Genomic DNA, 50983 nt, shown 5'->3' on the forward strand with positions numbered 1-50983 from the left:
CCTGACAAACTCTCCTAATATATATGGTAAGGCAATTAAACTGCGTGAAGACCTGACAAACTCTCCTAATCTGTATGGTAAGCCAATTAATCTGGGTGATCCCCTGACAAACTCTCCTAATCTATATGGTAAGGGAATTAATCTGAGTGAAGACCTGACAATCTCTCCTAATCTATATGGCAAGGCAATTAATCTGCGTGAAGACCTGCCAACCTCTCATCATCTATATGGTAAGCCAATTAATCTGGGTGATCCCCTGACAAACTCTCCTAATCTCTATGGTAAGCCAATTAATCTGGGTGATCCCCTGACAAACTCTCCTAATCTCTATGGTAAGGCAATTAATCTGGGTGATCCCCTGACAAACTCTCCTAATCTCTATTGTAAGGCAATTAATCTTCATGAAAACCTGACAAACTCTCCTAATCTCTATGGTATGGCAATTAATCTTCATGAAAACCTGACAAACTCTCCTAATCTCTATGGTAAGGCAATTAATCTGAGTGAAGACCTGACAAACTCTCCTAATCTCTATGGTAAGGCAATTAATCTGAGTGAAGACCTGACAAACTCTCCTAATCTATATGGTAAGGCAATTAAACTGCGTGAAGACCTGACAAACTCTCCTAATATATATGGTAAGGCAATTAAACTGCGTGAAGACCTGACAAACTCTCCTAATCTGTATGGTAAGCCAATTAATCTGGGTGATCCCCTGACAAACTCTCCTAATCTATATGGTAAGGGAATTAATCTGAGTGAAGACCTGACAATCTCTCCTAATCTATATGGTAAGCCAATTAATCTGCGTGAAGACCTGACAAACTCTCCTAATCTCTATGGTAAGGCAATTAATCTGGGTGATCCCCTGACAAACTCTCCTAATCTCTATTGTAAGGCAATTAATCTTCATGAAAACCTGACAAACTCTCCTAATCTCTATTGTAAGGCAATTAATCTTCATGAAAACCTGACAAACTCTCCTAATCTCTATGGTAAGGCAATTAATCTTCATGAAAACCTGACAAACTCTCCTAATCTATATAGTAAGGCAATTAATCTGCGTGAAGACCTGACAAACTCTCCTAATCTCTATGGTAAGGCAATTAATCTGGGTGATCCCCTGACAAACTCTCCTAATCTCTATTGTAAGGCAATTAATCTTCATGAAAACCTGACAAACTCTCCTAATCTCTATTGTAAGGCAATTAATCTTCATGAAAACCTGACAAACTCTCCTAATCTATATGGTAAGGCAATTAATCTTCATGAAAACCTGACAAACTCTCCTAATCTATATGGTAAGGCAATTAATCTGCCTGAAGACCTGACAAACTCTCCTAATCTATATGGTAAGGCAATTAATCTGCATGAAGACCTGACAAACTCTCCTAATCTCTATGGTAAGGCAATTAATCTGCCTGAAGACCTGACAAACTCTCCTAATCTATATAGTAAGGCAATTAATCTGGGTGAAGACCTGACAAACTCTCCTAATCTATATAGTAAGGCAATTAATCTGCCTGAAGACCTGACAAACTCTCCTAATCTATATGGTAAGCCAATTAATCTGCGTGAAGACCTGACAAACTCTCTTAATCTGTATGGTAAGGCAATTAATCTGCGTGAAAACCTGACAAACTCTCCTAATCTATATGGTAAGGCAATTTATCAAAATAATTTCAGAAAGCTGACATGTCATTGGCTCGATAACTCAGGCATCCAATGTGAAGGCAGCCTATGCGTGCTTTGGTCTACCAGTTGCAGACTTCCCATGCGAAGACAAATGTGTGATTAGATGTAGTGGAGTACCAATGGGACGACAAGCAAGTGTGCCGGTGTCGGAGTCTCAAATGACTCCCCAGGCTTAGGGGACTCGAGATTTTTATAGGCATCTACTTGACTGCCTTGATCATACGTTCTCAGTTATGTGACCCAGCAAGCAACGCAGTAAATATCAATACAATGAAAGTTTAATATCCAAAGAAAATACGCATTGGCAGTTATTCACATCTCTGGCAAGGCGAGCAATGAGCAGCTCCACCAGCAGTCATGAAACAAGTTATTCCGGTTGTCTGATCTTCATCGCCATGTGCAGTCAACCAGTAGTATGTCTCAAACAGTATGACGATTCCCTCGCCTGTCTCCATCTCCTCATAGTACACTTCAATCTGAAAGTCGACATTAAAAACTAACAACATGGGTGAAACAACAGAGCAAACATACAGACAATGTCAACATGTAAAAATCAAACTTGGAACCCATAACTATAGTGATCACAGCAATGTTTCAAAACCAAAATCAATTATCAGAGTTTATTTTCTGGCGTTGAGGCTATATATTTACAAATATCCAAACAAATATTAATTTGATAGTCGCCAATATGACTGATGACCTTGAGGCATCCTTTTCCCGCGCTAGGGTCTGATGATGGTGGATTCTATTCCGAGATCACCCACACTATCATGCTTGGTCTTTTCAACATAAAAGTCAGGCACTGTGCAAAAACTAAAATACTTAGCTCAACTTAATTAAACCATACAATAATGATATACCTCACTCAAAACCAATATATCCAGAAAGAGTTGTTCTGTATAATGTGTGAAACATTATATCTGAATACTTGAGATACTAGTTGTCTTCAAAACAAAATCGTGGACACAGTACATACATGCATGTTGCGTTGTGAAAAGTATATATATTTATTGAATCTTCACTCTTTGCGATTACGTTTTTGCCTTTTCAGAAAATAGAATACTAGTATGCTATCGTCTCTTTAGACTTAGACGGCGTTGACGCACATTCACCCATTCACACACACCGAGGCTCTACTGAATCATATACTGACTGGCAAAGTAACTCACGTATTCAATGAACCAATCATCTGTGTGACAGAAATCAACAAAGGCAACACTAACTGTATCCACAGTGCAGACGGAATCGGTAATAATCTGAAACAAATAGTTTCTACAGGTATATACTTCTTTGACAAGTTAAACAAATGCAGTGTACTATTACACATAAAAGCAACAAGACCCTTCAATAGTCAGGAAAATTCGTAATTCCATTATAGGATTCAGACTATATCGAAGTATTTGTTAATGATTCACCAAAAACATGTACCATGGCATTGTTAAAAGAAATGAGGCCATGAAGTATATGAAATAGCAATACTGTTAAAATCTTCAAACAAACCTTGCGGTTTCGATGTATCTTCTTCTAAATAGTCAAACCATGATCATTACATACAGTACCCTCCCGCAATCCAGAACAGCCCCGGGCAAGGATACAGTCCCGGCGACCTGGGACTAGTCGTAATAATCGACTATATAGATCGGTTGAATGCATGTCATCGTGTCCAATCTTTAACCACAGGACCTCCTCATGATACACTTGAAATTGCTTGCAATAAACTATTGCGACTTGAATTAATGTTAAACAGCCAAAATATGAAACAAAACAATGTATAAAAAAACAAACAGTTATTTTGTTTTTAATCTTGCTGATTCTACACCTCTATGGATAATACTGACTAGTAAAGACAATTTAGTTCAGTGTCACATTTTGATTTTTCACTAATTAACATTCACGTTTAACATCAAAGATATGTTACATTACAGCAAAGGGTCTTGGTTCCAGTCCAACTAGGTTCAAGGCGTGAATTAGTTATGTTACCTTGTGTATACCTCACCTATATTCCAGACAGGAACAGTTCGGTTACCTCCTGTGTGTATTGGCGTCCTTTGGCTACATTCCAGACAGGAACAGTTCGGTTACCTTGTGTGTGCCACGGCGTCCTTCAGCTGAATTCCAGACTGGAACAGTTCGGTTACCTTGTGTGTGCCACGGCGTCCTTCAGTTACATTCCAGACAGGAACAGTCCGTTCACCTTGTGTATGCCTCGGCGTCCTTCAGCTACATTCCAGACAGGAACAGTTCGGTTAACTTGTGTGTGCCTCACCTACATTCCAGACAGGAACAGTTCGGTTACCTCCTGTGTGTATTGGCGTCCTTTGGCTACATTCCAGACAGGAACAGTTCGGTTACCTCCTGTGTGTATTGGCGTCCTTCAGCTGAATTCCAGACTGGAACAGTTCGGTTACCTTGTGTGTGCCACGGCGTCCTTCAGCTACATTCCAGACAGGAACAGTTCGGTTACCTTGTGTGTGCCTCACCTACATTCCAGACAGGAACAGTTCGTTCACCTTGTGTATGCCTCGGCGTCCTTCAGCTACATTGCAGACAGGAACAGTTCGGTTACCTTGTGTGTGCCACGGCGTCCTTTGGCTGCATTCCAGTGGGGATCAATTAGGTGACCTTGAGTGTTTTGGCATCTTCAGTTTCATTACAGTTAGGAATAGTTAACTTGCCTCGAGTATGTTTCGGCAATATGCCGGTAGGGTACAGTTACATTACTTTCAGTTCCAATCGGATGCATATACCTTACCGTGGTAGTGTTTCGACCATCTTCAGCGAAATAACAGACACGAACACTTATTTTAAGTGGATTATGTTAAAAGGTCCTTCAGCTACATTCCAGTCGGCAACAGTTAAGCTACCTTCAATGTACTTTGGCTTCCTCTCCTTGGTGTGATATTTTTCCCTTTTTTTATTTCCGCACCAAATTCTCCACAAGCCCCTGTGATGGTTAGCAACAAGTCAGCTTTGGTACCAGTATTTCTCTCGTCTCCAGTCTTAAAGCTGATCTTGTATTCTGCTTTTTTCTCTGTGTATTTGAAATTCAGATGGAACATGCAAGTTACTTTGGTTCGACCTTGTAGTCTATTTTATCAGCGTAGGAACAGTATATTGTTCCCGTGAATTAAAGCAAAACATGTTTGTTTCTCCGGCACTTTCAATCGGGGGCTTCTTTATTGCCAATATTATTTTATGTCAAATGTAGGATTATACTCTGTTACATATTTACTATATTTCCTGAACTGCTATGCAAAGCCCTTGGCCAGGTGAGTTGGAAGACAATATGTTTATCCCCACCAAAATTGGCAAAATGCATGTACTCACAATCTTTCATGAAACTTTCAAAACATCAGTCAAGTGCTGGACTTGCGTCTGGTGAGGATGTCCAAATTGCGTCTTTTGCACTTCAATATGAGTATGATCAGGCAACATGCCCAAACACAAGCTATCCCTATTATTGTAGATGTGATACTATCAACGTCTACAAACGTATGCAAAGGACCTGTTCAGCACATTCAAAACATTTTGAGCTCTAGGATCAACTGAACGACACAACTGCTTGCATGTTTCATTTATATATTACAAACATGTGCCTAATGTTTGCGGGATGACATGTATTTTATACGATAATATACAGAGCGCAAATATGCATATGTAGTATAAAGTTGGCCAACTGCCAAAGTGTCATGACAGCAACATCAAAGAGGATACATACTTTGGCATCTCTTCTTGTACATCTTTTTGTACACCACGTGAACACCAACTGTTCCATCTTCCTCCACCTCATTGTCACACACTTAAAGATAATACAGGGTAAACGGGCAATGGTTGCACTTTGAATTTGCCCAGTAACAGGCATTTGTTGTAAGAGGCGAATAAACATATTAGTTGTCAGGTTTGGTATATTACGTGATTGCGTCTCATTGTACCTGGAGTAGGACTTTCCTGGAGACAACAACAACTGCTTTATTTGGTCGAAACTCAAATTGTACTTGTCATCATGCCATAGCGGGAATATTGCTGACTGAGGTGTAAATTGTTCTAGATCAGAGGATCAAAGAAAAAAAGTGGGATGGAAAGTTTAGAGCAACACCCAATTAGACCAGGGAAATACATCAGGCAAATATCTAGAGGATATTTTATGTGTCGAGTGAAATACCATGTTTCTCTCATAGGGGTAAATGAGATATGTTTACGAGTTCCGTAGCTTAAATTATCCCTACCGAACACACTGGGACGGTTCATCACCCATCTATTTGAGACTAAAACAGTAGTTTCGTGTTTGCAAAATCTTACAAAACATAAACAAAAGTACCAAAAGTTATTTACAGTCACGGATATTCTGTATCATACATACATATATGATTATATGCAAATTCAACTTTAACAAACAATACTCTTTAAAACTACGAGAACGCTGTTGGAAGCGAAACAATACATGCTTGTCAAGTAACAGAAATGGCACTTTGCGAAACGAACGGACTCAACACTTTATTATGAAACGCTTTCGCGAGAATAAGCATAAGCGATATCTGGCAAGTTTGTGTCCGGGCCAGACACTAACGATAAAGTGAGCCAATTTGAGGGGAGGTAATTCTTGTTTGACTATAGTTGCGTCCAAGTGTTATGTTATGCAATGAAAACTCAGTCTTTCACCCTGAAGTTCATGATAAATCTATCTCCCTGACAACATAGTGCCGCTATGGCCGGAATAGTGCTGACTGTGTTGTAAATGTATATCTTTTTGTCAGATTAGAGGATCTGAGGTGGCAACAGTTTTCTTCACTACTGTTTTTGAGTATTCCACTGCGCTATCACACTTTACTAAATGATTATACAAAAGTGAGATTGCATTTTAGACTTAAGATGTGACGTGTATAGTTGTTGATAATGTCCCTGAACTACGCACACCTGTAAACTTGGTCTTGTCAGAGATGAGATATATAGAAAAAAAGATAGGAAGCAAGGAACTGTGTACATCCACTTACTTTATTCACATTCACCATTGCTTTCGCTTAGTTTGCTACGTCTGTACGACATACCACCGTATTTGAACCTATGTTGAAAGAGTTTGAATGGGAGATATGCATTGTTGAATGAACAGTTCTTTACACAAATCTTTAGTTGTACATTTGTAACAACGTAATCTGCATTGCCGTATAAAAGTAGGTGTACATCAACAGGTATGTTATGAACAATATTTTTTCCAGGCTGTTAAACATAATTGCACGCTGATGACTAAACAATGTACATTCCATGAAATAATGATATGCATTGTCACCTGTATTTTCACATGTAAAGTTCGGGTGATCTTTTATACCAATTCCATATATATATATCACAATTCAATTGACTGCACATGTATCTCAATTATATGTGTAAGATATTATATTTTCTTTTTCCATTTGCAAAGTAGGCAGGTGGCGTGGGGTGGTGCTTTTGTAATGAATTTAAAAAAAAAAAGAAATCGTAGAATTTCGATGTGATAATGGAATAGGGTTCCACAATCGGAGAGACAATGGGTAAAGGATTCACACGAATGTCTTAGTCTTGTGAGATGGGGGCGGTAGCCTAGTGGTTAAAGTGTTCTCTCGACACGTCGAAGACCCGGGTTCCATTCCCGACATGGGTTCAATATGTGAAGCCCATTTCTGGTGTCCCCCGCCGTGATATTGCTGGAATATTGTATAAGCGGCCTAAAACCAGACTGACTTACTCACTTACTGACTTATTGTGAGAGGAACACTGATGTTTTCAGAGTTTCTGAGACTATATGAGTTTTTTGCAGCAATGTTTTTTGGTAGAATATATGTTTGATCGGCAAAGTATGATTAATTTTGAAGAAAAGACATTTGTTTTTTTCTACTCTCAATTAAGGGTCCCCACACGGTTTCGTAATATAATGAATGCCTGGGGGCATATTTAGGTAGACAAGTTACAATGCATGCAGGTCTTCAAAGTTTGGTCTTATGAACATTATATATATATTATTAACATTATTAAAATTATATACATATATTGTTAATAGTATTTCTGTTAACTAGATGTTTGAGTTTTCTCATTGAGTAAATCATCTTGGAAGTTGTTTTTATTATGGTATCCATATGACAAGACCATTTGCCACTGGCTTCAAGTATAACACCCAAGTGCTTATGGCTATTGACAGAGCTGATTTCTTTTCCATTGAAATATAGTTTTAGACCTCCAATATTGTCTTTGCAAGGGAATAGAACAGATTTAGTATTTTTGGTATTGTAAGTTATCAGCCAAAGTTTCGCCCATTCACTTAAGATTGCTAAAGTTGTGCTTAAGAACGTTCCAGTACACTGTTATCGTTGGATGACATGCCAATCGATGTAACAGTCTAGGCATACAGTCTAATTTATCAGCAATGAACACAGTGAAGAGTAAAGGACCAAGCATGGACCCCTGTCGCACGCCAGCCTTCATGTATCTTGGCTTGGATATTTGCCCATTCACAAATACGCTTTGGCTACGATTGGTAACCCATTTTATCAATTGGCCTTTTATACCATACTTCTCTAATTTATACACAAGCCCACTGTGCCATACACGACCAAAGACTTTTGATACATCACAAAATACAATGAAATAGTTTTCTTTGTTATCTAACGTTGTGCACAGTTGAAGATAAAGTTGTATTAATTGATGGGCTGTTGAGTGACCAGCCTGAAACCCAGATTGGTACGTATACAACAATTTGTCCTCATGAAAGTAATTATATAAATGTTTGAACACAACTCTCTCAAACAACTTTCCTAAACAGTTAATGAGTGATATTAGTCTATAATTAGAGACGATAGTGTGATCACCTTTCTTAAATAATGACATAACGTTTGCTTCTTTCCACACTGATGGGAATATACTTGATTGTCGTGACATATTGAACAGTAAACACAATGCTCCCGCTAAAAGAATATACAGTTTTCTTTAATAATTTATGACAAATTTCGTCCGGTGCTGAGCCTTTGTTCAGAGGCAAACATTGTATTATATAACTCTTTAATTTCATTTTTTTAGATATGACTATGTTGGTCATCTCTGTCTCTGTGCGAAATGTGAAGTCGGGCATAGTTGTGCCTGTATTATAGACATCAGATACATATTAAAAATATTTTTTTTTTTTTCCATTTTCAATATCAGTAAAAGTTGTCAGGTGTTGGTCCGTATCATACTGTTTAAGAGCGGCTTTGCTGTAAGCTGTGCCAGAGTTCTTCACAACATGTACATAACGTAAATCTTTCTAGTAAGAGGGTTTGTTTTCTGCATGTAATAATGATTCAATGATAGTAATTAATCGAGGTTTGAATAAAAAATGTTATTTAGCATGACATTTCATGTTATTTACTTTGTTCCTCTGATATTTATAAGCCCAAATGTCGTTTTCCTTTATTCATTTTCTAGTCTACTTTTTCAATCGATCGCTTTTCCTGGATTCTCGTCTTAAACTGAAATCATACCAAGGTTTGACCTTTGGACGAATGGTTACTATTTTGGATGGAATGCATATATTAATATATTTGTTCAAGTATTTGTAGAACAGACCACATGATTCATCAACATTTGAATTTTGACTAAATAATTCATTCCACCAAGTGTTTTCAAAGAGCGAATTTAGTTTATAATAGTCACCGTTTAAAAAACATTAAATTTCTCTTTTATATGCTAATTTTGTTCGCAAATTAGTGTCTAATTCAATGTAAATTCCCCTGTGGTCGCTAATTTTACTTTCAAAATTAATTATACCAGATTTGTCCTATTAAGTAATTCATTTATGTTTTAGCTCCTAGAAGATAACATATTTTCATTTATGTCACCAACAAAAGTAATCTTGAACGAAATATCCAGGACAATGCTATCATCTAAGCGAGTCCAAAAAAATCACTGAAATATGTTTCGGTCTGTAGGCAGTGCACAATAAAATTGAGCTTTCAGGTAAGCATATTTGTCTCCATATTTATTCGTCTAATTCCTGTCTTCTTATAAAAAAACAAACACTTATTATAATTAATGTATTCCAACAAAACAAGGTTGGCCTGAACAAACTTGATAGTGGAACAAGCACGGAGCTGTGCTCCAGGGACCAGGGTGCCATTAAACAAGTGAGTGAGTGAGTGAGTGAGTGAGTGAGTGAGTGAGTATGGTTTTACGCTGTTTTTAGCAATTTTCCAGCAATACCACGGCTGGGGACACCAGAAGTAGAGAAAGTCAGTAGTGGATAAAAACTGCCACACAAACAATTTCAAACGAGACCTGATCGTCGAGTGGCCACCCAGTAGCAAAACGACACCAGAGGGAAAAGATGGTTTTGACAAATGTTTTTACCCATGTGCGCGCGCCGTATAGGACAATCTGACTGCTTTTACGACTAGGTGACAGTTGCTATTGTTATAGTTGCATATTTGACTCACACGCTTAGAAATATATGGTATTCATATGATTATTCTTTGACATCCTTTCCCTAATTATTTTATTGTATGTATGTAAACTTTTCGTGTCATGTGCTACTTGAGAAAACATGTTAATTTCAGTACGTGTGATAAGTGTATATTTCCCTTTATCTTTGACAGCATAGTCAACTTGCTGAATCATCATTCTGAAGATACAGACTCGATTCTAAACAAGTGCACAATATGGGATTATCATTAAGTGTCTGCACCTCGTAACTCTCGCAAAAGTAACTAGCAATAATCAGAAATACAAAACGGACTTGTAGTATTAATAAAATGTGGATTGTCAAGTTCGTCAAGGATCTGTTTGATTCTAATTTGCAATCGAAGAGAAAAAAACATCATTTTCGACAAACATTTGATGCGTCAGCTTTGTACACCACCATATGAATCATAATTTCTGTTTAGGTTGGTAAAAATATAAAAAGGGAATACACGCAGTCGTGTGTTGAATTAGCAGCCATAGTTGAAACGTTCCCATATTCGTGGCTTCGTGAAACATTCGTTCCCTATTTTGTTTTAATATCACAGTCTCGATGCTCTCAAGTTAATAAAGGAACAAACATTGTCACACAAGGGTACTTACTGCCAGCCTCACATCTCATCATGCACTTGTGTTTCTGCACCCGGCCATCAGCACTTCTACCCATTGCCCCATCGTCCGATCCATCATCACAATCTTCTGAAAGTATTTCATATACACTTACATTGACATCATATCTGCCCAATACCAATTGCTTGTGGTCAGAGGTGACTCAAATCATCCGATAGGCAGGCTCAGTATGATACGTGATCATGTCATCGTATTCTGACAGTGTTTGATTCCTTGATCCTCTGGGCTATATTGGCTTATTCATTAGAAACTTTAAGTTAGATGAACTACTGCTGACGGGCTTAAAACAGCATCCAGTAAGTGTAGGTGAACGCACTGTGAGTGTAGGACCTAGGAGGTAGATTTAAAGGTTAATGTAGGATATGGGACGAATTTACAAGCCCAGGGCATGCATAATGTGAAAATGTTAAAATACCTAAACAAATCTTACTTTGCAATGATCGATGGACGTTGGTGTTGTATTGATTTCGAGTATGCCAATCTGACTATGCTATACACTCACCAAGATGTTTAAACTTAAGGAGAGATTGTCACAGTTATTGAATGATAACAGCTGGCTGTTACACACCTGAACAGCACATATCCTGAAGAATAGCTATTTTAAAATAGTAGGCACACAGGTCTGGTAAACGCCCCTCTCCACACACCCTAAAAATAAGGATAAAAAAGGAAGAAAAATAGACGCATCTACTTACTATCTTCATCATCACCGTAACCGTCACATCGTTCGCTATGTCTGTTGTACACGAAATACGAACATGTGTCGTTTGAGAAGCAGGCCAAAGCACACGAAATCAGGTTATTGTCAAGAACAGAGTATATTGGTTCCGTTTCCTCTTCGTTATTGGCATCTTGTTTCCTACATCTGAAGGACTTGTGAAGAAAACTACTTTGAACATAAACTGCTCCAAAGGCGCACACGCACCAGATACTGCCTGCACTGAGGAGCTTCATTCTAACACAGGCTAGAAAATACAAAGTGTGAGAGAAATACCATGATTCGTTTAGATTGTTATTAAGAACTAATTTTGTCTCACCCAATTAATTCTAGAAATGTCACAGGTTAGGTTAAATTTGATACGCCTATCTATTTCCCCCCAAAACACTTGATGTTGTTTGAGAAAAGAAAACCTTTATTGTGAAGGGTGAACGTAAATATTTATGCCGTGAGCAAGAACTATTGACATTTATTTCTGAATGAAAGTATCCTTCAAATAAGATGTGCTTCATTGCACAGCACGCATCCCATTGTCTGTCCGTCCATCTACCAAAACAGCATGCCTCTAAAAGAGTTGACATTCCGATTAAAAAATAATGTTGAAAAGAAAGTATACTAAAATGTTTTCAACTATTTTGATAACACAAAATCTCGATATGAATTAAAATGTATATATATCATACAATACATGCACAATGGAATTACATGGGCCAAGTTTGGAGCTTCGAGACCAGGGACGCAGTGTGTTCCCCGATGAGAGTATATGTTGCTTTGTAGAAATGATTTTTAGCAGCGAGTAGGTTGACGTTTAGTACGAAATTGTATATGCTTAAGTTATCCGTCTATATGCTGGTCCGTTGAAGTCCTGCCCAATTCCACATACTTATGATGTTTACAAGTTGGTAAACTTGTATGCAATTAATATGAGTCGATGGACTCGATGTTCGATGGAACAACGTGTTGAAGAAAACGCAACACAGCGGTAACCATGCTTGATTCTTTACTTGCTATCCCATAATATTGTACAAGGGACATAACCTCGGTAATACTGCTAGTAAACATACCGCTAAACAAAAGGCTAAACACTACAACCTCTCCCCTCATTGGATACTTATTGAGGGATCAATAATTAGACTGGCTAAATGACTTAGTTTAACCTATGAGTTAACTTCAAGAACTTGTGACAACATAAAATTGCCAAGACAAAATATACTTGTGAAAATCTTCACATTATTGCAAATATAGTCTCTTTGCTGAAAGTAATAATACTGATAACTATTGACTAGATCTTAAAACATAATCCAGCTTTCAATTAATGAATTAACTGAACACATACTTTCAAACACAGTTCAGGCTTCAGTTCACATGTGCACACATTTGCACATTGCACTTTACATGAAAAAGTCCTTGTATTTACTCGGAGGTCTTCGATCTCTTGTTGGATATCTGCGCATAGGTTCATTTGGTTCAACATGTTCAATGGGATCAATCACTGCTTGATCTTCATTGTCACTGACTGGAACTTGTTGACCATCACATTCAGGTGTGTCAACTGTGTCCTGAATATTGGAGTGAGTAGGATGTTGGGGTGCTGTTTCTTGTTACCTTCCTCCCCCCACACTCTGCACTGATCATCACCTTTTGTGGATGTTACTGTTAAAGGCACAGGCTCATATGGGGTGTTGGACTTCCTCATTGACGTGTCTTTCAGGAGAACTGCATCCCCTTCCTTGAAACTGTGTGGCTTGACATAAGCCTTTCTGTCAGCATACTGCTTCATTGCATGTTTAGCTGCCATGTATCTCTGTCTCATTTTCCTGTTGCTGGATTTTGATGACTTGGACAAACTAGGCAGACGATTTCGCAGATTTCTGTTAAACATGGCGGTTGCTGGAGGAACACCTGTTGACGTGTGTGGTGTTGTCCGGTAAGACAACAGGAATCGACACATTTCTTGTTTCCAGTTTTGTCCTTGTGCAATAGCACCTTTAATGCACTTTTTGATGGTACGCATGAAGCGTTAAGTTTCTGCATTGGCTTGCGGCCATAATGGAGTTATTTTCCGATGTTTGAATCCAGTGTGTTCTGCATATGTACTGAGTGAGTGAGTGAGTGAGTGAGTTAATATTTAACGTCACATCGGCAATATTTCAGCCGTATCGTGACGAGAAGTACATTTATAATACATATATTTATACAATATAAAAAGCTGTCAACGAAGGACAGTACAATAACTAGAATATCACAGAATCTATTTAAAACTAGTTGAGAATATATAAAAGTCATAAATATCAGAGAACACAATATAAAAATGGGCTAGAGATTGCCAGCAACTGAAGATAGATCACCATGTTAGGGTCCATGGGGACTTACAGTACCTTTGCTTCCTGCATGGACCCCGGCAGGATTTATATCACCCCTTCAGTCACTGGCGACAGTGTACCAATTAAGCCAAACTAACATGACGAATATTCTACGATTAAAAACCTGGCATGCAGAAAAATACTTTGAATGATATGGGACTTACATACCCTCTTAGGGGGACAATAATTTTACGCTACTTCAACCCCCCTCGAGGGTACAGCCACTAACAATCTCAGTTATGAATTTTGCACTACCAATCTTTAAAACAATACAACAATTACATCAAAATTTATGTATAAGTTCTATTTCTTTTAAAAAACATAGTATTAAATGAGAGTTAACTTTACTAAAAAGGTCCTTCACTGTTTTTACACTGAAATATTTATCCCTTGTGATGGAAAAATCAATACAGTCAAGCAGGACAAGGGATGCAAAACGGAGGATCTTCACCTTTCAACAAATACTCGTGTGTATATCTGCTATGGCAAATACGACATCGTCGCATAATGACCTCTTTAAATCTGGACTGACAGCCCAAGTAGGTATAACCGGTAGTTGGTTTAATTGCATGTAATTTATTGATTCCTACTTGGTTGTCCCACTTCTTCTGCATCTAATAACAGGTTTATAATCACTGTATGGGATAAGAAGTGGTGTCACAGATTTCTTGAGAGCTACTTTTGCAGCAGCATCAGCCATTGTGTTACCAATGATTCCAACATGGCTTGGTAACCAACAAAAAACGATGTCGTATTGGCCAGTAGCAAGATCATTAAACAATTCAATAATTTTGATTAAAATCGGATGCGTACAGGATAGATTTTTAATAGCTTGAAGGCAAGAGAGTGAGTCTGAAAATATAATGAATTGTTTATGTTTTGATTGGTTATTGATATATTGTAATGCTGTGAATATGGCCTTTGCTTCGGCCGTGAAAATGGAACAGTTATCAGGTATTCGGTTTGATATAGTCCTGGATCCAATGACAGTGGCGCTGGCAACAGCATCACCATCCTTGGATCCATCTGTAAATATACATTTGTAGGTATTGTATGAGGATCGTAGTTGGTTATATTCTTGCAGATGCATTAGTTGATTTGTCCCAGATTTTTTTTAAAATGAGTGAGAGACAGGTCTACTTCAGGCCTTACTAGTTGCCAAGGGGGAGTAGACAAAAGACGGCATGGAGATATTAAATCTAAGTCAATATTTGTATCTGCAATGTGAGACTTGATCCAAATGCCAAGTGGCGGTACAAGTTTTGGCTTGTTGTGAAACAGTTCCTCATTAAGAGGATGGAAGACGCAGTTATAAGCTGGATTTGATTGGTTTGTACGTAATTTAATTATATACTGGAGAGATAATTTTAGTCTGCGTTGTGCAAGCGAAGGCTCATCGGCCTCCACATACAAACTATCTACAGGAGAGGTTCTAAATGCACCAAGACAGAGCCGCAGTCCTTGATGATGTACGCTATCTAATTTCTCTAAATTACTTTGAGCAGCTCCACCATATACAATTGAACCATAATCTAGTTTAGATCTAATAAGAGATCTGTACAGGTGAAGTAAGGTTGTCTGATCCCCACCCCACTTAGTATTTGCAACAACTTTTAGTAGATCCAGAGCCTTCAAGCATTTAGTTTTGAGATATTTTATATGAGGTAAAAAAGTCAAGTGGCGATCAAAAATAAGACCCAAGAACTTGGTCTCCTTCACAACCTTGATTGGGGCACCGTTTAACAACAGTTCCGGGTCTTTATGCGGTCTATAATTTCTACAAAAATGGATACAATTTGTCTTTGCTTTAGAAAATCTAAAACCATTTTCAAGCGACCACTTTTGGATTTTATTTAGGCAAAGCTGTAGTTGCCTTTCTATTGTGTGCATGTTTTTGCCACGACAAGATATGTTGAAGTCATCTACAAAGAGTGACCCATCAATTGAGTCATTCAATACCTTGGAGAGACTGTTAATTTTGATGCTGAATAATGTGACAGACAAGATACTGCCTTGTGGAACACCCTGATCCTGATTATAATGGTCAGACAGGGTTGAACCCAGGCGGACTTGAAAATGTCTGTCAGTTAAAAAACTGGATATAAACTGAGGCAAACGACCTCGCAATCCAAATTCATGAAGATATTTTAAAATGCCATGCTTCCAAGTTGTATCATAAGCTTTTTCTAAATCGAAAAAGATGGATACAGCATGTTGTTTATTTACAATGGATTTTTTTAGAACGATTCTAAACGCACAAGATGATCAATGGTACTTCTATTTTTCTGGAAACCACATTGTATATCTGTAATGAGATGATTGGTTTCCAAATACCAAACTAATCGATTATTCACCATACGTTCAATAGTTTTGCAAACGCAGCTAGTGAGAGATATCGGACGGTAATTTGATGGATCTGTATGATCCCATCCTGGTTTTGGTATAGGGACTACAATTGCATCGCGCCACGAAGGAGGAAAAAACCCTGATGTCCAAATATCATCAAATATAGTTAAAAGTGTTTGGAGACATGATTCAGGCAAGTGTTTCAAAAGCTGATAATGAATATTGTCTGTTCCAGTTGCAGTATCATGAGCTTGCCCAAGGGCGGTATTGAGCTCATGTAGTGAAAATACTTCATTATAGTCTTCACCATTATCAGAATTAAAATTAACCTTTTTCTTTTCCTGTTGTTGCTGAAATGACTGAAATTTGGCATCATAGTTGGATGATGAAGAATGCTTGGCTAAAGTTTCACCTATTTTTTTTGCGATGTCAGATTTATCTGTGAATATATCATTACCATCTTTGAGATGTTTAATGCTGGATTTAGAACCCTTGCCTTTAATTCTTTGAATCATATTCCACACCTTTGATATAGGTGTGCGTGAATTGATTCTGGATACATAATGTCTCCAAGACTGACGCTTATGTTGTTTAAATGTACGTCTAGCCTTTGCACTATTTATTTTTAAAATATTCAAATTATGGACCGTAGGGTGTCGGCGGAAAAAACTTTTCTGCCTTTTTTCTACGCTTTCTAGCCTGTTTGCAATCGTCGCTAAACCATGGTTTGCGAATGTGCGGGTTCACAGAGGACTTAGTAATGGTTTCATCAGCTATGTGTTTCAACTGTTCTGAGAACCTCTGAATAGGGTCTGGAATGTTTCGGAAAAGTTTCTGGTTTTAGTGTTTCAAAACAACGAGTTTGAAATAAGGGCCAATTTGCTCTATTAAAATTCCACCTTGTTGAAGGTGGCACATCATTTGGGAGAACAGATTTTAATACTGTTGGAAAATGGTCACTTCCACACAGGTCATCATGAACTGACCAGTCAAATTCGTTTAGTAAATTAGCATCTGTGAGTGACAGATCCAATGCTGAATAAGTTCCTGTTGCAGGATGTAAGTACGTGTTTGATCCATCATTAAATATACATAAATTATTGTTCGTTATAAAATCTTCAAGGACCGTGCCCTTAGCGTTGGTAGCAACACTTCCCCACAGAGGATTATGTCCATTTAGGTCACCCATGAGGACACAGGGTTGAGGGAGTTGGTCAAATAAAGACTGAAGTTCGGCCTGCTGAATAGGAGAAGATGGTCGAATATACAAAGAGCAAAGAGTGAAGGCGATGTGAAATGTCAGCCGGACTGCAACGGCTTGAAGATTGGTGGTAAGAGGAATAGCTCTATGAATAATGTCTTGTCGGACTAAGATAGAAGAACCTCCAGTTGCTTTTGCTCCTGGAGGTGAGAATAAATTATACATATTATATTTCCTGATATCACATTTATCTGTGTTTTTAAGATAGGTTTCTTTCAAACACATAGCTGATGGGTTAAAATCTTGGATTAAAAGTTGTAAATCATTAACATTATTTCTAAATCCTCTACAATTCCATTGAATTATGTTTGACGATTGAGTCATGGTGGCTCAATCGGTGAACGCTCACGTACACGTGAGGAGGAAGGACTCCTACTACTGCTGTGTGACGATGGGGTGACATCCATGTCCAGAGCATCAAAGGAGTTATGGACGACTATATCTGAAGGTGAGGAGTTCCTAGAGGTCTGTTTTCTGTTAAGTTTTTTTCTTTCTTTTCTGGTCAATGGTTGAATATCTGGTTCAAGAGCCTCAGATTGTTCAGTGACAAGCACTTCAGCATCAGACACCTTATTATCTGGTTCAGAGGGAGTCACAGTTTGGGTGGAAGATGTAATTAAGTACTGATTGAAATTATACTGACAGGTTGATCTGACTTTACCCAGGACAACTCTGTCTGAATAGAGATTGATGAGGTCTGTGGAGTGGAATGAGCAACAGCTGCAGAATAGGATCATTAGTGTTGGAGATTTATTTTCAACAAGTTTCTTTGCCTCATGAAATGAAATGTTATTTTCATGCTTGACCTTTAGAATTTGGGATTGGGTTTGCCACATAGGACATAGCTTCGAAGATGCCAGATGTTTTCCTTTGCAATTTGCACATTTTATTTCTGCATCACAATCGGTGTTCTCATGTCCACCGCCGCAACGCTGACAAATCACAGAATGGTCACCATATATTTGGAGCCATGACCAAATTTTTGGCACTTGAAACATCGGAGTGGATTGGGGACATACACCTCCACTCAGATGTTGATATACCCAGCTTTTATTGACTTTGGCAGTGCTGAAAGTGCAAAGGTAAAGAGATATGTGCTTGACGGGATGATGTCACCGTCTCTTGATTTCCTCGTAAAACGTTTGACTGCTGTCACTCCTTAGATTTTGAGTTCTTCCATAATCTCTTGTTCGGACATGTCGGACAGGCAATTGTCTCTGTCACGAACAATGCCTCTGCAAGAATTCAAAGTTTTGTGCACAGACACAGCAACCTCAATATTGGCAAATGTAGTTAATGATAACAAATTGAGAGATTGCTGTCTCCGTGAACACTCAACAAGGAGCGAGCCACTACGAAGACACGTCACATTCTTTACTTCTCCACAAATTCCAGATACAGCTTTGGAAATGGCAAAGGGATTGAGTTTAATTGGCTGTTTATTAGCTGCTTCAATGACCACACATCGGGCCCATGAATCCAAAACAGGAGATGAATTTCCGGTTTGATCAGTTATATCTAGATCGACATGTCTACGTTTGGAACGGTTTGAACCAGGGTATTGGTTAGCCATGATGAAAGAAAATAATTCAGCACCTCTGCTCCCCACCCACCATGGAGTGCCACAAAGAGTGATGTTTTATTGCACCGGATCTCCAACATGCAAACATCAGGGATACAGAGGTGGTATACTCCAATAAAAACAACATGAATAGCTATATTTGTCTATCAAATAAAATGCCAGGCTGGTCCGGCCCATGACAAGAAATTGAAGACATACGGAACTCAGAGGTCGAAAGTACCAGATTGGCCCATGAGCCACCGCCTTCTGGCGTAAGACTAGGCAATTTATTCAATGCAAAATTGAGAATACACACAAGGTATGCACGGCCAAGACCAAAATATACAATAAAATACATCACAGGTGTGCATATACGATATTACGCACAGGGCCTGGCATGACCAGCCGATTGATAAGACCGGGCCCATCTTACCACCCGTCTAGGCGAAGTAAGGGTCGAAGTAGTGTGTTGGGCAAAGGAACACAGTTCCAGGAACCAGTGCCCTCAACTACCAGACTCCCGTCCTCCGCCGACACAGGGACGCAAACCACGGCAAACAGGCTGCCCACTTTGGTCGCCTCTTACGACCAGCAATGGGGTGCTGTGGAAATATTCTACCCCGGTTCCACACGGGGGGAAGAGCGATTAGCGTTACCCAGCACTCACCACGAGGAGGTTGCTCTTCACGAGTGCCGCATATGTACTGAACTCGTAGCCATTAAATGGTGGGCCGTTGTCCGTCTTGAGCTGATGTAGTATCCCAAACTCTGAAAAGATTTTCTCAAGTCTTGGAATTACATTGCGACCAGAGATGCCCTTAAGTATGTCTACAATGACATAACGTGAATATTCATCTTGCACCACCAGCAGATATTCACCAGTTGATATCTGACCGAAATCAGCACTAAGCTCTTGCCATGGTCCATCTGGCAATTCTGACATTTTGAGGGGTTCACGTGCTGGCAAATCAGTTGTGATTTGACATGTCATGCAGTTTTTAACCACATGTTCCACCATATTGTGCAATCCACGAAACCATATCTTCTCACGAAGCAGGGAAACTGTTTTCACGATGCCCTGGTGACCAGCATGAGCTAGATCAACAGCTTGTCTGTGTAAGCTTGGTGGCAACACAATTTGAGCACCTTTCAACAGTATTTGATTGTTCATGGCGACAGACAGTTCATTACGACACTTGTACAAAGAGTCATACACCTTGTCTACATTATTGCTTGACTTCCAGTTGCCTGTGTTCAAGGCCTGAACAACAGCTTGTAATACTGGGTCATTCCTTGTTGCCTTAGCAACATGGTCTGTCGTCATGGTTTTAGGGATTGCTGTGGTAACAACATAGTTAATGTATTCTTCAGCAATCTTCTCTTCTCTATGACTTGCAGATTGCTGGACTAGATGTCTACTAAGATAATCTGCCAGATTATCTGCTCCTGGTCTGTAGACAATCTTGAATTGATATTGCTGAATCCTCATCACCCATCTTTCAATTCTGGGAGGTAACGGTGCCTTTGGGTTCCCGAACAGTGTAGTTAATGGCTTATGATCGGTGAATATGGTAAACACTGATCCAAACACATATATGTAAAAATGTTCACAAGACCAAGTGACAGCCAAAGCTTCCCGTTCAGTTTGAGAGTACCTCTGTTCTGTGGGTGTGAGCGATCTGCTTGCAAACTGAATCACTTTGGGTTTTCCATCTGAATCTGGTTGAGTAAGCACCGCACACAAACCAACAGGGCTTGCGTCAACATACAGCTCTGTATGTTTTTGTGGATCAAAGAAACTCAGTGTTGTCGCTTTACACAGTTCAGATTTCAGGTTGTCAAGGGCTGTTTGGTGTTTCTCTGTCCAGTCCCACTGAGCATCCTTGCGAGTCAGCTTGCGGAGTTCATAGGTGAGTGTCGCATAATTTGGAACATGACGAGCACCACAGAAGTTCATCATTCCAAGCAAGCTCCTCACTTCCAAAACATTCTTGGGTGGTGGCTTATCTAGGATTACAGACAGTTTTGCCTGGCTTGGTGTTATGCCGTCATCACTGAACACATGTCCAAGAAACTCAATGGAATGCTTGTTGAAAACACACTTGTCACTGTTTAAAGTTAGTCCCATTTCACGGAGACGTTCAAACAAGGCATGTAGATTTGTGTCATGTGACTGTTGATCACCCCCATGGACCAGAATGTCGTCACTGATGTTGATGACACCATTCAAACCACTGACAGCTTGTCTAATGGTTTCTTGGAATACTTCAGCAGCACTGTTGATCCCAAATTCAAGCGTTTGTACCTGAATAATCCAAGGTATGTGGCAAAAGTGGTGATATACCAGGATTCTTCGACCAATTCAAGCTGGTTATAACCCTGATTAAGGTCAAGTTTGCTAAAAACTTTAGCCCCTGTGAGAATAGTTGTGAGTTCTTCCAGTGTTGGTGAGTTGTGTCTTTCTCGCTTTATGGCTGTATTTGGACATCTCATGTCAACACAAACTCTCACCTTGCCAGGACTACTTGGTTTAGGGACTACCACTAAAGGAGACACCCAGGGTGTTGGACCTGAAGCTCGTTCAATGACGTCACGTTCCAAATCAGATTTGATCTGGGTTTCTATGTCCTTCCTGACATGAAATGGTACACGTCTGTACTGTTGAGCCACTGGTTGAACATCTTTGTCGATATGCAACTGTACTTTCAGATCTTTCAGCTTGCCGAGTCCCGTGAACAAATCACTGTATTCTGTTATCAGATCTTCAGATTTGCAAGAATACACGGATTCATGTGTTTTTAGCAGATGAAGTTCCTGTGCCATTTGCCAACTCAACAAACACTCATCAACGTCAGACACGACACATAATTTCGCTTCAGCAGATGCGGTCTTCGATGCAATCGTGGCTGTGAAACGTCCTAGCACATGCACTGGTTCCTTCTTTCCATAAGGAAACACCTTTGTTCTGCATTCTTGTAGTTTGGGTTTAGGTCGGAGGGACTGGTACACAGTTTTTGAAATTGTGTTGATAGATGCACCTGAATCTGCTAACATGATAACAGGTTGTCCATTAATCTTCATGGTGAACTTTGGAGATTTGGTTTTCTCACCTTGTGACAGAAAGACAAACTCATCTTCATCAGAAGTCTCTTCCCCGCAGTCATCAACCATGCGAACATTCTTCAAATGCCCTCGACCACGTGGTGCATGTGTATGTCCATCTTTACACGCATTGGCAAAATGATTTGATTTTCCACATTTCAAACACTTTTTTCCAAAAGCAGGACAGTTTCTCTGACCCCCACTATGAGGCCAAGCACGTCCACAATTAAAACAAGTTTGCTGTTTCTGTGACTTCTCATGGTTATCATGGTTATCAGAAGTTTTCTGTGGCTTTCTTTTATGGTGCTTATGGGTCATGGCGTTTGCCTGGTGAGTGTTCACATTTTGGGATTGAGTGGAGGACTGAATTTGTTTGGAGTGTTCATGTGTAAGTTCTAGAGTTCTGGCATGAGTTAACAAATCAGCCAATGTAATGCCTGGGATACTCAGGCCTTTCTCACGAACTTTGTTCGACTTGCAAACAGCTATGAGTTGAGATTTTACCACCGCTTCAATTCTATCACCAAAATCACATGTGCTTGCATGCTGTCTCAGTTCATGATAAAACTCATCAATTGAATCCGACTTCTGTTTTAATTGACGAAAGCTATATGTCTGGAATTCCAGATTAACTTGTGGATTGAAGTGATTCGTTATCGCCGTGACAAGCTTTCCAAAATGTGTCTCAATGTCAATAGGGGTTAATTCACCTGCCGGTATCGCATCAACGATGTCATTCAAATCGTCCCCAGCAAACGATAATAGCAACGCTTTCTTTTGCCTGTCATCTGTAATGTTATATCCGACTAACACATTGTTTTCCAATCGGGAGCGCCACTTATTCCACCTCACTAACTTCCCATCCGACTTGCAGTCAAACGGAGGATAACTTGGTAACGATACAGTCACCGGTCCCGCGGGCGCAGGCGGTTGACGAACCTCACCGTCTTGATTATCTGCCATCCTCGTCGCCAATATGATGTTTACAAGTTGGTAAACTTGTATGCAATTAATATGAGTCGATGGACTCGATGTTCGATGGAACAACGTGTTGAAGAAAACGCAACACAGCGGTTACCATGCTTGATTCTTTACTTGCTATCCCATAATATTGTACAAGGGACATAACCTCGGTAATACTGCTAGTAAACATACCGCTAAACAAAAGGCTAAACACTACAATACTGTTAAATATAATTGTCGTTTTCTTGGATTCTCCGGGAGATTCATACATTTTGTGACAGGGACTGGTTTGTCTGCTGGTCATGGCGGGAGGTGCAAGTGTAACATGAAGTCCAATGAACCATTTGCAAAGGAATGGGTGGGTTCAACAGTCAGCTTTCTTGCCGATGGGCTTTCTTGTTGATATACTTTCTTAATGATAGACTTTTTGTTTTATAGGCTTTCTTGTTAATAGACTTTCTTATTGACAGGCTTTCTGGTTGACAGGCTTTCTTGTTGATAGACTTTCTTGTTGATAGACTTTCTTGTTGATAGGCTTTCTTGTTGATAGGCTTTCTTGTTGGTAGGTTTTCTTGTTGATAGACTTTCTTGTTGATAGGCTTTCTTGTTGATAGACTTTCTAGTTGATAGACTTTCTTGTTGATAGGCTTTCTTGTTCATAGACTTTCTTGTTGATAGACTTTCTTGTTGATAGGCTTTCTTGTTGATAGGCTTTCTTGTTGGTAGGTTTTCTTGTTGATAGACTTTCTTGTTGATAGGCTTTCTTGATGATAGACTTTCTTGTTGATAGGCTTTCTTGTTCATAGACTTTCTTGTTCATAGACTTTCTTGTTGATCGACTTTCTTGATGATAGACTTTCTTGTTGATAGGCTGTCTTGATGATAGGCTTTCAAGTGTTTTGAAACCGAAGTGTATAAATATATACATTTAAAGATTCATGCCATCGTATCCCACGTGCGGAGGTCGATGCCCATGATGTGAATCACTGTATTGTGTGGTCCAGACTCGATTATTTACTGAACGTCATCACACAGCTGGAACATCGTTGAGTGTGGCTTTAAACAACAAACAAATATTGTCTTGTTTGAATGACCGTCTCATTGTTTCAATTCCAAATAAATGAACCGCTATTAATATCTAAGTTTCTATGAGTAGCTTGATGTATCATTTCTTAGAGTTAGAGTTAACTCTACGTTGAAAAGCAGTCAATGCACCTTTCTTTATTCCCAACAGAATCCGATCTGGTTTTGGTGTCTGCATTAGGCGATTCATAGAACATGGTAGCATGTATGTTATGTTAGGTATTTTCCCCAGAACAACATACACTTCATATAGTCAGGTATTGCCTGTCAGGTTAAGCCCAGCAGAGCGTACAATAAAAAAAGAGGCCATAGCGCCTTTTTGGCTCACCCGGATATTTATGCAATCATGACAAAATATGCATTTGCATTGTACATGTATATTATATTTGGACCCGCCCTCAGCCCCTCTGGGGAATTTTGAATCCTCACAGAAGAAGTCGTTTATAGCAATATAGCCCAATTACCACTATTTCGGCTGTGTTTGTATTCATACTAAATGACGGCTGTCCGTAAATAATCAATTTTTGACCAGGCAATCCAGAGGTATCATGTGCATCGATCCGAGCAATTGGGATACGATGACATGCATCAGTCTGAGCATGCCTGACATATCGATTCCGTTAGTAACCTCTTTCAACAGGTACTAGTGTTTAATAGAAAAATACCACATTATCATGTGTTAAAGTGTTATAACCCTATATATCTAACTATTGTCTCCAACGTTTTTTATGGCTGCTCTCAGCAAGATTCCAACTATATGGACAAAATAGTGAGTTATCGAGTCTGGATCAGACAATCCAGTGATTGGAAACGGTGACACGCATTAACCAAGTCAGCAGACCTGAGCAACCAATCCCGTTTCACGTCTGGGGTTATGTTTCATAATCTCTCAATGTCGGCATTCGAAAGAGTCACATTTATCTGCAGTAGGCATATTAAAGAAACCGGATACGTGCGACGACTCTGCGACGATAGGGCAGGACATGCTTACCCTGTTTGCGTGTATGGTGTTATCACTGACTTACAGCAGTCAATTCCTATCATTTCCACAGCGACTTTGCCCTTTACGCAAATGCACTTTGTTTCGGTATAGTTTTTTTGGAATGGACAACTCATTTATATATCTGGACTTATGGTTGTAATCTGTTTTAGGTTTTGTTTACTAAATAATTCATTCAATATTGGTTACATTCAATTCGGTGAAATAGCGTGTGTACTAAAAAAACAACAACTGTCCGTTATGTACAGCAACCACCATCAGACAATCACCACAGGCGACTTGAAACGAACCTCAGGTGACAGAAGAATGGATTCATATATCATGAATGCTTTACACTGACCCGTTAACGGAAGTTTTACTATCATATGACAGTGTAATGTTTTCGCGTTCGAAATGACTAGAACACGGGACGTCACCACTGTGAGTTTTCCATATTAAGATATATCCGTCTGTAGCAATCAGCTGTGCCAAAGTGACTTTGATTGGCACTTCAGAAGTTGGTGAGTAGTAAGGAAACGTACAACCTTATTGATAACAACTTCTGGTTTATTGCATATAGCAAAGTTTTCATGTAGATTCTTACACCGTTATCAAGCTGAAGTGGCAACAACCAAGTGATGAGAGGTATATATTCTTGACATGTTGTGATAAGCAGCAGATCAACATTGATAACAGCAGGTAATAGATAACAAGATGAAGACACATGTACAGAAAGAATAACAGTAAGCACACAGGTGATGAACCCACATATACAGCAATGTTAAAATAGCCTATTGCCTGATTAGATTGGTCGATCAAAGGTTTGAGACGGCGGCTTTCTATTGCTTCTGGTGGGTATCTTTGGTGATGTTCTGAATGTTTGGTTCCGAGATTTTGGACTTTGTCAAACTGTATTTGATTGCTAGGGATTTGTTTTGCTGGTGGTCTGAGAGGGATGGCTTTCTGTCTGCCAACTAACTCGGTGATGTTGGGTGTAGCGGTGCTGGAGTAGTGAGGTGGGGTGCTGGTCTTTTCTAAGGATGACATAGATGTCGTCTACCTTGCTGTACCAGACGACAGGATAGGGGCTGTGGAGAGGGCTTGCTCTTCAAAATTGGTCATGTAGATTTCTGTAAGAATGGTGGAGAGAGTGGATCCCATGGGGAGCTGGTGGATCTGCTCGTGGGTGTCGTCTCCCTGAGTGACACACATCCAACACTCCATACCAACCTACTCAAACTACTTCAACACCTACGAGCAGACCTACGGCCTCCAGAAGGGATATGGCTGATCATATACTCTCCCTAACGCTGTGTGCCTGTTAAACAATAACCCCAAGGTCAAAGCTTGATATAATTTTATATTGAGTCAAATTAAAAACTTCACATTTTTAAAAGTAATCCCATATATGATATACAACGGACAAATGTATTAGAGAAGGTAATTTTTAATCATTATTGTCCAAAGAAGGATGTTAATTAATGGTGGTAATCATAATTTGTTCCAAGCACCTACGGTATTCGGTAATAACATCAACAGTTTAAATCATAAGTCCCAAGCACGAGAATCTGATGGCACACAAGTTCAGACGTGGTAGATGGAATTGAGGTCGGGAGACCTTGACGGCCAATCTATAACATTGATTCCCGCATTCTGAAGGAAATTCCTTGTCAAAATTGCTGTGTGGGGTCTGGCATTGTCGTGTTGAAAGATCAAACCGGGTCAATGTGCTGCCATAAAAGGCAGAAGTTTTGGTGCCAGTACCTGGGCGCGGTAAGGAGCAGCGTTGAGGTTGCCACATATGACAAGAAGCCTGGAACGTGCATTGCCACAGAATGCACCTCACACCATGACACTTCCGCCTCGAAATCTGTCAACTTCCTGTACACAACACTGGGCGTAACGTTCATGACGGCGCCTCCACATCATCGCCCTACAATCAGCAAATCGAAGATTAAATCGGGATTCATCACTGAAGACGACTTGATTCCAATTCCTCTGAGTCCATCGTAAGTGTCTATATGCCCACAATTGACGTTGACGTCTGTGTAATTGAGTCAGAATCGGCCCGCAGTATGGCCGTGGTGCTTGAAGGTGAACAGTTCTCAGACGGTTTCGAACAGTTTGCGCACTCAGTCTACCCCTAAACAGTTCATTTCTGGTTGATGTAGCCGTCAAAAATCGTTTACGGAGGTGACGTAAGACAACCTGACGAACCTCTGCATGTGACGTCACACGTGGTCGACCTGGCAGAGGGCCATCAGCGGTGGTACCCGTTTGCTGTAGACGCGTCTGTAAATCATAAACAGTCCGTCGAATACAACCCATCGTCCTTGCGACTTCAGCTACGGACGTCCCCGTATACAACATGCCAATGGCACGTTCGTGTTGCACATTTGAAAGGCGTGGCATGACAAATGGCCGTAAGACTTTTGATTTCTTGTGTTTTTCTTTTTTTGTTAATAACTGCTAAAAGGTGTGGCTGAAAACACGTGCGGTATTATGGCCACGTAACCAGTTGCACGTGAAAAAAAACACTTTTGCCACTATAGTGCTGTGCACATGATTTTGATCACCTGCACAAAAACGGGTGTTACCTGAAGACAATACGTGGCCATTACTGTTTAAATACACAATAAGGGCCAACAATGATAACTGGTCCAAATGTTCAAATTTTAGGATTGTGAAGTTTTTAATTTGGTACAGTATACATTTGTACAACGAACCCCTCGAAGAATTGCTGCCAGTTGCAAACAGGACTACTGCTGATAACAAAACCACTGCCACATAACACTATCGCCTGGGTACTCTGGAGTACTCATTTTGGTCTTCATCCACATCAGTTTTATTTTTCATTCCTAGGACAGTTCATTTGAGGACATTCTTTCTGGAATTTCTGCAGAATTCATGTGTGAAGTATTTCATGTTCCTACCACATAGATTCGACCTTATGTTGAGGCAAACATGGTGGAGAGTTTTGTTGTCAACTGCTATAAATAAACATGGCAATGTCATTTCCCAGAGAGTCCCTTTTACGATTCAAGCCATAATATATTTTGTTTTTAAAACATTAGCAATCAGTGGTAATACCATGAGTTTGTGGAAAAAATCCTTTGAGTTCTACTAATTCAGCTTGTCTAAAATTGGGGCACGGGTGTCCCAGTCGTCTGAGGCGCCGCGATTCTCTGTGCAGAGTTGGGTCCCTTGGGCACGCCAGAAACCTATGATTGTGGTTTCGAATCCCAGTTCGCCCCAATTATGTTTCTTGGTTTGTCAGCACCAAGCTCGTGGAGTTCACTGAAGCGCTAAACGTCTGAGACCTGCATCACTTCGGGCTTTCCTCCCATATTAAGCTGACAAGCCGTGATATAACTGGAATACTGCTAAAAGCGGCGTTAAACCCAACACACTCACTCACTTGTCTCAAATGCTTTCTGTGTCATTCAAAACGTCCTTTCTTTGAGACAGGGATTTGCGGTAGTTAAATGAACTATAAAGGTTCATGAGTTTTGTTATCCACGTTTACACCATATTGATACATTAGCATTTCGTACGCATAAGAGTGAAGTCTTTCTTAATATGTAAAACGTATGTCACAGTGTTATAGTCATAGTAACGACGTTCAGAGTTGTATTTTCGCTTTTCCCTTTGTTTCTTGCATTTGTGACATCACTTCGCGTCAAGGTGGCTACAATGAAGCCGAGAGCAATGCTGCATAATGTTGAAGACTTGCAATAAGCTACGTACCTGTGTAACTTATATGACTAGACTTTTCAGACATGTTACACCATATAATGTAAAAGCATTTCGAATGCATAAGACGTGAGTCGCTTTCACATAAACGGTTTCTGCAACACACAAAGTACAATTTTTCCAACCGCTTTCTGATACTTTATTTGTGTTAATCTTTTCTCCATGAAGGAATACTATAAGCTGCTACTCCTACAAAGAATGTCATGTGCAAAGGTTATGGCAATTTTATATCGTGTTCACTATACCTAAGATTAAGCCATTTATCATAAGGATATCAATTTTGTTTTTTGTACCACTTTTATGTATTCTTTAACAGGGTGAATGCTGTGAATCATAACAGTGACTACTGGCAACAAGTTCATTAATTGTTGTGATTGTTTGAACACTGCAATTATTTCTTAGAGAATGAATAAAATCAGAAGTATTGCATTGCCTCTTCTTAACCACTTCAAAGAGTCTATTTGTGGTGAAACTTTAATCAGTGCACTTATGATATGGTGTATTACCATTTAATTTGCTTTATGCTATTTCTGAAAATACGTCAGAAATATTATTATTAGCATCTTAAGTAACACTGTTATCCAATGTCCCTATACCTCCTGCAACAGCAGCGGTATATCAATGAGAAAACCAAGAAGACACTATTTAACAGCCAGGTGGTTACAATGAACCCGCGAGCAATGCTGTATAACGTGGACGACTTGCACTCAGCCACGTCAAGCCAGTAACTTCCTGGAATCAGAACACAACACGTATCAGTGGCATATGATTATAGCAATAATAGTCATGGAAACTATTTTGACAAGTTGTTATTTAAAAAAAAATATACTCCTTTAAGAGAGCATGCCAAGCCAACTTGTGATATAAAAGGTGTTGTAAAAAATGTTCGTTACCGTTTAATTGGATAATCATCAATGAGTTGAATGATGTGTACTCTCATATGGAAATGTATGAAACCTAAAGTCTTAATAAGCTCATGGCTTTTGGGAAATATCTCCGCTGAATGTGCTTCGATGATGTGAAAACAGATCTTAACACGTGCCACTTAAAGCAGCTTTGTGTCAGAATGTGACCACAGTACCTCCTGCGTCTGGTCAGAGCCAAAATGGGACCAGTGTGGCACTAATATCAACAAGCCAATGTGATACAGCTGACCCTAGATCTTACATCTTATTAAAAGAAACATGTTAGCTGACGAACCTGCGATCAAACAAGCAGTGCACAGAAGTCCTACTATGACACATGCGGAGTAGTAGTTCACCCACGTCATACGGACGCCACATCTGAACACACTGCACAGCAGGATGGGGATGATGACGATGACTGCAGCTTGCACAATCAGATATATACCTAGCTTGATATTGTCAGGACAGTCCTGGAAGTACACTGCGGCTGAAATATACAACATATGGAGAGTGAAACTGCACTGTTTTTAAAACATGCGCAAGACTCGAATCCAAGGCAGGGCTCTGATCCATTGCGGAATTATCAGTTCAGTCAAATGAGAGAGATTAACTCAAGCCAAGCTCGTTAAAACTGGAACAGATGTGTTGATTACTTTTCGCTCATGATCATATTTGTTGTTTCTTTTATCGACGGACTCAGTAGTGGTCCAATTATATGATGTTGATCTTTAAAGAAAATAGTCTGCATCAGACAAGCGGTGTTTGATTCTATCACCACGTCATTGCTACAATGACATACAATTACTCAAGTCAACAATCCCGACCAAGCACAGGCTAGAGGGGCCTATTTCAGCCTGTAATCACAACAGGACCCTGCATACTCACATAGGTACACATCCATGTTTTTCAACTAGGTAGTTTCTACTAATTTGAGTAACAATTATGACATTTTAAACAGTTGATTTGAGAAGAAGTAGTGTCAACCACAATGTAGAAGCAGTGTAGAAGCAGAAGGAGCAATGCGAAGGTTTAACATACCAACATATACTGATGTCATAATATCATTGATAATTTCTATGCAGTGCTTACAACATGTAAAACACATTTGGCAAGATTGGTCTGGAAGCGGGCGATGCATATTCTGAGATTGGTTTAAGTGAGGCGTGTGATACATATGTCATCTGACAGGTGTTGTTGTGGACCAAGACAAGTTCATACACCAAACGATGGAATGCACATTTCACAGTTCATACTTGTGTTATTGCTTACCTGTGATGAACATGGCTGTAGACTGCAACATGCACAGGACAGAATACACGTTGTAGAAAACTGAAATTACAGACGAGTTGATGTGAGATGATGTGCCCATCTTCGGCACACCATGTAGGAGGCCAAGAGAGGTACTTATTGTTGCCTTACCATGACCATATCACCAACGTGCACTATTTATATGAGCTGATGTGCCCATCTTAAGCACACAATGAAGGAAGCAAAGAGAGGTCCTTACTGATGCCTTACCATGACCATATCCCCAACGTGCACTACTGATCTGAGATGATGTGCCCGTCTTCAGCACACAACGTAGGAGGTCAAGAGAGGTACTTATTGTTGCCTTACCATGACCATATCCCCAACGTGCACAACTGATCTGAGCCTGCTCTGTTAAGGTGTCTATTTCACGTGTGGTATGTACTACGGCGCTGGCAAGGGGGCGGGTACTCAAATGCAGAAGCGACCACATCCCCAACATTTGCGGATTGCCCCAAACATTCCATTGAAACCATTTTTTATGGACTATAACAACTTTTACCACATCAGATGACGGAATTTGAAACAGAATGTCACAGCTATGAGCTGTTTCATAACATCACTTACAATTGTGAACAATGCATGTCCAAAGCTGTGAAATAGGAAGCTTTATGCTTCCACAACTCTTACAGCGTCAGAAGTATATACAGTAAACTACGTTTATAACGAACACACTTATAACGAACTGACGGATATAACGAACTTATTCCTAGTCCCGACCATTTGTTGTATATCTGCTGTATGTATCCTTATAACGAACTACGGTTATTACGAACTAAAATCAGTGGTCCCCTTCGAGATCGATATAACCGTAGGCTACTGTACATAACATCAGGACTTCTGGTTCGGAAAAACACGAGACCTCTGCAGTACAACTTTGAAACAGAAGTTCCCGTCTCCACTTGAACTTATGGGAGGTGACCACACAGTGGATTAGATGGAGGCCCCACCTAAGATATAATGCATTATTCGTGTTTTTAAATTCCCATTACTTTGTTTAAAGTTTGTTAAGCGTATTAGACCTTGACCTGCATGACATCGAGTCATATGTCAAACAAGCCAGAGGTTCATAGAAGCCATGTAAGATGTCGCCAACATCATTAATAAACGCGTGATGGCTGAGAAACCAATTGCTGTGACAGAGCTCAATTTCCAGCAATCAGGTATACGTTGAAACTCTGCATTTATAGATCCCCACGGTTCATCCAATTGTGTTTGAGAAAACAGATTGCTTCCTTCCATAAAGCAATATAAAAGCTCCATCACAGGATCATTTAAAGAATGAAACATGCAGCTTGAGTGAACGATAACTGATTCTATTTTGCATATAGTGCTTTCCTGTTTAAAGTGGACATGTATGATGCATACGATGGTTGGGGGTCTAGTTTGCCCTGCTATTTCCTCGTGACCTTTCTGATAGTCGACCTTGTACAACTGGCACAGGATGGTTTGGGGTCTGTTCTGTGCTGATGTTCTCTTACAGCCTTTATGTTGTTATCAAAGTCATTACCATAATCATAATCTCTGCTGTTTCACTCCAGAAATCCAGGGTAGCGTGAGTCAGTTTGATTCAATATCAAATTTGAAATGTGGCATTAATGACTGCAAAGGAGTTCCGGATATGTTGAGTCCATGATTCTCACCTTTTTCTACTGCGTCATAAACCGTGTGGCCTGAAATGAAGAATATTTCACTTATCATTATGAAACATAACATACAATGTCACTATCTTAGCGTGTATTCAATTTTGTGCAGTATTTCACATCATATCCTAGCTAGTTTAGCTGTCACCACTAACAATGTGTTTCTAAAGCCGCTCATAAACCTGGGCTCGTTTTACCATCACCACTAAGATACCAGCTGAGGGTCAGTTACACATGGTGGCGTTAGACCTGAGTAAGCCTAACCGTCAACATCAAGGTCCCAGCTGATCCTGGGTTGTCTAATTTAGTCATATATGTCTCAGTTAAACTTACCGTCATCATCAAGCTGTTCATAGACTCTCACTTGTGCCATCCCCAGGCTGTCTGAAACTTTAAGTTTTAAATTTGAATGTTAATTAGACTGAACATTGGAGGTAAAAGTTTATGCGTCCGTTTGCACAAAGCAGCAACAAGTCAGCCTTTTCTCATTTTGTAAGTCTTTATTGTGCGTATCAATATTGTCCACATATATTGTGCCCTTTGTTATGCAAGAGCAAGACGACACTCTGTCACACATTCAGGGGACAACCTGTCACACATTCAGGGGACAGTCTGTCACACAATCAGGGGACAATCTGTCACACATTCAGGGGACAAACTGTCGCACAATAAGGGGACAATATGTCACACATTCAGGGGACAACCTGTCACACCATCAGGGGAAAATCTATCACACATTCAGGGGACAGTCTGTCACACAATCAGGGGACAATCTGTCACACATTCAGGGGACAGTCTGTCAAACAATCAGGGGACAATTTGTCACACATTCATGGGACAATCTGTCGCATAATCAGGGGACAATCGGTAACACAATCAGGGGACAATCCACAACACAATCGGGGGAAGTCTGTAACACAATCAGGGCACAATCTGTCACACAATCAGGGGACAATCTGTCACACAATCAGGGGACAATCTGATGCCATTTTCAGGAGAGACTAGTGTTGTGTTTCACTTTAAGAACATTTGACACTTTAAGTTCAACCTTGATGATCAGTTTTGCCAAGTATATGTATATATATGTATATATCAATGCTATCAATGATGATACTCTGTAGTAGCAATTGTAGACTATGAGAGAATGAGTGAGTGTGTGTTTTTGTCACATTTAGTGAAGTGAAGTGAAATTAGGTTTAACGTCGCAACCAAAATTATTTCACTTATATAGCGACGTGCATGCATGTGTGTGTGTGGCTGCTTGTACTAGTCCGGACTGATGCCGATGTATAGTGCTAGCTCACGGAGATACAATGCCCCAGTTTAACGTGACTCCGAGACGACCAGTCCTTGTCCTAGCCCCTAAATGCTCAGCGCCAGACAGCGTTCTAGCAAGTACTACTTTTAACTTATTTTGGTATGACGCGGCCGGGGATCGAACCCCGGAACTTCCGCTCTCGGGGCGGACGCTCTACCACTAGACCAGTAAAATAAACGACATTCATATATCGTGTCTCGTTCTACACACCACTTTGACCTTGTGTCAAGTGGCACAAACACACCCATGTCTTAAATAATCCTGGTGTGGGATATGGACTCACAGAGTATCAGTTGCAAGGGATGAGAAACACTCGCATTTCTAATCGCGTTGAGTCGCAAGTTAAAGAGACGATGCGTATTTCAGCAGTCGCATCTATAAGAAATTTGAATTGAGTTGTTTAATTAAGCACTTCCACTTGTTCATGCACATGATCATCACTTGCGTCCTTCTTCTTTCATATTCCATGTTCCCAGTGTTATCCCTTTACAGTGTATTCTTAAGTACATACAAGCAAGATAATGCTATATTAATAAACAACATTCAATGATTATAATATAAGAACTTCAAATGACTAAAACATGCACACTCTACATCGTTGTACTGTCAATTGGGATTTGACATGCTCTTTCAATATAGTGTAATTAATAAATGCTTTTGTTTCAAAAGAATATCCCTTCAAAACGTTATGAGTTGTGAAGTGTTTTAAGGTGGGATACGGCTATGAAACAAACAAAAAACAACTTGGATTTACATTAGGTAACAGGTAATGGCTAAGTAAATGACCGTGAAGAACGACCACATGTTGCTACACACCAGCTGGACAATAACCCTGAATAATCTGTAATGGCTAAGTATATTGTCGCGAAGAACGACCACATGTTGCTACACACCAGCTGGACATAACCCTGAATAATCGGTAATGGCTAAGTATATTGTCGCGAAGAACAGCCATATGTTGCTATACATTAGCCTTCCATACGTGTTTACATTAATATGCTGTAGTACGCTGATATGTTACATATACTTGTCAATATATGGTGGCAATCCTGTGAATTTGTGGTGATTTTCAGTGACAGCAAATGCTTGAACTACAACAAACACACTTCAGGTGTTGTCGTGGACTGATTGAAATAGGACTCAATTCAACGAGTTGAGCTCTCAACGAAAGGTGTTGTATTAGACTTGGATTTATATGCCCCTGTTGTGTATATATGTCAGTCTTGATATTTGTAGAAGTATTTTATTGGGTAAGTTTCTTAAAGGTTGGATGTACATGAATAATACATGAATAATAGCGACACAGCCTGCTCATAACTAACAACTTTTCATCGTATTTGGTTTCGGAAAACACTTTGTACTTATTTCTAGAATTCGGATGTGTTTGATATCAATGATAATAATTGCCATACGTGGTTAAAGTGGTATTATTGATCCACATATTTGTGCTCACCACAGAAACGCAGAGACAACAGTTGGTTCGCAAACTCTACCTTCTCGCCATCCACTTGAAAACTAGTTACGCCTCTCGCTATCAACTTTTGCACTTCACGATTGCATCAGGTGACCGAGTGCTACCATCTATCAGTTACTTGTAATAATATTAGGTGATCTGACGCTACCATCTATCAGTTACTGGTATTAATACTAGGTGACTTTCATGGTGAAACCAGTCATGTCGACAGGTCCTCGCATCGTCCTCTCGGGTGTCTGCTGTAATTTCCTATTTTGACGTGTGTATCATATACTCTCGAAATTGTACAGGGGTGTGTTGACGTGTGTTTGTGACGGGTGGAACTTGTGGTGAAGGTATCATCACAATTTGATTAAGATTCATAAACACATATTGAGGTTCATTCGGAAAATTGAGTAATGTCCTTGTATGAACTTTCTTATGATTATGGAAAAGATGTTGCTGCTTGAGTTTAGTAGCAGCCATCCAGCAGTTTAATCGTTCAGTAAAAATCTCCTGATGTAGTTGAGGACAGCAATACTACATCATCGTTACTGTACGTTGTCCTGCCATTGTTACTCGTTAATGTGAAGTATATATATTTATTGCACAAATATGCAGTGTAATAACTTGTTGATATTTGCACAGCTTGCAATTAGTGATTCTTGAAGCTGATTGGTCAGTGGAACAAAGATCAATTTTCATTGGACAACGGAACTATTTTTTTCTCATCCCATTCATTCACACATCTGCGCCTTTCCCTACAGATGTTTCACGTGCTACAATCTCACTGATTCAAGATTATAAGACAAGACACATAGTTTCATATTAACATGATTTCACATCATCATTTTTTTCATTTATTTCACATGATTTTCATTTTACAGAAAAAAACAAAACTACGTCCCCGTTTGTGAACAAACATGGCTGGCCATTTCAGACCTGTCAAAGTAAATGACCTCGTTAAAGCGGACGGAGATCTGACTGACATGAAAACTTATTGGTATAATTCGACCTCTGAACACATTTAATGTCTTTGTTGTCAAAACTGCATATGGCCAGATTGAAGTTCCAAGATTCAGATTGTGATGTTGCCAGAAACTGTTTCTAGGGCGCCAAGATCATCACCACCAAGTCCTGCATTGCGTCTGTGTTAGAGGGCTTGCTGTTTGATGAAATTGTCGACCACCCGAATAAAAAAACCGGACTTTGTATAGACAGGTTTGCCTTTGTGAACGATGATGACATTGATAACTGCCAATGAAAATTAAAACACAATGAAAAAGACTAAACTTGACAAGTTGACATGAACTTAGTTCACAAATGTATACAGGTAAGAAAAACACGAAAAATATGACTACTCACACTTTCAACGATGGCATGAGAATATAAACAAATTTATTTTGCAATAACATTTAGACTTTCCGAAAGACATCATAAAGAAACACTATTTCGTACAATTTCGTAACGTTGTGTGAAGAAATAAGAACGTGACACGTTTTTATACAATGTATACGCTTTTCGCAACCACGACGTCTGGAAAGTACGGCGCTGAGCGTATGCATGCTGACTGACTTCCAGGCACCATATGACAATGAGGGTTTCTGGCACAGGAAAGGTGCAACTAAACATTAATATTTGCAAATTTATCATTTCGGCATGCACATCAGACCGTTCAGAATTCGAACTGTCTGCTTTGAAGGATATCACGGGTAGCATAGAGTGTTACTTTAGCGACATCATTACCAGCATCTGGTTGCGAAATCGATGCACTTTGCTGAACTCGGAGAGGTTTTGATATCAAAACAAAAATAATTAAAAATACAAGGAATAGAAAACTTACCCCAGCGAGCTGATCCTGTGTCCGATATTGAACTAAATGAACTCCGTGAATGCGGAAAGCTTAGTACAAAGTCTCCAGATACCGTGTTTGTCTATCAACAGGTATTCGACCATTATGAATCACATCCAAATATCAACAAACTCCCGTCATCTGACTTTGTCCACTTCGCGTTTGACAAATCCTCCTGAAATCCCATATGCAAATGTTTCCCATCGGTGACACCTTTCTCAAATCACACACGATGTTCATTAAACTGGTTGTCCGGATTAAACTGTAACGCTGGTTCTCTTGCCAATCCTGGTTTCGGCTGTCTCAAATCTGGGTCAAGTCATTCATTCCGACACTGTGACAGCAATCGTACTTTTCAAAGTTTTCCGTCTTTTCGTAACTTTTCTCTAACAAACAAGACTTATCTACCTTACGTCTATATTGCTGTTATAGGTTTTGGCATTTTTGTCAAATGACATAAAACAATTGACAGGTTTTCCGTGTTTCCTCTTCTCAATGTGAAATGCTTGTATCTGCCGATGCACGACTGGGGCTGTCTGTCAGTGACGAGATCTTGTCAAAACAAGCTTTGATTAAAAAACCTGATGAACCTTTTTGGAAACCTGTCTTCTTTATCAATACTAGATAGTGTACGCTGTGTAAATCGGAAAGAAATACAACTGCAATAATGTGATCTTTACATTTACAGAACTATATTTCTCACGCGTAACAACACGTTAATTGAGTAATGCGGTTGTAATGAGTGGACAGTGTTTTTTCATACGCGGATTTATACAAAACAGCTGATTCTTGATCGGCGACAGTTGATTGTTTTTTTCTTGAAACATGTCTTTAATATGAATATGGGTAATAAATAGAATAACTCACTCGGTACGAGGGATTACGGAAAATATGTCACTCGTGAAATTAATGTTTTAAGTTCCTCGCTAAAGGTAAAGCTCGGAACTTAAAACATTAATTTCACTCGTGACATATTTTCCGTAATTACTCGTACCTCGTGGGTTATTCTATAAATAGTCATCATTGCAGGATCAGTGTATATACGCCACTTGAACTAATTCGAGTCAGGTTCTTGGTTTGGGAGCAGAAGCAAGATTCGATGTCTCTCTTTTTGAACATTTTCACTGACAGAGTTAAATACTTGAGTTAAAAGCAGAATGCCAGATCTTTGCACAAATGATGTTTGTGTCATTTCATCACCGAACAAGCTTGAATGCCGGCTACCTAGTTTTTCTGCAGGGTCAATACAAGTGCATCAAGAAGCTAAGGGCGTGGCTCTTGCTCTTGTTCTTGGGGAGACTGGTCACCTTGTGCAGACTAGAACATGGATGACATCCTAACCAGCGGGGAGACTGGTCACCTTGTGCAGACTAGAACATGGATGACATCCTAACCAGTGGGAAGACCGATCACCTTGTCCAGACCAGAACATGGATGACTTCCTAACCAGTGGGGAGACTGGTCACCTTGTGCAGACCAGAACATGGATGACATCCTAACCAGTGGGGGGACTGGTCACCTTGTGCAGACCAGAACATGGATGACATCCTAACCAGTGGGGAGACTTGCCACCTTGTGCAGGCCAGAACGTGGATGACATCCTACTCGCTGGGGAGACTGGATACAACACGTTCCGACTATAACCATGCCCCTATGGTTGATATAACACGTTCCGGACATGCTCCTGCCCCTATGGTTGATATAACATGTTCCGGCCATGCTCCTGCCCCTATGGTTGATATACCACGTTCCGATTTACTCATGCCCCTATGGTTGATATATAACGTTCCGACCATGCTCATGCCCCTATGGTTGATATACCACGTTCCGATTATGTTCCTGCCCCTATGGTTGATATAACACGTTCCGACTATAACCATGCCCCTATGGTTGATATAACACGTTCTGGCTATAACCATGCCCCTATGGTTGATATAACACGTTCTGACTATAACCATGCCCCTATGGTTGATACAACACGTTCTGACTATAACCGTGCCCCTATGGTTGATATAACACGTTCCGTCTATAACCGTGCCCTCATGGTTGATATACCATGTTCCGTATATAACCGTGCCCCTATCGTTGATATAACACACTCAAACTCATATCCAATCTCCTATGGTTGATGTATCACGTTCCGACTATAACCATGTCCCTATGGTTGACATACCATGTTCCGACCATAACAATGCCCCTATGGTTGATATACGATGTTCCAACTATAACCATGCCTCTATGGTTGATACAACACGTTCCGACCATAACCTTGCCCCTATGGTTGATTCCTATGGTTGATACAACACGTATCGACTATAACCATGCCCCTATGGTTGATATAACACGTTCTGACCATGTTCATGTCCCTATGGTTGATATAACACTTTCCGGCTATAACCTTGCCCTTAAGGTTGACCTAACACGTTCCGGCAATGACTTTGTCCCTATAGTTGATATAACACGTTCCGACTATAACCATGCCCCTATGGTTGATATAACACGTTCCGTCTATAGCCATGCCCCTATGGTTAATATAACACGTTCCGACTATAACCATGCCCCTATGGTCGATATAACACGTTCCGTCTATAACCATGCCCCTATGTTTGATATAACACGTTCCGACTATAAACATGCTCCTATGGTTGATATAACATGTTCCGACTATAAACATGCTCCTATGGTTGATATAACATGTTCCGATAATAATCTTACCCCTACGGTTGATATAACACATTCCAACTCATATCCAATCCCCGATGATTGATTGATCACGTTCCGTCTATAACCATGCCCCCATGGTTGACTCAACACGTTCCGAGTATAAACATGCCACTATGGTTGATATAACACGCTCCCACTATACTCATGCCCCTATGGTTGATATACCATTTTCCGACTATAACCATGCCCCTATGGTTGATATAACACGTTCCGACTATAACCATGCCCCTATGGTTGATACAACACATTCTAACTATACTCATGCCCCTATGGTTGATATACCATGTTCCGACTAGAACCATGCCCCTATGGTTGATATAACACGTTCCGACAATAACCATGCCCCTATGGTTGATACACCACGTTCCGACAATAATCATGCCCCTATGGTTGAGATAACACTTTGCGACTATAGTCATGCCCCTATGATTGATAAACCACCTCCCGTCTATAGTCATTCCCCTATGGTTGATTTTAACACGTTCCGACTATAACCATGCCCCTATGGTTGATATAACACGTTCCGACTATAACCATGCCCCTATGGTTGATATAACACGTTCCGACTATAACCATGCCCCTATGGTTGATATAACACGTTCCGATTATAACCATGCCCCTATGGTTGATATAACACGTTCCGACTATAACTATGCCTCTGTTGTCGATATATAGAGAATCTCACCCTCGTGTCTTTTGATATCAAATATATCAACACGAGTTGATAAAAGTGGAAAAAATTCGAGTCTTGCCGAGGATTTTTGCCACTTTTATGAACGAGTGTTCATATATTTGATATCAAAAGACACGAGGGTGAGATTTTATTTATAATTCAACATCATTCTTTCAACTTTTTCAATTTGTTTGACAGTAATTAGCAGTGTCTTCAGTGAAAAAAGTACTGAAAACAGCTTCAGTAGCAGAGCCATTAGTGATGTCAATTGATTGTGACGTCATGGTAACCAGTGACGTCACAATGGTCTACAAACCATTGTGATGTAATTTCATTGCAGCGATATCTACAGTGTATATATCGCTTGGATGAGATCAAGCGATATCTCCTGTGGGAGCCAGTTTTGGATGATAAAACACGTTCTAACTATAACCATGGCCTTATGGTTGATATAACACGTTCCGACTATAACCATGCCCTTATGGTTGATATAACAGGTTCCCACTGTAACAATGCCTCTATTGTCGATATAACACGTTCCGACTATAACCACGCTCCTATGGTTGATATAACACGTTTCGACTTTAACCATGCTCCTATGGTTGATATAACACGTTCCGACTATAACCATGCTCCTATGGTTGATATAACACGTTCCGACTATAACCATGCCCTTATGGTTGATATAACACGTACCGACTATAACCATGCTCCTATGGTTGATATAACACATTCCGACTATAACCATGCCCCTATCGTTGATATAACACGTTCCGAGTATAACCATGCTCCTATGGTTGATATAACACGTTTCGACTTTAACCATGCCCCTGTGGTTGATATAACACGTTCCGATTATAACGATGCCCCTATGGTTGATATAACACGTTCCGACTATAACAATGCCTCTATTGTCGATATAACACGTTCCGACTATAACCATGTCCCTATGGTTGATATAACACGTTCCGACTTTAACCATGCTCCTATGGTTGATATAACACGTTCCGACTATAACCATGCCCCTATGGTTGATATAACACGTTCCGACTATAAACATGCTCCTATGGTTGATATAACACCTTCCGACTATAACCATGCCCCTATGGTTGATATAACACGTTTCGACTATAACCATGCTCCTATGGTTGATATAACAACTTCCGACTATAACCATGCTCCTATGGTTGATATAACACGTTCCGACTATAACCATGCCCCTATGGTTGATATAACACGTTCCGACTATAACCATGCTCCTATGGTTGATATAACACCTTCCGACTATAACCATGCCCCTATGGTTGATATAACACGTTTCGACTATAACCATGCTCCTATGGTTGATATAACAACTTCCGACTATAACCAAGCCCCTATAGTTGAAATAACACGTTCTGACTTTAACCATGACCTTATGGTTGATATAACACGTTCCGACTATAACCATGCTCCTATGGTTGATATAACACGTTCCGACTATAACCATGCTCCTATGGTTGATATAACACCTTCCGACTATAACCATACCTCTATGGTCGATATAACACGTTCCGACTATAACCATGCCCCTATGTTTGATATAACACGTTCCGACTATACTCATGCCCTTATGGTTGATATAACACGTTCCGACTATAACCATGCTCCTATGGTACATATAACACGTTCCGACATTAATCATGACCCTATGGTTGATATAACACGTTCCGACTATAACAATGCTCCTATGGTTGATATAACACGTTCCGACTATAACCATGCTCCTATGGTTGATATAACACGTTCCGACTTTAACCATGCCCATATGGTTGATATAACACTTTCCGACTATAACCATGCCCTTATGGTTGATATACGACGTACCGACTATAACCATGACCCTATGGTTGATATAACACGTTCCGACTATAGCCATGCCCTTATGGTTGATATACGACGTACCGACTATAACCATGACCCCATGGTCGATATAACACGTTCCGACTATAACCATGCCCATATGGTTGATATAACACGTTCCGACTATAACCATGCCCTTATGGTTGATATACAACGTACCGACTATAACCATGACCCTATGGTCGATATAACACGTTCCGACTATAACCATGCCCATATGGTTGATATAACACTTTCCGACTATATCTATGCCTCTATGGTCGATATAACACGTTCCGACTATAACCATGCCCTTATGGTTGATATACGACGTACCGACTATAACCATGACCCTATGGTTGATATAACACGTTCCGACTATAACCATGACCCTATGGTCGATATAACACGTTCCGACTATAACCATGCCCTTATGGTTGATATACCACGTACCGACTATACTCATGCCCCTATGGTTGGTATAACATATTGTGTCTATGCCCAAATCTGTATTGTGATGAAAAACACATTCAGAGGCAAGTGAATAATTAAGTCATACCAAACGCAAACGTTCGCGTCTATTCTGAGGGTATGGCTTTTCGAGGACAATGTTGTGCACATTTGATCACGAAATAAGCTCGGATCAGTGATAACTTTTGGTTGAATAATAAATCGCCCACGTTACCCTCTAAAACGTGTTTACTCGCCTACATGTTTCAGTTTACCAAGTATATATAGATAGGACACACCCAACTGAATGTGGAAGGTGCTGTTAGATACATGGAGGGCGTGGCAATATAAACACTGAACACTTGTCAGTGTGAGGCGAAACCACACTGGACACAACTCCCTGCCTAATAACAGTGTGTACAAAACACCTACTAATCAAATCAAAAGGAACACTTACTGGGACAGTTCGTAAATCCTAATGCTCCTTCGGTGCAAATTAAGTTCTCGGTACTCTAATTCCAAGAAACACGAAATATTGTTTCAGGTCAACTTTCTTATCAAAATGATAGGCAACTATGCAGTTAACCGGATGCAGCCGAGCTCTACCATCCGCTCAATTACCGCGCTATAGTGCGACCGCTGTCTCGTTTTACCGTTACCGTGCCTCACGCTATGGTGACTCACGATCCAACGCCCGTTTTCTGTCTTAGGGAGTGAGTGAGTATGGTTTTACGCCGCTTTTAGCAATATTCCAGCAATATCATGGCGGGGGACACCAGACATGAGCTTCACACACTGTACCCAGGTCAGGAATCGAATCTTGGTCTTCGGCGTGACGAGCAAACGCTTTAACCACTGGGCTACCCGTCCGCCCCCTGTCTTACACATCTGCACGATCCAACACCCGTTCTCGATCTTAGGGAAACTTACACATCTTTACGATCCAACACCCGTTCTTAGTCTTTGGGAAACTTACACATCTTTACGATCCAACACCCGTTCTCGCTCTTAGAGAAACTTACACATCTTGACGATCCAACACCTGTTATTAGTCTTTGGGAAACTTACACATCTTTACGATCCAACACCTGTTCTCTATCTTAGAGAAACTTACACATATTTACGATCCAACACCCGTTCTCGATCTTAGGGAAACTTTTACATATTTACTATGCAACAACCGTTCTCGTTCTTAGGGAAACTAACACATCTTTACGATCAAACACCCGTTCTCGATCTTAGGGAAACTTACACATCTTTACGATCCAACACCCGTTATTAGTCTTTGGGAAACCTACACATCTTTACGATCCAACACCTGTTCTTAGTCTTTGGGAAACTTACACATCTTAAAGATCCAACACCCGTTCTTAGTCTTTGGGAAACTAACGAATATTTACGATCCAACACCCGTTCTCGATCTTAGGGAAACTTACACATATTTACGATCCAACACCCGTTTTATGAATTTCAACACTGCCAATTAGAAATGGGCTTCACACACTGTACCCAGGTCAGGAATCGAACCTGGGTCTTCGGCGTGACGAGCAAACGCTTTAACCACTGGGCTACCCGTCCGCCCCCTGTCTTACACATCTGCACGATCCAACACCCGTTCTCGATCTTAGGGAAACTTACACATATTTACGATCCAACACCCGTTTTATGATTTTCAACACTGCCAATTAGAAAAGGGCTTCACACACTGTACCCAGGTCAGGAATCGAACCTGGGTCTTCGGCGTGACGAGCGAACGCTTTAACCACTGGGCTACCCGTCCGCCCCCTGTCTTACACATCTGCACGATCCAACACCCGTTCCCGATCTTAGGGAAACTTACACATCTTTACGATCCAACACCCGTTCTTAGTCTTTGGGAAACTTACACATCTTTACGATCAAGCACTTGTTCTCGGCCTTTGAGAAACTTACACATCTTTATGATCTAACACCCGTTCTCGATCTTAGAGAAACTTACACATATTTACGATCCAACACCCGTTTTATGATTTTCAACACTGCCCATTAGAAATGGGCTTCACACATGGGCTTTATACAGGGAATACCTTATCAGGGTTACATCTCTTCGGCGTTAGGCAACAAACAGAAACTTACTTTTACTGGTAGAGGAGTGCATGCTTTCCTTTACCCGCAAACACCTTGTGCCTAAACTGATGTTCAGTGATCAACCAATATTTTGCCCTTGACGCTCAATAAAGTCTGTCTTGACATGTAATAGAGACTGACTTTTCTCCGGCATTGTCGGTTTATATTCACAGCATGGAGTAGACAAATGTGCTCACAATCAGTAGCGTGAACGATCACTATATAGACATAAAGGCAATGCATTATGTCGACAATAAACCTCTTTAGCCTGCCTTTCAAACAGGAGTTCATTACAAGGCTCAAACAAAATGAACTATATGCCAGTGTCCTCCTTATGTCTGGTCCACGCCTTGGAGTTTGATTGTCTTATGTGTGTAAACTCTGCGTAGAGAGTCTCTCATTACACCTGAACGTGATTCTACTGCTGTATTGTATGTCTCTCTATGTGTGTATACTCTGCGTAGAGTGTCTCTCATTACACCTGAACGTGATTCTACTGCTGTATTGTATGTCTCTCTATGTAAACAGACTGAAATACATCATCGGTTTGTCTGCCTGAGGGAAGTACCTCTGTACTGCCAATTTCGACTATGTAGATGGCACATTTGTGCCCTACTTGCTGTCCCCAACAATCTACCCGAGTCCCTTGATACTGTGACAATCTACCAGAGTCCCCTGATACTGTGAGAATCTACCCGAGTCCCCTGATGCTGTGACAATCTACCCGAGGGCCCCTGATACTGTGACAATATACCCGAGTCCCCTGATACTGTGACAATCTACCCGAGGCCCCTGATGCTGTGACAATCTACCCGAGCCCCCTGATACTGTGACAATCTACCCGAGCCCCCTGATACTGTGACAATCTACCCGAACCCCCTGATGCTGTGACAATCTACCCGAGCCCCCTGATACTGTGACAATATACCCGAGGCCCCTGATCCTGTGACAATCTACCTGAGCCCCCTGATACTGTGACAATCTACCCGAACCCCCTGATGCTGTGACAATCTACCCGAGCCCCCTGATACTGTGACATTCTACCCGAGTTCCCTGATGCTGTGACAATCTACCCGAGCCCCCTGATCCTGTGACAATCTACCCGAGTCTCTTGATACTTTGAAAATCTACCCGAGCCCCCTGATGCAGTGACAATCTACCCGAGTCTCCTGATACTTTGAGAATATACCCGAGTCGCCTGATGCTGTGACAATCTACCGGAGTCTCCTGATGCAGTGACAATCTACCCGAGCCCCCTGATCCTGTGACAATCTACCCTAGTCTCCTGATACTTTGAGAATCTACCCGAGCCCCCTGATGCAGTGACAATGTACCCGAGTCCCCTGATGCTGTGACAATCTACCGGAGTCCCCTGATGCAGTGACAATCTACCTGAGCCCCCTGATGCTGTGACAATCTACCCTAGTTCCCTGATGCTGTGACAATCTACCCGAGCCCCCTGATCCTGTGACAATCTACCGGAGTCTCCTTATACTGTGAGAATCTACCCGAGCCCCCTGATGCAGTGACAATCTACCCGAGTCCCCTGATGCTGTGACAATCTACCGGAGTCTCCTGATGCAGTGACAATCTACCCGAGCCCCCTGATGCTGTGACAATCTACCCGAGTCCCCTGATACTGTGACAATCTACTCAATGCTGTCTAATACCATGGCTGAAGTGCAGGCAAACATATCCGCAGTGTCCCACTACACGTAACAATAACAATTACCACATTTATGCATATTTATTAAAACTGCATCAATCACATATATGTATATCTATCATGACTCCATTAATCACATATATGTATATCTATCATGACTCCATTAATCACATGTATGTATATTTATTATAACTGTGTTAATCACATATATGTATATCTATCATAACTCCATAAATCACATATATGTATATTTATCATAACTCCCTAAAGCACATGTATATTTACCATAACTCCATTAATCACATGTATGTATATCTATCATAACTCCATAAATCACTTGTATATTTATCACAACTCTATTAATCACATATATGTATATTCATTAAAGCAATATTCATCTTGATCATTCATATGTATATATGTCCTATCGCCGATTGATTTAAAAAAGCCAAATATATATATTAACGCTATTTCCCTTACAAACAGCAGTTCCTTACAAGGCTCAAACAAAATGAACTATATGCCAGTGTCCTCCTTATGTCTGGTCCACGCCTTGGAGTTTGATTGTTTTATGTGTGTAAACTCTGCGTAGAGGGTCTCTCATTACACCTGAACGTGATTCTACTGCTGTATTGTATGTCTCTCTATGTGTGTATACTCTGCGTAGAGTGTCTCTCATTACACCTGAACGTGATTCTACTGCTGTATTGTATGTCTCTCTATGTAAACAGACTGAAATACATCATCGGTTTGTCTGCCTGAGGGAAGTACCTCTGTACAGCCAATTTCGACTATGTAGATGGCACATTTGTGCCCTACTTGCTGTCCCCAACAATCTACCCGAGTCCCTTGATACTGTGACAATCTACCAGAGTCCCCTGATACTGTGAGAATCTACCCGAGTCCCCTGATGCTGTGACAATCTACCCGAGTCCCCTGATACTGTGACAATGTACCCGAGTCCCCTGGTACTGTGACAATCTACCCGAGGCCCCTGATGCTGTGACAATCTACCCGAGCCCCCTGATACTGTGACAATCTACCCGAGCCCCCTGATACTGTGACAATCTACCCGAACCCCCTGATGCTGTGACAATCTACCCGAGTCCCCTGATACTGTGACAATCTACTCAATGCTGTCTAATACCATGGCTGAAGTGCAGGCAAACATATCCGCAGTGTCCCACTGTCATAACACTATTTCCCATACAACGTGCCTGTACATCTGTCATAACACTATTTCCCTTTCGACGTGTTTGTACATTTGCCATAACAATTTATTCCATTACGACGTGTTTGTATACCTGTCATAACACTATTTCCCTTACGACGTGCCTGTACATTGCTCATAACGCTATTTCCCTTACGACGTGCCTGTACATCTGTCATAACACTATTTCCCATACGACGTGTTTGTATACCTGTCATAACACTATTTCCCTTTCGACGTGCCTGTACATTGCTCATAACACTATTTCCCATACGACGTGCCTGTACATCTGTCATAACACTATTTCCCATACGACGTGTTTGTATATCTGTCATAACACTATTTCCCTTACGACGTGTTTGTATACCTGTCATAACACTATTTCCCTTTCGACGTGCCTGTACATCTGTCATAACACTATTTTCCATACGACGTGCCTGTACATTGCTCATAACACTATTTCCCTTACGACGTGCCTGTACATCTGTCATAACACTATTTCCCATACGACGTGTTTGTATATCTGTCATAAAATTATTTCCCTTACAACGTGTTTGTATATTTGTCATAACGCTATTTCCCATACCATCTGTTTGTATATCTGTCATAACACTATTTCCCTTACGACGTGTTTGTATATCTGCTTGTCTGGACCATGCAATCCAGTGATTCACATGATTTTGTTAGTTGTTGAACGCCGCACTCGGCATTGTTCAAGCAATATCACGTCGGAATCACGACCTCATGAGCATCAGTCTACGTAATTGGGATACGATGACACGCATCAACCAAGTCAGGGAGACTGACAAACCGACCCCGTTAGATAAGCATTGGATGCTGAAGATCGATTTTAACCCGGATCTTCACGGGTGCTATAAATAGTGTGTCAGTCAAACCTCTCTGACTTCCTTGATACGTGTTTTCATGACTTAATATCAATATATCTAATTCAGGAAGAACACGAGTGACACCTAAATTCTACATTGTGTTGATGTGTGATCTGGCGTGTCAGCAATACAAGTACGTTTTCCTCGTGGAGTATAATTCATTTTTCACACAACCAATTTGAAATATTGAGTGTTTATTCCAATCACTCCTGTCATACACTGGCTGGTGAGCATCCGTTTACTACACTTATGTTTACTGATCACGATACACAAAGTAGATACAAGTCTGACTAACCAACACAACGTGATGTCATCATTAATATCTTCCGTATCATGGTCAGAGATTACCCCAGTGACCAGCTCGCTTGGCTACAACCAGACCGGTGTTACTCTAATAAGCGCCTTGTGATATATTGTTTCAACAGCTCTGAGGTTGTTGGGTTTTTGACATCCTGGAGACTGTTTGAGAAAAAAGCGACGAGAAGATCCGGGCTAGAATAGGTCTTCAGCAACCTATGCTTGCCGTAAAAGGCGACTATGCTTGTAAAACAACCAACCAAAGTACAGTAAACTTACTGAGTGAGTAAGTGTGGTTTTAAGCCGCTTTAAGCAATATTCCAGCTCCACACATTGCACTCATGTCGGGAAGCGAACCCGTGTCTTCGGCGTGATCAGAGGACGCTTGAACCACTAGGCTACCGGGCCGCCTCGCGTACAGTAAAACACTGCAGGAGAATAAACCATGTGGGGTGCAGCCCCGAGTGACTTAGTCTCCAATTAACAACGACCACGAGTCGTTTATTTCTTATATGAGATATCCACATCATGTACAGCCTCTTTAAGGATTTTGATAAATTAACAAGCTTAACAAATATAACCCCCTGTTTAAAAAAATGATGACACAATCAATTATATCCGATTTCGGCAACGTCGGACAAATCCATTATGCACAGGTGGCATTTCCCGCATATTTTCACAATCCTCATGTCCGTCACTGTACATGTAGGTGCTGTAGCATCTCACCCAAGACATTTACTTTGTAGTAGACGTCTGGAGAAACAGACGGTCATGGCAGTACAACAATGTTATGCTGACTCAAACAGTCTGTTTCAACACGTTCCCAGTTGAGGCGTGCATTATCAAGCTGCAACGTGACATTAAGTCTCTCAATTTGCACAATTGGTAAAACATGATCTCGAACCATCTGGTCGTGGTAGCTTACACAATTCAATTTGCCATTAACAATGATTTGTGTTCTCCCATGCGAAGTGATTCCATCCCATACCATTGCACCTCCACCCCCTAACCGACGCCATAACGCAAATGTTGCAAAAACGTTCTCCGAGACGTCCATTGACCCTTGCAGGACCATCATGAAACCTGGTTACATCCATGACGATTATACTGTCCCAGCCTTGTTCTGCCAGTGGGCTCAACCCACTAATTGTCCGAACTTTTAATGTCGAAGTTTGATATTGATTCCGTAAATGCACAAACCGAACATGGATGTCTTTGTGACGTGACGTCACACGTGGACGACCGGCCCGTGGCATGTCTTGAGACTCGCCCTGCTGTAGATAACATCTCCAAATAGATAATATTATGTTCAATGAACATCAACATTTCTGGCAACTTCGTTGTGCGGAAATCCTGGTTGCAGCATACTGACGGCGGATAGATGTTGATTTTCAGCAAGGCATGACATTGCAAAAGCCTTATTTCCAGTTAAAACTTTTTTTTTTAGGAACACCTGATAGCTAAAAACTGCTGTTCATAGATCCACGTGTTTAAGTAGCATGTCTCCCATAAACAGGCAAACATTCAAATTGTTGGCTGTTCATTAAAATGCACGTGGAAATTGTGAATTAGGACATCAAGCCGAGGAGATGCCTGTAGACTCTTGCTCAACCATGAGAGCTGTTCAGATGAATCCTGGGCTCATCAGTGAACAGTATTCTGTCCTAGTCTTGCCTGAACCTCAGAAAGCGGATCGCTG

The 50983-nt window shown here is 40.5% G+C and overlaps 2 protein-coding genes across 2 annotated transcripts; both read right to left on the bottom strand.

The window, feature by feature from the left end:
* Window positions 1-18622: 18622 nt before the first annotated feature.
* LOC124122177 (uncharacterized protein K02A2.6-like) lies at window positions 18623-22202 on the bottom strand. The gene is made up of 3 exons (XM_048393155.1): window positions 21543-22202; window positions 19737-21336; window positions 18623-18705 (listed from the first exon to the last, which is right to left on the bottom strand). The coding sequence occupies exons 1-3, from the start codon at window positions 22200-22202 to the stop codon at window positions 18623-18625; spliced, it is 2343 nt and encodes a 780-aa protein (XP_048249112.1).
* Window positions 22203-29034: 6832 nt separating this feature from the next.
* LOC125378176 lies at window positions 29035-43719 on the bottom strand. Its single transcript, XM_048393141.1, has 6 exons — window positions 43576-43719; window positions 33101-33157; window positions 32768-32797; window positions 31086-31145; window positions 30112-30303; window positions 29035-29643 (listed from the first exon to the last, which is right to left on the bottom strand). Exons 2-6 carry the CDS (start codon window positions 33138-33140, stop codon window positions 29489-29491), a joined length of 477 nt encoding a protein of 158 aa, XP_048249098.1. The 5' UTR covers window positions 33141-33157; window positions 43576-43719; the 3' UTR covers window positions 29035-29488.
* Window positions 43720-50983: the final 7264 nt, after the last annotated feature.

The sequence above is a fragment of the Haliotis rufescens genome, unplaced genomic scaffold (assembly GCF_023055435.1).
Source record: "Haliotis rufescens isolate VD_foot unplaced genomic scaffold, xgHalRufe1.0.p SCAF_115, whole genome shotgun sequence".
Classification (NCBI taxonomy): Eukaryota; Metazoa; Mollusca; class Gastropoda; order Lepetellida; family Haliotidae; genus Haliotis; species Haliotis rufescens.

Excerpts from the sequence above, each read along its gene's own strand:
- LOC124122177 (XM_048393155.1), bottom strand. The coding sequence starts at position 22,202 with ATGGTTGATGACTGCGGGGAAGAGACTTCTGATGAAGATGAGTTTGTC. Across the intron at positions 21,337-21,542 it reads AACCAAGTAGTCCTGGCAAG|GTACAAACGCTTGAATTTGG; the intron begins GTGAGAGTTTGT and ends TGGATTATTCAG. Across the intron at positions 18,706-19,736 it reads ATTTAATGGCTACGAGTTCA|AGGCATTGTTCGTGACAGAG; the intron begins GTACATATGCGG and ends GAATTCTTGCAG.
- LOC125378176 (XM_048393141.1), bottom strand. The coding sequence starts at position 33,140 with ATGGCACAAGTGAGAGTCTATGAACAGCTTGATGATGACG. Across the intron at positions 32,798-33,100 it reads TGAACAGCTTGATGATGACG|GCCACACGGTTTATGACGCA; the intron begins GTAAGTTTAACT and ends TCTTCATTTCAG. Across the intron at positions 29,644-30,111 it reads CACTGCTTGTTTGATCGCAG|GAAGTTACTGGCTTGACGTG; the intron begins GTTCGTCAGCTA and ends TTCTGATTCCAG.